The 60,948-nt window shown below is 48.1% G+C and overlaps 2 protein-coding genes and 2 pseudogenes across 6 annotated transcripts; 3 read left to right on the forward strand and 1 right to left on the reverse strand.

The window, feature by feature from the left end:
* Positions 1–8,723: 8,723 nt before the first annotated feature.
* On the reverse strand, positions 8,724–56,884 carry LOC149351710 (uncharacterized). 3 transcript variants are annotated; one of them, XM_089577080.1, is made up of 3 exons: positions 56,367–56,884; positions 25,313–25,518; positions 8,724–9,291 (listed from the first exon to the last, which is right to left on the reverse strand). In XM_089577080.1, exons 2-3 carry the CDS (start codon positions 25,445–25,447, stop codon positions 8,842–8,844), a joined length of 585 nt encoding a protein of 194 aa, XP_089433206.1. In that variant the 5' UTR covers positions 25,448–25,518; positions 56,367–56,884; the 3' UTR covers positions 8,724–8,841. The 3 variants fall into 3 exon arrangements, with proteins under 3 accessions (XP_089433206.1, XP_089433205.1, XP_089433207.1); XM_089577079.1 differs by lacking the exon at positions 56,367–56,884 and adding an exon at positions 29,598–29,682; XM_089577081.1 differs by lacking the exons at positions 25,313–25,518; positions 56,367–56,884 and adding an exon at positions 12,405–12,663.
* LOC149351711 (uncharacterized) lies at positions 32,330–42,519 on the forward strand. Of its 3 annotated transcripts, none has more exons than XM_089581065.1 (14): positions 32,330–32,411; positions 36,540–36,728; positions 37,689–37,862; positions 38,252–38,338; positions 38,887–38,958; positions 39,035–39,103; positions 39,174–39,230; positions 39,301–39,387; positions 39,445–39,522; positions 39,597–39,674; positions 39,844–40,052; positions 40,126–40,285; positions 41,924–42,052; positions 42,404–42,519. In XM_089581065.1, exons 1-14 carry the CDS (start codon positions 32,393–32,395, stop codon positions 42,436–42,438), a joined length of 1,443 nt encoding a protein of 480 aa, XP_089437191.1. In that variant the 5' UTR covers positions 32,330–32,392; the 3' UTR covers positions 42,439–42,519. The 3 variants fall into 3 exon arrangements, with proteins under 3 accessions (XP_089437191.1, XP_089437192.1, XP_089437194.1); XM_089581066.1 differs by having other exon boundaries at positions 38,255–38,338; XM_089581068.1 differs by lacking the exon at positions 32,330–32,411.
* Positions 32,426–36,532, forward strand: LOC149351712 (uncharacterized; annotated as a pseudogene).
* LOC149351713 (uncharacterized) lies at positions 46,703–49,985 on the forward strand (annotated as a pseudogene).
* Positions 56,885–60,948: the final 4,064 nt, after the last annotated feature.

Raw genomic sequence — 60,948 nt, forward strand, 5'->3', positions numbered from 1 at the left:
CTGCTAAGTTTTCTCTAAATTTCTCTCAGTCATGCTGAGTTGCTTGGTGTCCACTACTGAGGGCCAACAGATGACGCTAGTTGACGATTTCTCCTCTTTTTTTCTCTTCTTCGTACTTCTACTACTTATTCTTTTAGGCCAGGATACTGGTTGTATCCACGTATTGTAAAAAGGCTGGCCACCACTCGATCATCATCATCAGCAGCAGCAGCAACAGCAGCATCAGGGAATCCGGATACCAGTAGAAATCGGCCTGGCATCATCTCATTTTATGGCTGCCGTTACTTTGGCACGCTGCGAAATCAACAACCCAGGTTTACCATTCGTCCTAGAGGTGCTGTTAGAACATTTCAGGATACCATCACTTCACTTCCGCGAGAATAGTCCCACCTTACCCTGGGGTAACTGTGCAACTAAACCTACGCAGCACTTGTGAGGACGTACATACCTGCTGATGGCAGAGGTAGCATAACCGGTGCTCGAAAACTGTACAGTAAAACTTCCAGATGCAATAAAAAGCAATGGCATGTGCGCATCACTTACGCCTTTCTAATTTTTTTTTGTTTTGCATTTTCTCTCTAGAATTACACAGCTCCACTCAGGACGGTCGCAAGCCACATAAGCACCTATTTAGGAACGTTCCGTGTACATTCGTAAGCTTAACACCACGTATCATTTCTCCTTTGCCAAACCTCGTACAAGGGGTGCTCCATCCCCAGCCACTTTCCTTCTTGTCCCTTACCGTATACGAGCTTGCTCCAAATCCAGGCGGTTCTCTTCGCTGATAATTTTCCCGTTGGCAAATGGCTTGTGTATGCCAGGCAAGTTTGTTGCGCTGTAAATCCAGCCAAAGCTCCGGTTTCGCGTCCGTAGCAGCTAGCGGGAAACTAGGGCTTTCAGCCGTTCATCTACCACTGGGCACTGCACGCAGCGCTGGCAGACCTACAGCAAATGAATAGAATTTTCGCGCTGCAAAGATCCTCAGCTCTTTATTCCTGCGGAGAGGTCTCTAGCTTCGAGCCTCCGAAGAAGAGTCGGTGAATTCCGTCTCTTCCGTCTCACTGCTTGAGGAAGAATCTGGCTGTTCCTGACCAGGAAGTCCTCGGTGCTGCAACAGGTCGTGCTCACTGAGGTCGATGAGCCGCTGCAACTTCTTGCCGCATAGCATGCAGGCAAAGTTCTCCACTCTGAGGTGAACGAGCGCCTGGTCTGCAGCAGCCCTTGCACTAGCGAACTCGGCCCTGCACTCTCTGCACGTTCGCTCACGAAAGTGGCCCGCCATGTGCATGGCCAGCGTGTTCTGCGATCTACAGCGCAGGCCACAGCGTATGCACGCTGGCCTGAAGGATCCATCAATGCGACCTCGGTGATGCTTATAGATGTAGTGAGCCAAAAGCTTGCTCTGCCTCCAAAACCGCCTCCCACATCGCGGGCAACGGTGCACCCTGTTTTCGACTTCCGGATGCCAGGCTGTACGCAGTCGCGGTGGCTGGTGTTGGCTTTGGCGCCGCCCAACTGTGGAGAAAGCAGATACGCAGGTTTGTCTGGGCTGCTACCATTGCATTCCGGCACGGCCACTCGCAGCCGGCTTCTGCCGCAGTTCAGATAAGAAGAAGCGGTTCGTTTGCATCTAACTCCTCCAACCAAAAAAAAAAAAATAGGATAAGCTGTGATGGCGCCACACACGCGTAGTCACTGCGGCTGTGTGATCACACGCGCAATAGAATGCAACCTGCGGAGTCTGAAGCATGCAGAACATGTGCTTCATTGTCTCTAAACTTCGTTAATGCTCTCTCTAAAACCCTCCTGCTTGCTTTCCGCGCACTCCGGTACCCTTTGAATAAAGAGGAATCGAAGCCAACTTTTTTTTTTCGTTGTGAAAGACCGGGAAGCTTAGCCGTCGTCGAAAATCTCAGGAGGGTGAGGGATATGTTACGTGGAGAAGAAAATTGGTATTATGGATTGCAGGAGGACACGCTGGGAGCAATACTTAACTGTGCGACAAACGTCACAATCCCGATATAAAGGGTAACTGCTAATTATCTATCAGCACCGATAGTAGTTGCTGGTATGGTCATGTTCGCGCTGGTGTACGCGGCCACGACGTCAAAAGCGGGGCAGGCGTTGCCAGAAAGTAAAAAAAAAAAGGTCACAATGCGCGTGCGGGCAGCGCACACGAGCAAGAAGCGCTGCAACTACTGCCACGGCGAAGATGACACACAGCCGACGGCTGTGTAAGGCTAAACCGTCTGCTCCTTAAATCAGCCACCCACACTTCAGTTATATAGCTAGCAAAGATTGCGGACACTGCCGAGGTACTCAGCCAACGTAGCTGCAGTAGAGCCGCCAATCTTGAGCGCGAACGCTCGAAGAGACCTGAATGCCTACCGTTTCGGGGAATGCGACGATTCACACGCTGTCTTTGCTGCTCCATCGCCAAACTTGAAGCCTCTCCAGGGACGGAAAGCTGCTCGTGAGTACTGACGAAGGCGAGCCGCTGTAGACGGTGCCTGATTCTGGACTCCTTGTGGTACAGTTGAAGCAGTCCTACGGAGGCGCAACAGCTACGGAGGCGCAACAGCTTGCTGACAGCAGTCGGAGTGGAACAGTTGTAGAACACGCTCCGCACGTGAACTAGGTGACGTGTGCCGTGAGCGTGGCAAAGAAAGAAGGCGATCGTAGAAAAAGTGGAAGCGACAAAGCAATTTAAATAACCAAATGCTTTCTCTCGCTGATGGGCGCCGCCTGTGGCTATATAAACTCCACCCGAAACGTGTATTACAATTAATCACGCAAGGTTAAGAGAAGTGATTTCATTTCGACCGCCTGTTGCTAACGTGGCAGCGGCGTATGTGCCCATCATGGGGAATTTCCATCGATCTGGCGGGAAACGACAGCCGCGCACGGAGGGTGCGTTATGAAGGAAGATGAAGCTGCTATCGCCACGCCGCTCGCAGAGCTACCGTCTCTGTGAACCCATGCAGAAAAGAAAATACTTTTTGTTCCTCCATGCTGTTAACCGGTCAAACCAGTTCAACCTTCCCCTCTCTGCGAGAGATAATAATCATGATAGATTATGACGAAAAGGAAGGCGCAGCAACTGCCTGTCTCTCGGTGGACTTCTCAACCGCGCATTGAGGGAAGAGGGGAAAGCTTGAGTGAAACAAGAAAGGAAGAGAGATGATGATGATGAAAATGTTTACTGAAAATTTAAAAAAATTGTCAGTGGCTTAGCTCAGCTATGCCAGGATATACGTAGCGAAAGCGGAGGCGAGCGCAACGACGAGGTAAGCGGTGTGACGTCATACCAAACCTCGCCGCGGAGCCACCGCGGCGAGGCGCGCGGTGTGACGTCATGCCAGATGGCGCGGCGAGCGCGCGGCGTCCGCCAGCTGCGGTGGGTGCTAGGCAATGGCTCAATGTCGGTCTCTGTGCCTCCTCTGAGCACCGCCACAAGGAAATCGCAAGTTCGTGGTCAATGTAGCTTTCGCTACAAAAGGCTTGGGTTACGGGAAGACTGATCGGGTCTCTAGTCCGCAACACCGTTGGCAAAAGCCGCTGCCCGTACTCCTTCAACGAGGGCTCGTTGCTCCTCGAGATCCTAACCGGACTGGACCGCATTCCAGCCCTCCCACATTGGCTGATTTATTATGTCTATACTGCTATTTTTCTGACAAGCCCATACCATATGGTATAAGTTGGCCTTCTGGCCACAAAACTGGCACTGCGCCGAAAAGGACTCGGGCTCAATGGCGTGACGCTTAGCTGGATTATGAAACGACATAGTTTGTAGCCACCGGAGGTGACACTCTTCTGATTTATTAGGACCCTTAGCGGGCCTCGGCAGTGTCCGCCTTTCAAGGATTCCAGGGAAGAAAAATTTAAAGCGCACTTAAAACTGCCCACGTGGTGGAAAGGTAGCGTCTCATCGTGTGCTTTCGACCTTGACGCAGGCTACGCACTAAAATTCAGGGGGCACTTTAACTGTGTAAAGTGCGTAGAGGTGAACGCGTTTTCCGCACCACTTTGACTGCCTCTGTGGCACTGGTGACGTCACACATAATTTACGACTAATTACTAAGTAATGACTAATTACTGATTAAAGACTAAATACTGATTAACAGCTAATTAATGACGCTTAAGCTCCGCCTTTAGGAGTGGAACGCGACAGCGTGTTGTAGCGCTGCCCGGGAGTCCGCGGAACGCCACCACCCGTTCGGCGCGATGCCTTTCCCTTCGAACGCAACGCTTTTTGAGGAAAGGAAATGGCGTAGTAATTCTCTGTCATCTCGGTGGGCACCTGAACCGCACCGTACACTAAGGAAGGAAGTGGGAGTGAAAGAAGAAAGAGAAAGAGGGGCCGTAATGAAGAAAATGAAAATTGTATTTGAGGAAAGGAAATCACGCAGTAACTGTCTCACATACCTGGGTGAACACCCGTCAAAAGCGTGACACCACTGCTGACAAGCTTCTGTTGACAGCCTTCTGTCGGCAACGATGAGGCATTAAAGGCTTTCGCCTTAAAAATCTCGGGCCGAAGCATGCGCACGCTCGTTTCCGGTGTGGCTGGTACCCATATCAGCTCCTTCCGTGCAGGTGGAGTACGACACTGACTTAGAATTTTGCAGGCCAGTGGCATGATTCTGCGACGCACATGATTTCTATAAGCCGCCTGGGAATATGTAATAGTGTATTTCGATGCAGAGTGTGTCGCGGCTATAGGGCTATCGCCACTTCCTTCACAGCCAATGTTTCCCCGTTACGAACTGAAAGCCCGTCTGCAGCCTGCATTTGGTGCATAACTGAGATTGCTGGTATCTCCTCTACAGGACCTGCAGCGTCCACGAAGAGCCTCCTCCTTCATTTTAATAGCACTCGTTCATCTTCTTGCTTTTTGACACTCGTCGCGCATGATGATGCTCCGGCTGCATGTCTCTGGGAAGCGGAAGCGTAAGGAATTTGCACCTCCACTCCCAAAGTATATCTTGCCCTCCAGCCACTTGCTGCGGAGCGCAGATGTTTAAATCCTCCATGACCCTGCGGCTCGTCTTGGCTGTGGCCAGTCGCATTATCTGGCTTGTAAGATGGGCGCTAATGAATTCACCAGCCGTATTGTGTACCCCCAGCTGTAACAGCCGCTCTGCAGACGCTTTCATGGGTAGCCGAGCGTTTTCTTATAAGCCGTTCGAATGATAACGCTTTACGGATCAGGGGGGGGGGGGGGGGGGGGTTAACGTCCCAGAGTGACTCAGGCTGTTAGGGACGCCGTAGTGAAGGGCTCCGGAAATTTCGACCAATCGGGGTTCTTTAACGTGCCCTGACATTGCACAGTACACGAGCCTCTAAATTTTCGCCTCCATCGAAATTCGACCGCCGCGGCTGAGATCGAACCCACGTCTTTTGAGTCAGCAGCAGCCGAGACAAAATGTTTCACCTAAGGCTTTCCACAATTTTTAAAACTAGGCTTTTTGAGTTAAGCCCGGCTTACACCTGCGTTACAGAGACTGAGAAAATGCGAAAATTTTTATTTATGTTCGCGGAACTACGTTATAATGCTGGATTTATGCTGTAATCATATGTCTCCTAATAAAATTTTTCAGTTTTTCACATTTTTTTTGCAATTTAAGGACCATTTGTGGGGGAATCCTGGAAGTTCACAATTTTAATTCGAGGTTCTCAACGCATGGGCATTACAGGGTTACTGAGTGCGCAAGACGAAGCAGACGAACCACACAGATAGAACTGCGGCAATAGCCCGCGAGCAATGCGGTCTCCATCCTTGAGCAAGGATGCTAAGCGTTATCACTCGTCATGAATAAACTCGAGGAACAGGCCAGCAATTTCCCTCCTCAATATCTACTGACGTCGTGGGAACACTGCGCCGTCCGCGTTATTCAAGTGCTGTTCCGGACTACACCTCATATGGTAGAATTCGGCACTCTGAAGCCAGCTCAAGGCGCCTGAACCTTCAGAGCGGGCGTAACACGACTCAAGCAGTCCTTAACATCAAGCCTCACGCCGGAGTTCGTACTGAGCATGCGCATTCGAAGCAGCCCGGTGTCTCCGTGTGAGTGTGGCACCTGGTCACGCACGGTCGGCGCAGTGGACTCCACAGAGAATAAACGCGGTCTGGGACCACCCGTTTTAGGATACGCTCAGTACTTTGCAAAGCTTCCACTGACCGGAGCGTGACGGCTTCAAAAGCCACAGCAGCTTCGTTAACTTGAACGCCAGTGTGTCAGGGTTATATCATTATTTCACTCCGCGGAGTGGAGAACGGCGATTTGTCGGCTTGAATCATGGCGAATCGATTACTGAGTGAATGCGTAGAGTGGAGAACACTTAGTCTGATTCGAAAACCGGCAGAATGCGCATGACGTTCGGCCACTTAAACCAAACTTTTTCCCGGCAGCCGACATGCGAAGCACATATTCCCTACATGCATGCACGGTCATGAAAGTGAAGTCATGTCACATTCATTCTGTTCTTCGGACACACACTGGAAATTGGGCGAATTTTCATAAAAACACCTTTCCTTCCGACCACGTTCCTAATCTGATCTCTAACAGCGACGCTTTTAATTTGTCGCGCAACGCCCTGATGGCTACAACACTACTGTACTCTGCTCGCCATTGGCTGCGAGGCCATCTCAAATTATTGTCTCGTGAACAAAACCACCACTGACCGCGGTGCTGACCGACTCCTTGATGCGTTTCGAGAGCAGGCCAAGGGCCTCGTACTGGGCACTCGGCCGGAGAATTGGAAAGCTCTCCAGGCAACGCAGGTACTCCTTCGTTTCGTGAGCGCGGGTATCGACTCTTGCTTGCGATCAGGCGCGCTCCTGATGTGCTTGTATGTATATCCTCATTTCTCTGTTCTCCACATCGTCAGCCATCTTCCTTCTCCTCTTCCCATTCCCCTGTGCTGAGGAGTAACAGGCCGAGTGTAACCCCTCGGGCCGACCTCTCTGCCTTTCTCTCTGAGGGTAGGCCACCCTACACGACACTTTTCAAGAAGCACGTTTCACAGTGACGAACAGGTCAACTAGCGCTGTTTACCTCATTTGGCAAGCATGGCAAAGAATCTCAGAATGTTTTCATACTTTGTCCCATGCCCAGCCTTGTCATGGAATGACTTCCAGAGACGGTTCTTGAAGAAGAGCGATATTAGGAATTGCACAGAAGAGATAACGCTTATTTTACCGCAGCGCCAGACTTTCAGCAGGGGGCTCGCACTGCAGTTTTATGCGCTGTTATAAAAATAAGAAAACCATGGATGCGTTTTTTTACGTTGGCAGCAATCTATTCGTTCTTACGGTACTTGTGAACACAGTGAAGGTACACATTTCCAGCGCCTGCCTGTGGAAATGTCATAGAGGACGCCGTCAACGCAGCATCGTCGCACGCACTGCGCCGAACGGCACATTTTTGGCTCTGCACTCGGCTGATAACAACGCAGTCAATAGATGTGCAGGCGTATGATCAAACCGGTAGATCACATGAACGGGACAGAATGCGATCGAGAAGCCATTTTGAGGGAAAGGGTGAAAATTTTGAGAAAGAGAGAAGAGGTCGCGTCCCACTTTATCGTTTTCAAAAACAGCTCTCTCTCTTGAATAATCGACTGCGATTTAACTCTGTCGGGTTTATGCAAATTCACTGAAAGGTGGCCTTAAAACAGGGCCGAAGAACTTTCGCCTCCAGATTAGCCATGCATTTCGAACCAGTGGACAGTGGTCAGAGCAACACGGGGTCAGCGCGCTCTTAAATGTGCAACGTATCTGAGATGCTGCCGTCGTTATAACGCTAAATGTGCTCCGAAAACGAGCCCACTACCACGGCCATGTGCAGAGTTTATCACTTATAAAAATTCCCGTGGCGCTTTATCTACGGTTGTAGAAGGTGTGAACTGAATAACAAGTGCACGTTTTCAATGACAGCGTGAAGGAATATATAAAGTAAAACATCAACGAAATGAAGTTTCTCAGCCCTAAGTTCATCGAAGAGAAGTATGGCTGAGCACGTACTTCGAGGTGGCAAATGTGTTGACAAGGGCGTTTGGTCAGGGCTTTGTGTGGCAGCCACGCTGTTCCTTCCGCGAGAGGGAGAAGGCATTGGGAGTTAGGTAGGAAGTGGCTTACCGCCGCTGGCGGGCGCTGGTTTGGCGGAAGTTCCTAGTGTGCCTCGATACAGCGTTGGAAATTCTGCGCCTGCGTCCTTGAGAAGACGAAATCATGTTGTCTGTCAAATTGGCAAGGTTGGGGAAAACGCGCATTAGGGGTCGCGGGGTGTGCCAGGGCGGAGTTGAAAAACATGAAAAATATGCAAGAGGTGGGATGTGTTTGATGTGGACACAGCGGTGGAGAAAAAGTGAAGCGCTTGAAGGAAAAGGTGTGGGCGTAGTTTGGAGGCTGTCCTCACTAATTACAGCAAATAAAACACACTTCTGTGCGCGAGACGAGTTAATTTTATTATGTATAGTGTATAGCCGAAGCTCTGACTCCAACTTACGATCCTCAGTCTGTTTAGCGAGCAGATGTGAATTTCGTGTCGCTTTAACTCTCCCTTATGATTGTCTTAAAACGACACATATTTTTTTCTCAATATGGATTGGCTCTTCACTTCTATGCCAAAGCCAAAAACACCACATTCGCGCGTTTGCATGCAGCGAGTTCCCACGGCGTGACAGCATACATGGGCTGATGAAGAACTCCGACAAATTGATGGAGATTTTGGACTCCAAGAAGGCGCTTGTGTTTATTGCGGCACATACTGATTACTCCGAGCTTCGAAGTTAGTCGGTGAATTTGTGTGGTGTCCGTGGTGTGACCTCTTCCCTGGTCTACTCGCTGTACAGACAAGGCGACGGTCCAGGTGGAAGGACTAAACCGTGCTCCACGCGGCTGTGCTCGACGAGATGACTTTGCTGTGCGAACAGTCTCTCGCATTCGCTGCATGCAAAGTCCCCTGCGGTCGGGTGGAAGAGCTCATGAGCGGCCGCGGCTCCGGCACTGGCGAACTCGGCGCCGCACTTCTTGCAGGCGCGCTCGCCGAGGTGCGTTCCCAGGTGCATGGCCATGGTGTTCCTCGTTTTGCACCGAACCTTGCAAATGGGGCACGGTAACTTGTTGCCTTTTTCGGCTTCCGCGCTGCGATGCTTATATGCGGTGTGCGCCATCAGCTTGCTGGTGAGCGGGAACCGCGCCTTGCATTCGCTGCACTTGTGCATGGCGCTCTCCCTCGCCGGGCTGGTCACCTGCAGACGCCTCAGATGCCGCGCTAGCCCCCGAATCTGCGCGGAGAAGAAAGAGGATTAGTCCCTCCGTACAGTCACGGCTCACGTTCTGAGATCGCCGCTCACTACAGGCTCTACTTGGATGTTTCGCATGTGCATGGCACAGCTCGCACGGTGAACGATAGGGCGACCACTTTTTCCACGCCGCGGCAGCATTCCTTGTACCCACGACAGGCACGATAAAGCGACCGATGGTCCCGAGGAAGGCGCGTCATTTCTAGACTTTGAGCACTTGAAGCGTGCTATCTGAAGCGTGTCTTTTCTGCCGAACAGGGTCGTAGCGATGCTAAACTAGGACGGCTCCGTGCCACGCTTACATCCGCTAGCAACGGTGTAATAACTCAGCAACAGCGACAACATTTGTCACCTGCCAAATGTCAACGGCTCCAACATCTGTAACCTGCCTAATGAGAGCAGCTCCAGCGGCCCACATTCCACCCTAAAACTACAAAAAAAAAGCATTCCGCAACCGGGCGACCAGATGCCAACGTTTTCAACGTGGAAAACTAAATTTGTCTTTCACATCAAGGTAACACAACACATTTCAGCATGGTTCTTTTACCGTGTGGAACGCCAAGCCTAAAATGCGCTTAAGCTTAGGAATGAGCCGAAGCTAGAAGAAATCACGACGAAGGTGTTTGAAAAACACTGGGTTCCTATAACGAATATAACCTACACGCGTGCAAGAGGTACACAGGACAATCGCCGCCTCCGTCACCGACCTCCTCCTCAGACTGGAGGGAAAAGGCCAATATGGCGCCTTGAAAGAGGAGCCCTGACGCGAATGGCTGCATGGTGGTGGGCCTCCTCGCCGGATGCTGAGCGAGGAGCTGCAACCCGAATCCCAGCTTGCGGCAGGGTGCGCCGTGGCCGTCGCACGGAACTCCGAAACGGCGAGACAACAACACAAAGAAATGCGCAGCGCGCCGGATAGAGAAGGCGCTATCCCAGACAGAGGACTGTTTTTACCTTGCATGGACAGCCGACTGTGCCGACAGGCAAGAAAAAAAAGGAGCACAGAGCTGCGCGGCGGCGATAAAGAAGACACCACGGATATGACGCGCAGCCTCGCCGTGCGCAGAATGCGCTCGGTTGTTCCAGAGTCTGGGAAGGGGAGAAGGAAACAATCCGAGCAGCCCCCGTGCGAAAGGGCCGCAGCGGTAACCATCACCAGTGAAGACGACGTGGCGACACTCCAGCCTATTTCAAAACGGCCTGCCCAACTGCCGGACACGCTTGTAACTATCGGGGACACGCTTGTAACTATCGGGGGGTTTTGCGGCACGCGAGTTTTAGGAAGAACGTTTATTGTACCTCCACGCCGCCGCCCAGTCGCCTGATATTGTGTGGCGGTATTACAGTCCTAAATGCTCCTTCCTCTGGGAACAAAACCAGGCGACTGGGTAGCGACATGAAGCTACAATAAGCGTTTTCCAAGAACTCGCGTCCCGCAAACTTTTGTCCTCGGTAGTACATTTTGAAGGAAGGGGCCTTTCTGCGTCGGTCAGCTTGTAAGCCACGCAGCGAGAGATACCATGCAGAGGCTTCCACAAAACCACATCCAACTCGCCGGGTTGAGGCAGCCAAACAAGCCGGCCTAGGCAAATTGTTACGACCTTCAGGAAACGCATCATGGAAAATCGCCGCGACTGCGAAGGCGAAACGTGCCGTTTCTCAAGGCCGACATTGACAGCCATCGCACCATGGTGCCACTGCGATCTCCATGCGACGCGGCTCTTGCTCAAGTCGATAGAGATTTGCTGGACCTTGTCATGATGTTTCACCGAATAGACATATCCGGCCCACCAGAGACAGAATTTAACAAGACAGCGCGAACGCTGTCAACGCTCTACAAACAGCAACTAATTGCGGCTAAAAATCTAACCTTGTGAAATTCTCCAACAGCTGCTCAACGCGCTGTTGACTAAATGAAGTCGCTTTCTGCGTTTTCTCCACGTACTCCAAGCTCGCCTTACTAACTAATTAACCCATTAACTCACTCTAATGCCAACAAGCATTACAGTGAGGGAGCGTATGCAATATATATATATATATATATATATATATATATATATATATATATATATATATATATATATATATATATATATATATATATATCAATGACGAAGCAATAATCAATGACGAAGACTGTACAAAAGACAACTTTTCACTCAGCAGCCTTGTCCCAGACGGTTATCGCTAAGTGCTGCTGTGAAAGACGAACTTTCTGGTATGAAAAAACCTGATGTCATACAGAGGGTGAACGCAGTTACAAAATGTCGCGTACTGATGATCACTGCTAGCAAACGGCAGGCTCTGCATGCGTGTTGATTTCAGAGCCATTTAGAGATTGTTGTCAGAGAGCGAATACGTCCATGAATGTCATGTAAAACTCACGCTAAAGCGTTTAGTGAGCCCGAGCATTGCCGAAGAAGCGTTCTAAGCATAGACGGCATTTCTGACATCCTTCAGTCGTTTATTTCCTCGCCTGACCTTCGGAGCGTCCAGAGTTCCGCAATTCTTTCAGAGTAAACTTCTGAGGGTTCTCAAAGAACTCGGATGTCAAGCCTGTCTTCAGAATGACTTATTCTTTCGATCGAGACGAAGGCCATATATATCACTACACGTTAAGCTTCTTCAAGGACTGAGTGACACTGACGCTCAACTTCAGCCAGCAGGCAGTTCCTGTGATACAGCGTCTCTGATCGAGGCGTCGGGCCGGAACGCCATCACCCTCTGACGTGGGCGATCTACGATCGAGAAATAAGCAATCATACGTTGGAGTTCCTGCCTCGCCCGGCACATACAATGAAGCCCATGTTAACCCTTCTCTGTATCGACGACGCATAGCTTTACGGAGATAATCAGCCAAGGTGCTTCGAAGCTGCAAAAAGCGATTCAGCAGAAGCAAGCCCTTTGAGGGAAACAAAAAAATAAAGCAACGAGGAGGTTCGAGTCCCCCCTCTCTAACGATATGTATGCACTGTTTCGGGCTAAAGTCAACGGTAGTGGCAGTAGACGTGGACCAAATGCATGCTAGCGCTTTCTGACAGCACATGCCTGGCGTCAAAAGCCGTGCAATGAAGCGTAAGCGCGTCGCTTCTTACCTGCAGGCTCGCTGCTTCGCGTACCTTGACGAGGCGCTCTAACGCTCGACGCAATAGGTGCGGGGTGGCGCTTCGGCAGTCGTTCGACAGCTTGCTGTGGCTGCGCATGCTGCGTCGCTGGACGCGCGCGCTCTGGGAAAGCGCGATGACTACTGTGCTCTCGGTCGTAGCGGCACCTCGCGCCTCTTCCGTCGAGCACCTGCGCGCCTCTTCAAGCGTCCGGCCAAAGAAGCGGCGCGCGCGCGCATGGCGCCGTTGTTAACACCGGCCGCCAGACATGCACGCAGTCAGGGTACCGCCGGCAGCCTAGAGACCGCTGCTCTGGTGGTCTCTATAGACTTTCGGTCGTGGCGGTATTGCGCCATGTTATTAAGACAAATTGAATTTTACGTGCGAAAGGTGCCGTATGCGGAGGTAACTTTTACTAAAAGTTTAGTATACGCTCGGGCGTTTATACATTTCACCTCCAATTTGAAATGTGTCCGCAGCAGTTAAGGTTCAATACGACAGCGGCGTATTCTTGGTCTGTTTTCCTGGTTTTTCGACAATCGTCTAACATCGGCTGCAAAAAAAAAAGTAATAATAAGCACGTCATTTTTCACCCCACGCAGGTGTGACGTTCCCGCCTGTCGGGGGTCGGTCACAATGCAACACAGTTGTTTGTTGCTATCTACGGGTTCTGCTGAAGCGAGGAGAAATGAGCCAACACACAACGCCTCCGAGTCAACCTAATTTATTTACACTCTGCCTGAAGGTGAAACTGGGAGTTCCGCTCACCGCTGTCTTGCATTAGGCGTCGGTGTGGTCCGGCCAGCGGGCGCCTCGCTCTCGGCTGTTCTGGCGGGGGTGGCGCTCAGCCTGGTGACGGTCCCCCGTTTCGGTGACTATGACGGGTGATGGCGTCAGGCTTCTTGGGCGTCTCGGCTGGCGGTACTCTGACGGGTTGTGGCGTCCGGCTTCTTGGGCGTCTCGGCTGGCGGTCAGTTTGCAACGGATGCCCTCGGGTCCGGCCTCACCGACTCCAGACCAGCGCGATCTGCTTCCGTCCGTACACTTCGCCCGTCTCTGCTCGTTCTCCTTCTGTCCTTTGTCCCTTCTGTCTCCAACGCGTCTCTCTGAGGACTCTCTTTTTCTTCGGTGTCCTCCTCGCCTCCTCTGCTGGGAGCCCTCTTGGTGCTAACTTGCCGGCCTCCCTCGCCACCTCGAGCCATTAGTAAGGCCGTTGCGTTTCAAGACACTGCTGGCCTGTGGGCCCGCGAACTCCGGGAAACTCTCTTTGCCGCGAGCGTCCCGGCCTACCCTCTGCGCCGCAGGGTGCCGGCCTCTTCGCGAACGCGGGTCTCATGTTCAGCCGAAGACGCACTCCTCTCGAAGTTGACATATTTATGAGGGTCACGGCTGTCCTCTCTCTTCTCGCATCAGAACCCGGGGTGGTCTCTTCCAAGAACCGCGGCTTGGACACGCGACCACGGCATTCGAAAACTTGGCCGTCAACGGACAAAGGGAGTCCTCCCTTAGCAGCGGAAGAGAGCAGCTGCCCGGGGAGACAGTCTGTTTTCCAAGGGCATGGGGCCCTCTTTTCTTTTGGGTTAACTTCCCTTAATAAAGACCCAACTCCTAGCCTTCTCCGAGTTCACAGCCCGTACCTCGCAACAAGGCCGTCTGCAGGCGCGCATGCGTGCACACACAAACGCACAAACGTGCCTGTCTCTGCGCCAAAGGGGGGGGGGGGGGGGGGGGGGAGTTGGGGACGCGCTGCAAAACGGGCCGCAGGGATGCGTGTGGTCGCGCAGGGCTCCCCGCGCGGCCTCTCCTCCTTAGCCCTCTGGCTATTTCGCACGTCTCTGTGTTGCGCCCGCTGCATTCCACACAACCGCCTTCGCTGACGGGACAGGGCGATAATTTTGAGCCAGACACAGTGTCTCTGGTGTTAGTCGATGAAGAGAGTTCTTTTGGGCCATGCCTAGGCCTCCCGTACACAGTCCTTCACAACCCCCTCTTCTTATAAAGAAATTTTCTACGAAAAATTCGTGGTCACCACACTTTCACAACCAACAGTACTTCGCAAAGTTCGCAACTCAATCTTATGGCAGCAGTCATATTTCGAGTACGACACAGCTGCTAAACATCGTCCTCGCGCACAAGCACTGGTTTCACAACACGGCACAATGTGGGCGGACCCTCAGTCCCCCCAGGCAGAGGAGTAAATTTCACACGGCGGACAACTACGCCCTCTATATGTAAAACACGCAACCGCAGAAATCGTGAGCACAGTTCAATGGTCGTGGCAACTACCAGACTTCCCCTAAGTCACACTAAGATTAGGAGGTGGTCCATGCAATTCGCTCACCCTCGGTTTCTTTCTCCACTGGCAGTTTCTGCATTGTTCTGCAACATCTTGTCTCAGTCCATGCCAGAAATAACCTTTGCTAACCGCCCGGCGGGTCTTTTGAAATCCTAAATGTCCTCCGCCTTCCATATCGTGACATAACCTCACAATTTCACTCCTCATTAGCAAAGGGACAACTACTCGGTTTGAGGCACCGTGCGCTTTGTCTCTGAAACGCAGTAAACCACAAGAGTCCAAATGATACAATCTTGACTCTTTTCGTTCTGAGCTGTCGCACTCGTTTATCAATTTTAGCACAGACAAATCTTTCCTTTGCTCCACGTACAGGCGGGTTTGCTCAATCACAGGGAGAACCTCGGTTAGCCTTGCGTCCGCCGCGCTGCTGAGCGCGTCTGAATGGCGATTGGTCTCCCGTGGCCCGCGAACTCCTTCTGCTTTGTCCGTGCATAGGCTCACTACCGCTTCTGAACACCCTCGCTCGTGGCGGCTCTCAGCAGATGTTTTATCTAGCTCCTTGATACCTTCAGGGCTGTCCTCGCCTTCCTTCTTACGCTGCTCGGAGCGGTCCAAGCGCCCTGAAATGTGCCCGTGCGATATCTGACGCAGACGACAAAAACGTGAGATGTGCCCTAACCTGCCGCACGAGAAGCAGGCGATTGATTTGACGCGTCGATTCAATTCTCGCGCCTGCCCAGATGGAGGGCCCTCACGTATCCGAAGGACCTCTTCGAGCAGCTTCTCCAGCCGATCCAGACGTTCACTAAAATCACCATTCTCCTCTCTGCTTTCTACACGTCGGACAGTCGCGGTGCTCGTGCGCGTCACTTCCTCTATTTGCTCTTCTTTAGACGCTACCTCGACTGCCTCGTCGAATGTCTTCGGATCGTGTGACAGAGCAAATCTCCTTACCGGATCGCAGAGCCCATTCAGAAAAATAGAGGTCAGCTGTTCCCTAAGGATTTCGCGCCTCGCTTCTCTCTTCGACGTGTCATCGCCATCAACGTCCTCGAAAGCCTCTGTTCCGAGCCTACGAAGCCGGCTCGCGAATGAGCGCACATTCTCACCAGCACTCTGCCTTGCGCTGAGAAACTTCTCAAACTTCCTGCACGCCGGCTCAGTATCATATCGTTTCAGCGCGAGCGCTTTAAACGATTTATACGAAGTCACGCCTGCCACCTCTTCATCCAACCACGCAAAGTCCAGAGCAGCCCCGACCATCTTACATCGCGCCATCCCGACTAACTGTTTCTCCTGCCATCCGCCCAGATTACCGACCTGCTCTAAAATTTTCAGAAAGTCCCTTATTTTGGGACCGTTGTCACCCCCCGTGAATGATGGAATCACAGCTCCCAACAGCATTTCATTAGCACCTATCATCCCTTCGTGAAGACTCGGTGATTCCTGTAGCGACATGTTAGCTCCTTTCTCCTCGGGTACGAGGGTGAATGTCTCGCACCACAACTCCAGCAGGATCCCACCGCTGCCACCACTTGTGACGTTCCCGCCTGTCGGGGGTCGGTCACAATGCAACACAGTTGTTTGTTGCTATCTACGGGTTCTGCTGAAGCGAGGAGAAATGAGCCAACACACAACGCCTCCGAGTCAACCTAATTTATTTACACTCTGCCTGAAGGTGAAACTGGGAGTTCCGCTCACCGCTGTCTTGCATTAGGCGTCGGTGTGGTCCGGCCAGCGGGCGCCTCGCTCTCGGCTGTTCTGGCGGGGGTGGCGCTCAGCCTGGTGACGGTCCCCCGTTTCGGTGACTATGACGGGTGATGGCGTCAGGCTTCTTGGGCGTCTCGGCTGGCGGTACTCTGACGGGTTGTGGCGTCCGGCTTCTTGGGCGTCTCGGCTGGCGGTCAGTTTGCAACGGATGCCCTCGGGTCCGGCCTCACCGACTCCAGACCAGCGCGATCTGCTTCCGTCCGTACACTTCGCCCGTCTCTGCTCGTTCTCCTTCTGTCCTTTGTCCCTTCTGTCTCCAACGCGTCTCTCTGAGGACTCTCTTTTTCTTCGGTGTCCTCCTCGCCTCCTCTGCTGGGAGCCCTCTTGGTGCTAACTTGCCGGCCTCCCTCGCCACCTCGAGCCATTAGTAAGGCCGTTGCGTTTCAAGACACTGCTGGCCTGTGGGCCCGCGAACTCCGGGAAACTCTCTTTGCCGCGAGCGTCCCGGCCTACCCTCTGCGCCGCAGGGTGCCGGCCTCTTCGCGAACGCGGGTCTCATGTTCAGCCGAAGACGCACTCCTCTCGAAGTTGACATATTTATGAGGGTCACGGCTGTCCTCTCTCTTCTCGCATCAGAACCCGGGGTGGTCTCTTCCAAGAACCGCGGCTTGGACACGCGACCACGGCATTCGAAAACTTGGCCGTCAACGGACAAAGGGAGTCCTCCCTTAGCAGCGGAAGAGAGCAGCTGCCCGGGGAGACAGTCTGTTTTCCAAGGGCATGGGGCCCTCTTTTCTTTTGGGTTAACTTCCCTTAATAAAGACCCAACTCCTAGCCTTCTCCGAGTCCACAGCCCGTACCTCGCAACAAGGCCGTCTGCAGGCGCGCATGCGTGCACACACAAACGCACAAACGTGCCTGTCTCTGCGCCAAAGGGGGGGGGGGGGGGGGGGGGGGGGGAGTTGGGGACGCGCTGCAAAACGGGCCGCAGGGATGCGTGTGGTCGCGCAGGGCTCCCCGCGCGGCCTCTCCTCCTTAGCCCTCTGGCTATTTCGCACGTCTCTGTGTTGCGCCCGCTGCATTCCACACAACCGCCTTCGCTGACGGGACAGGGCGATAATTTTGAGCCAGACACAGTGTCTCTGGTGTTAGTCGATGAAGAGAGTTCTTTTGGGCCATGCCTAGGCCTCCCGTACACAGTCCTTCACACAGGTACACGGTAACGTACAACAACTTAATTATCCTTTCTGCCGCAAGCCCTCCAATACTGATACTATCTTCTCTCTAACGAATGAAATGTAATAGGCTCGTGTTTGTTAATCGCTTATTATGAAAGAGCAATAATTCACGATGCACTGCGATCCCTGTGCTTCTCCTTCGGTCAGTCACACATCAGTTACAGCAATGAATGTTTTGGAGTTAATCGGCTTCTAGAAAAGAAGACGTAACGCATAAACCCTTTTCATCTCGGCCATCTTGGAACAAACTTTTTTTTGTTTGTTTTTAAGACACCTTCGTATTATCCTTGCTATCTTTGCGCAGCTACTTCCGTTAAAGGAACAGAGGCACCGAATTTTTCGTAGTTTGTCTCTCTGTGGAATGATGCGTGAGACATAGTGAACATTGATCAACTCGTAGAACTTGCCTGCGCTGTGAAATAATTTAAAATTGAATTTCTCCTCTGCTGTTCCTTGTTTCGATTTATGTAACAGAACGGAGGTTGCGACGTCATGGTAGGTACGACATCACGTGAGGCACACGAAAACTGCAGTGTAATGGCTAATTTGTCGATTTCATTTGCTCCAACGCTTGCGCTAGCCAGCCCCATAAGACGGAACGACAGCCAGTGAACAAGCAGCTATTCCCCGTTAAAGGACCCCTTCCATTCTCATGAGCCTGTTAGCGTGGCAATTTCGCGGTATTATTCAATCTCTGGAGAAGGCCTGCACATGAGCTAAGATTCGAGCCGCTTGACTTGATTCTGGAGACTCGATGGCAGTGAGTGATCACTAGGGCCCTAAACCTTAGGCATTTGCCTAAACATGCCGTATATACTCGTGCAAGGGCCGCACTTTTTTTCCGCGGTTCTCACGGGATGTGGCCCTTACATGGAACCGGCGTTTTTCCGCTAAAAATTTCTGCTACAGCGCAGCCCCGATTACGCGTCCGTTTTTTACGCGGCGATACCCCTTTTTATGACGAATTAGCCCAGGTGCAACGAATCCTTCGAATATTAAAAGTGCGGATTGGGCCCGCGCGATCTGCGCGATTACCACCCGCAGTAAGACAGGTTGCTAGCGGTTGCTTGATCACTGTATTACTTTACTGGCAAATTTCACGTGATCCTAAGATCCACCTAAGGTGGGGCGCTTGTGACGGCTTGGAGCGGCGCGTCACTGCCCAAAAACGCGCCACTCGCGTTTTCTTGCACGGTGAGGCACACCCAACACGCCTGCACCCCATCCTGGCTTTTGCACAGCACGACGTTTTGTAAGTCCTTCCTGGTGCGAACGCCGTGCGATCTAGCGTCGATGACGGACCGCGTGTGCGGGGTTCCAGGCCGAGCACGGCGCGCGGGACGACGCATTCGTGGTCGTAGCGATTTTTACGTGGCCAAAATTTTGCGCGCATGAAACAGTTTTTGGCTCACTTTCTTTTTTCGAATTGCCGGCGGCCAAGTTGGGGGTGCGGCCTTTACACGGGGGCGGCCCTTACACGAGTATATACGGTAAATGTCTAAACGGGGGATTTTCGCACTTGTCTGCCTTTTTGTAATTTTTTAGGAAACACTACCTATTTAGCCGCACTTGTTGCCTATAAATGCCAAAATGAGGCATTTCGGTCCTCGGTGCCGTTTTTGAATTTTGAGACATCTAAGTATGGCGAAAGGCGCGCGCCGATGCACGCACAAAAGGCGCGGATCTCGCAAAACGTTTTCTCTAAGTGAAAGAGGTTATATAACCTGCTTGAGTGTAACCCGGCTCCCGAACCGACGCCGTCCGGCCGGGGGCCATCACCTCAACGCGCTCCATCCAGCCGGGGACCGTCGCCTCAACGCGCGCATGATTCGCACGCTCGCGCGCTCACTGTTCGCTCGTCGCTCAGTCGACTCTCGGCCGCTACCCTCCGCAGAGAATGACTTCTTAGAATGCCGCTTGCAGAACACGCAACACTGACTTGAGCAGGCTCACGACCTTTGCTTCGTAAGAGTTCTACATTTCATTTCGTACTGACATGCCGAAAGAAGAGGCATCGAGAGGCGCTCGTTGCAAGCAGTGGGTTTCGCAGTATGGAGCCGTTTTGTGGCTCTGTCCTCGTTGGCGTTGCATAACCCTCCTCGCAGCGCCGCCCCTCCTCCTCCGCTCTAAGTGTGTGTTCGGCGTATTTTCCCGTTTTCGATTGTTTACTGGATGTTTCTATTGCACTGATCTGTGCACCTTGGTGGCGCTGCGAGGAGGGTTGTGCAACGCCAACGAGGAAAGAGCCTCGTCACTTGCCAAAGAGTTGTGTCAAGCATTTTTGGCGGCAGATGTCCCGTTGTGGAAACTAACCAACAGTGATCTTCGGAGCTTTCTGGAAAAGTACACCAAGCACCATGTTGCAGATGAATCAACGCTTCATAAAAGATACGTCAAAGAGTGCTACGCGGATACTCTCGCCAAAATTGGAGGTGAAATTGGGGACAACTACAGTTGGGTGTCCGTCGACCAAACAACGGACGCTAGCGGACGGTATGTTGCATCATCATCGTCGGGACATTGAGCCCAGAGAAAGCCGGATGAGCAAGGCTACTCAACGCAGATGTTTTTGAAAAGGTGAGCCATTCGACGATAGCGCGTTTTACAGCGCAGCTCTTTGGCGCCCGTTTCTGCGTTGCGCGGCATCGCCGTTGCCCGTTGTAACCAGCAGTGAACACCTTAGACACGCTTAAGCTGCGAAACTAATGGAGCGGGAGCTTGGAAAGCAGAGGGGGTAATAGGTAAATTGGTTTTTAAGGCGGAAGCCTTTAATGCCTCATCGTTGTAAACAGGAGTTGTCGACAGAAATGTCACGCTTTTCAATTGGTCGAAATGGTCGTGACGTCACAGTGCGCGAATTTCAAACGGTGTCAGCTGTACTTAGTATCCATGCAACCAATTAAAGGGATGGTATAGTGATGCTCCAAGTAGAATAATTAAACAAATAAAACCGAGTAGGAAATTGGTCAGGTTACGGAATCGAACCAGGGTCTCCGGAGTGCAAGACGAGCCCGCTAACCACTCCGCCATGCCAGCTCGATGAATTGGAATGGACAAAGGCGCGTCTAATGAACACGGTGTCTTCGTTCACTCCCATCTCCTCCCTTCCCTGACAGGAAGATTAAAAAACAACAAAAAATTAAAAAGCAAAGAAATAAAAAATAATAAAAATAAAAAACAGTTAAAAATAAATAAAAAATTAAAAACCTAAACAAATAAAATTAAAGAAATCAGTGCAAAACAGTGCGCAAGGAAAGGCTTTCGCCTTGAAGCACTTTAGAGAGACAACGTGCGCCCTGAATTTTGAGCAAAGGAAATGTGCAGTATCTGTCTCACGCATCTCGGTGGACAACTGGACCAGAGGGAAGGCGCATAACTGCCCTCTTGGAACAGTGGACACCTCAATCGTGCTTTAAGCTACGTGGCGGTAGTGACAGATGTGCGCTGCATGCGTTGGCATTGACAACGTTGTGCCAGAAACGCGGCGCTGAAGCCATAGGCCGTCGGCGTTCGTTGTGTTCATTGGCGTTGGCGTTGACAACGTTTTACACTCCGATCATTTTAAGGAAATGAAATGCACATAACTGTCTCCCTGGGTCAGTGGACGCTAGAATCGCGCTTATAGGTACGTGGGGTGATGAGACAGAGATGTAGGCTGCAGGTATTGACAACGGTGTGGCATAAGCGCGGCGCTGAAGCCATAGGCCGTCGTCGTTCATTGTGTTCATTGGCGTTGGCGTTGACAACGTTTTACACTCCTATTTTAAGGAAAGGAAGTGCGCATAACTGGCTCCCTCGATCAGTGGACGTCTGAATCGCGCTTATAGGTACGTGGGGTGATGAGAGAGAGAGCTGCGGGCTGCATGCGTTAGCGCTGACAACGGTGAGCGAACTCTCGCGATCAACCATTAACTGGCGCCTGCCAGGGTGGGTGGGGGGCTTTAATGTGTATATAAAGACAAGCGGGAATTTCTTACCACTTATACGGGAGAACATCTCGTTCCTCTCGCTCGTAAAGCCTCCACAGCTGTGACAACCTCGCGAAATACTTGCACAGAATTCGTCTTTGAGAAGCAGGCACTGATACAGCAAGTCGAGCATATATATATTGTGGGATATACAGATATCCCTCGCCACCCCGCGCCGAGTCACGAGACGAGAGCGCCCGCCGCAGGGAATGGGGAGAGGAGGGCACCCGGCAACTCTCCTCACCCTCAGCTCGGACGTGACGTCACGCCTACGCTCTGGCGTCTTAGGGACGGGTGAACGACCCCTCTTGATTGCAACAAGTTGCTCAAGAGGGAGGTAATGTGGTAGGGGTTAAAAGGCGAAGTTCGCGCGGGAACGAGGGACTCGCCCTCTCCTCTCGCCGCGGTGCTACTGCCGATTGCCCCGCCGACCCCGTCTCCTGCCCGCGCCTCCCTGGATTATTCAACGCCGGTCGACGACGACCTGGTAAGCTGCTGAACCATATATTATCGGATAGAACATTCTTCCGCAGTGTGCTTTGCCTTGCGCTAGGTAAATAAACGGTTTCCTAGCGTACTCTGTTCGTTGCCTACTTCGTCCGAACCCGCCGTGGCTGTGACTTTGCGCCACGGGTTGGGGACACGAGAACGCCCGCGCATAGCTGGCACGGAAGCGCGCCTTCCCGGCCGGCTGCTCGCGGGTGACCCCATAATATATATATATATATATATATATATATATATATATATATATATATATATACATACATATCCATCTATTTCTCCGACCACAAAGCTTCCTTCATGACAATCAAGAACTGTTAGTGGAGTGTTTCTTGAAGAAGGAATATGTGTTAAAAATAACAAGTTGTCTGTAATTGTACATACATGCCTTGCTCGAATTCTTTGTCTCAATCTATCGAAAAGCTAAAATAGCTGATGAGCTGCGCTCAGATTTCGCATTAGGAAGTATCGTAATCGTCGGCAATTTTTTTTTCACTTCATCTCTGGAGCTTCTATGGCTAGGGAATATTCAGTTTGAGGAGGTACTTTTGTTCTTCATGGATGGGGCATCCTACACATGCCAGGCAGGAAAAGCACTGACGCTTTTATACAAGATGGTTTACCTGACCTGCGTTGTTCATGCAATGCATCGTGTCGCCTAATGTGCCCGGCTCTGTTTTCCCCAAGTGGACGCGTTAGTATCTAGCGGAAAGCAGGTGTTTCTTAAATCTCCGTCAAGAATTGCGGTTTTCCGCGCCACAGCACCTGACATTCCTCTCCCGCCAAAGCGTGTTTTGACTCGATGGGTAACATGGATAAACGCAGCAGTGTATTACGCACAGCACTTTGAAGTGATCAAATCTATCTTTGAGTAAATCAAGGATGACGCTGCGTGTGTGATCAAAGCAAGCGCTATATTTGAAAAGGCGGGTTTGGAAAGAGATCTGACATACTACAGTGCGAACTTCTCAACATAAACGGAAAGGATGAAGAAGTTGGAATAGGCTTGACTCACTGAATCACTGAAGGCAGTCGAAGAAGTACAGGCAGTAAGTATTTCGGGGACTCGAAGGAAAGGGCGCTACTGCTTCTACGAAGGTGCAACAATGGGCAGAAAAAAAATAGAGGCCTAGAAACAATTTCCCAAATCAGAGGCCTTCTACGCGGAGACGATACGGTCACATCACCTGAAGGCCTGAGCCCCTATGAACTCTCATGTTTTTGTTCCGCGGCACTTAGATTACAACCATTACCCAACCTGTTCAATGCACTTCTGTTAAAACGTCATCATGCCTTTCATCTAAATAATGACCCTTTCCTTGAAAACCTTGCGACCCTGTCTCCGTTTGCGAAAGCATATAGCACACGAAGCAGTCAGACATGGAAGATCCTCACACCCGTACTAACTATGGCCGCCAAATGCTGATGTACACACTACCACATGCTCTTAACTCTTCTGATAACACCTCCAAGTCATCTCCAAGACATTAACACTTACAATTATGAACCCGCGATGTTAGCCCTATCACTTAACATGTTTTTATGATTATGTAAAGCCGTTGCCATATATATATTGCTTTTCTTTATATCGCTATCACTTTTTGTCCACTGCTGTATTGCTTTGTGAACGGGGTGCTAAGCCTTTGTCAAGCCGTTACAGGCTTTTTGCTAGTACCCCGTTGCATCACGAGTTCTGTAACATCATTGTTGATGCTAAATAAATTTGAATTTGAAATTTGAATTTGAATTAACTTCATGTGACGTCGAAAGAAGCTTTTCAAAGTACAAAGCTATGCTTAGCGAAAACCGAAGGCGCTTCAAGCTTGAAAACCTGAGAATGTGCTTTATTGTGGCGTGCTTCATTTGAGGAACAGATTTAGAAGAACAAGAAGCTGGGCGAATTGGTTGTTATCCATATTGAACAGCGCGAAAAAGACGAGGACTCAGACAAATCTTGACTGACAAATCTTGTACTAATAAATAAAGAGCATTATTCAAAGCGTCTATTTTTGCTTTAGAGCGCCAATTTCAAGATTCTTTCGAGCCTAGATGCCTGCCTATTTCGGGGTTTTTTAGTGCCTAAATTTCCGGGCCCTAGTGATCACATGACTTTCGAAGGGACAAACAGCTGCACATGATGACACTGCGTTTCACTAACTATAAATGTGCACTTTTGTAGGGTAAAAGACTACGACAAGCAAACAAGTGCTTTGGAAAAATGCAGTTCATGGCCTAGAAACTGGATTTTGGTGTCTCTTGTCAATTAGTGAGTAAAATGAAGTGCTCGGCCCTCAGAAGAGAAGGTGTCGAGAATGCTGGCAACAGCACTGCGGAGGTCAAGGTTAGAAGAGTTATCCAAAATCACAAGATAATCATTAACACATAAATAAGCACATGTAACACCGGTTGCTGCTCGCTTTGCACTGTAGGGTTTGCAAAGACTGCTTTCCATATCTGAACAAGACCAGCGCTTTACCGAGATCAGATATGCAGGGAGTTGGTGGAAGCCTACCTAAACAATGAAGAAGCATGATGCCTGTGTACCATCACCCTCCGTCAGCCTGCTTGATAGGGAGATATCTTTTTTTGCGCAACTTTTTTCAGTGCAAGCAGGCAATATGGAGCTTGGCTTGATGGGAGTGTTACCCTGCCTGTTTTTGCTGTTTTCTTTGGTGCGCGGTTCTTTGCTCGGTAAGAGTGATTTGACTTCAAATGCACGTGCAAAGAAGGAGTGTTATTTTCTTGGGTTTTGGTTTCTTAGTTTTTACGCCGAGGGTTCTAGAGCATTTATACGCACCTTTTTTCTGCAATAAAAGCTAAGTTGATAGTCTGCGCTCGTGTCGTGTCTTCTCGCTCGCTTTATCCGTGTTTTTCGCGCGGCTTAGCTTAAGTATTAAGTAATAACGACCGGAGAACGAACTCAACGATACCTGCTACAACGTGTTAGCGGAAGGTGGATTGTATTCAGTTGAGCTAAGTATTTAACACTGGCATTCCGACAGTGCAAACCGGGCCTGACGGCATTGCACCAGCTGCACACTGCGCGCTCGCTGCAACATCGCCGTGCAAGCTAATATGCAGTGCAGCCTACTGCCCGAACCTTTAACTCTCGCCGGGTGATTAGCAGGGAGAACGGCATTTGCGAAGAACTTAAACAGTGGTCGCAAGATGCTCAGCGCTTACCGTTGCTGGAGAGTCATCACAATCGGTACTGTCCTTGGCCGAAGTCAAAGAAGGTGAAGACAGGCAGGGAGGCCATTCGACCGCCATCTGATCGCTGCTTGCCGCAGTGGGTAGCTGGACTGCATCCCGTTCCATGGCTCCGGACTCTGAACGCCTTGTGACACGCCAGAGACAGTGATGACGGATGAGATTAGCTTACCGGCTCTCTGCGCGCGTGAACGAGGGCAAATAACAGATGAGCACGGCGAAAGAAGAAAATTAAGGGCACAGGCAATGAGAAATAAAAAAAATCAAAGTATTCTCTAATTATTATTCCTTGTCTCGTTGAAGAATGCTGTCAGTTTCTATTGTAACGTCCTCTGTCGATACAAGTGATCATTCAGTAGAATTCCATTCTTGTTGCCATCATCAGCATTTAAATCTCGTTACCAAGGGACGCTTTTTTTTTCTGTCGCGGCAGCTGTATATGGCACATCCAGCGAATCCACGTCGTCGTCGTTGGCGATGTAGTCCGCGCACGCCGGACGTCCGCATTTTTTAACAACAGGCCACCCATTACTGGCGTGACAGGCGCAGTAAGGGAAACGGGTGAGGAGAAGAGCGACAGTGCGTAACGCCTGCGTCAGTGCGCGGAGAGGAGCAGATTGGGCAGCGCAGCATCGTTCAGAACCGAAGCGAAGCGCGATTATTCATGTCACCGGGCGTCATTCATCAGCCGAGCCCTTCTAATGACAATGCACAGGACTTGCGCCGAACACGAGACCGGTAACGCACACGTCGAGCCAGTCAAGATCCCGCTCACCAAACCACCGGAGCCGCCCGCGAAAAAAAAAAAAATTCAGGGGGCACTTTGACTGTCTAAAGCCCGTTTGAGTTGAGTTTAATGGCGCATAAGCGACTAAGGCTGTCATGCGCCAAGCTCAGGGTGACTGTCTAAAGTGCGTAGAGGCGAAAGCGTTTTCCGCACCACTTTGACTGCCTCTGTGGCACAGGTGACGTCACCGCTGGATGACGCCACGCATAATTAATGACTGATTATTAAGTACTGACAAATTACTAATCAATGACCAAATACTGATTAGTGTCTAAATACTAATTAACTGCTAATTAATGACGCTTAAGCTTCGCGTTTAGGAGTGGAACGCGACAGCGTGTTGTAGCACTTCCAGGGAGTTCACGGAGCGCCACCACCCGTTCGGCGCGATGCCTTGCCCGTCACAAACACCTTTGAACGCAACGCTTTTTGAGGAAAGGAAATGGCGCAGCAATTCTCTGTCATCTCGGTGGACACGCGAACCACACCGTAGAGGAAGGGAGGAAGTGGGAGTGAAAGAAGAAAGAGGAAGAGGGGCCGAAATGAAGAAAGAAAATGAAAATTGTTTGGTTTATTGAGGTTTAACGTCCCAAAGCAACTCAGGCTATGAGGGACGCCGTAGTGAAGGGCTCCGGAAATTTCAACCACCTGGGGTTCTTCACCGTGCTCTGACATCGTACACGGGCCTCTTGAATTTCGCCTTCATCGAAATTCGACCGCCGCGGCCGGGATCGAACCCGCGTCTTTTGGGTCAGCAGCCGAGCGCCGTAGCCACTGAGCCACCGCGGCGGGTAAAATGAAAATTGTATTTGAGGGAAGGAAATTAAGCAGCAACTGTCTCACATATCTCGGTGGACACCCGTCATCCAAGCGCTGGATGTAACGCCGGATGGACGGACGGGAGAATGAGCCATTAAAGGCTTTCGCCTTAACATTGCCACATGCAAGCACGCTCCGTGTGGCTGAATGGACGGACGGACGGACGGACGGATGGATGGATAGGAGCGCCCCCTTTGAAACTGGGTGCTGGCAATTGCCACTATGCTCAGCTTTTCTTTGTTTTTTTTAACTGTGTTGTCAATTCTCATTAAGATTCGCCATCTTCTTTACCTACGGTTTCCTACACTTATAACCTTATGCCACATCTCTGCTTTTCAGCCACCAATCCTCCAATCGCTTTTTGCTAACTTCCACTGCAGATTTATTTACATGAACATCGTTATCTTTAAACCCTAGGGCCTCCGGAAGAGTGACTGCGCCTGCATCGACATCCGGATGGATACCATCACATTTGAGTATGAGGTGTTCAATTGTTTCCACAGATCTACCACACACTGCACATGTGTCATCTTCTTCGTTAAAATTCTTTTTGTAGCTGCGCGTTCTAAAATACCCTGACCTAGCTTCAAAAAGTAGGGCACTGCCTCTTGAGTTATCATAGAAAAATTCTTTCCTGATCTGCATTTTCCAGTATCGCATAGAGTTAATACAACCAACTATCGATATAGTTCTACACTATGTTTCGAATGCGCCGCGATTACAGCGCCCTCAGCAGCGACGTGGTAAAGCGCTTTCAGCTTCGTGCCTTCTGTATGGTGGCTAGCCACCATACCTACTGCGCTGCTCACGATATAACTTCGTTTTGCTGATCACTCCGATATAAGCCAGCGGCTGCTGACGCGTGCTTTTTAGCAAAGCCGTCAGCAGTCGCTGGCGCATATCTCGGCAACAAACAACGCGAAGGCCTGTAGTGGGCAGCGCAGAAGGCGCGTACTTAGTAGCGCTTTCGCAAGTCGCGGATGAGGGCACTGTGACGTTGTAATTTTTATATTTCGCGGGCTTTCATTTTTACCGAATAAAAAAGGCTACGCTAAGCCTACCTCGACGGCAAACCTGGGTAGGACCATTTTCATGGCACTTGACAATTTTCCTATTGACACGTGTGCGTTTAAAGCCATTTTTTAAGAAGTTGATTCAATTAATATCATCTAATCATTAAAGTAGGCGGAATGAAAAAACTATACTGGCCGGTACTATCCATGCCTCCTAATAACACTTATTTGATTTCAGTTGGGAGAAAATTTTTTTTCATTTATTTAACTATACAACTATAGACATGACGACTGCTGCGCCGTCTAGGCGACACGCAGTGGCAATAATAAGCATGCCATTAACAGAGATACATCGCGGTTTAGTCAAATCTACTCTTAACAAAATAAAACTGGTGTACCAGCAACCGCTTTTACCGGAGGCAGCGCTGCTGATAGCGCCCCTTTAGCATAGTGGCAGTCTTCCTTTATAGAAATATTAAAGGAGACGATGAAAAAGCAGATGATTAAATAGTATGAGAAATGGTGGTAGTTGCAAGGGAAAGAATTACAGCCTCTGAGGTTTCTTCCAGCAAAAAATGCAAAAATAAGGCAACGTAGCCAGACTACTAGGAGAGCCCCGAAGTTTTAATACAGCACTGAGCAACCGTCGACTCTGGCCTGACTATCACTATAAAACCGATTCCCGCCAAAACCGCAAGTTTTATACCAATATTTTTGTACTCGTCTTCGGCAATGGACTGTCCCTGAAAACTTATTGATGTTTATCATCAAAAGCGGCAGTATGATTTCACTGAAGCACTGCTGTGCTAAGTAGAAAATGCAGAGGCTACCGTTGCAAGTGGCGTCCGTTCCGCGGCGGCCGCAAATTGAAAGAAAAAAATATGTATATAGCACCGCGATCTTCTTTATTACGATAACAGTGGTAATCGCACTTGGTTTCTGGTAAGCCCACTATTTTGCCACATCTCCTTAGCGAATAGCGTAATGCATAACAAAAGAAAAAAAATGGCTGGGGCTTATATCTAGGGTGAAGCCTGGATCTCTCGAAGCGAAAAGCTGCGGTGATCCGCGATAAACACGCGCTTGCGGCGAATGTCAAACCATGACGCATAGCGCGCGGCAGCGTGCGCCTGTTCTATGGGCAAGCACGCCTTATATACTCCTCCTTTCAAATGCGCACTGCGCACGGCTGCGGCGAAAGGTCAATCGATGGTCGAAAGGTCAATCGATCGAAGGTCAAGCGCAGTAGCTTGCACCGTGCGTGACGTTACTCGTGCTCCGACATACGCCGGCTCACGTGAAGCGCGGTGTTGACGAGCGTAGTGAAGCTTTTCGCTTCAAAAATAATTTTTTGCTTTCCCGCGAGGCGGAGGAGGAGCTGCAGGCATCGGTGTCTACGTATTAGCCATCGCATCTATGCGACGTTGTGGAGTTGAGGTTTTTGCAGCCCGAAACTTATCCGTGGTCGGGCAGCAAACAGGAAATGCGAGCGAAGGGTGCGTACAGAAGAAAAGGGAAAATGCATCTGACCGGCTGAGCAAAGTCGAGCGGGAATCGCAAAAAAAATGAGTCCGGGACGCCAGCATGCACACATAATGAAAAACGAAGGCTGCAACGGAGCATAAGTGAGTAAACTTACCTGATCCGAGAAAAACCGCACGGGTGGAAAAACGGACACTTGCAACTGAGCCCAACGGATGCTTCTCCAACAGTGAGCAGAAATGCATGCTGTTGTTGATGATGATGATGATGTCCTCGGGCTGAATGGCACATACCCACGGCGGGGGATTGGCCAGGGTGCATAGCGGATACAAACGCACTCAAGTACAGGGAATGGAGTATAATTAAATATAAAATTTGGGACACAGAGCTAGAATTTGTACAATACAAAAAATACGGAGAAAGAAAAGTTGTGAATTCACATTCTAGCAGAGGAATCTACCAGATGAAATTATATAATTGTGAATAGAATCGAACACTGGTTTCAGGGCATATCCCTTGGCGCTTGCCCCGAAGGATAAGAGAATTGGAATAGATAGAGAAAGCCCAAGCCGAGCGAGGGGGATCTCCAAGCAAATTCTACGGAGAGCAGCGAGCCGCCTGCAGGAGAGGAAAAAATGTTCTATAGACTCAATTTCGCCACAAGACTCACAAAGGTTGGATATCGAAAGCCCCGATCGGCATAAATAAAGATTTAGCCGCGGTATCCTGCAGCGCAAAAGGGTCATGGACACCTCACATTGCCTCGAACTGCACATCCGCACACTCCAAGGAAATGCCAGGTGTTGAAAATCCGCTGCAGCGAGGAGAGGCTCATGGCTCAAGGTGTGGAAACGCTGGAATCGCTGAAAGCGTGCTAAAGTCAAGTAAATAGTATTTGGGACGAAAGGGACAATAGGACCATCAAGGGCAGACTTCGCTAAAAAATCAGCCCTCTCATTAGAAACAATGCCACAGTGCCCAGGGACCCAGTGAAAGCGAACTTCTGAAACATGTGGAGGAATAAAAAATTGAAGGGAACGGCTCATAGGAGTATCACTCGAGGTTTCGAGCGCTGCCAAAACAGAAAGGTTCCCAGACAACACCAAACATCCTGAGGACGTCCTCAAATGGTCCAAACGTCCTCGAGGCTTCTAAAATATCCTCAATATGTCCTCATAATGTCCCAGGTTGGATTGTCCTCAAAACGTTCTCACAATGATGTTCTCAGGTCATACCAGCGGCTTCGTGGTCCTCAAAATTTTGAGGACATATTTTTGTGAACACACATGCATGAAAATTGTCAGTAAAATAATAATTGTCAGTATATATATATATATATATATATATATATATATATTTTAAAAACTGACTTCCATTAGTTTTATTTCCTGAGATGCATTACTGCGCGGCGCTCGCCTCTGAATAGTTTTCATCCCTTTGACATGCACAAAGTTTTTTTTTTCAACGACAGCACGCTTAGACCGCAAAGTGCTGCACGCAGAAACGAGAGAAACCACCGCCTTTAGCTGAATACCGCGCATGCATGCTGGCTCTAACTGCAACCCAGAGCACGCTTGCTGCGTGCCAACGACACAGAAAAAAAATTCAACCGCCCACATCGCTGCTGACTAATGTCTGCGAAAGTAGAGTTCTGGTCTACAGTAGTTGCGATTGCCGTTTTTTTTCCTGTGACGATGCCATCGCGCACAACAAGCTTTCACAAGCCGTTTTCTTCCATCCACACATCCACCATACATGACTATGTGATGTACGCAATGCCGCTAGCTTTTCTTTTGGCGAAAGAGCACGATTTTAACCTGATCACAGAAAGCAGGCTCTAATCCGGGGGCCCGTTTGTGTGTTGCTGGATGGCCAGATTACGGTAAGTGTTTTTTATTTTGGTAAAAAAATTTTTATTTTTACAAAGTCAGTCGTTCCGCAATATTTATTGCCTCTTAAAGGGACACTGAGGAGAAATTGAAGTTGGCTTGTATCGACAGAATACCAGCTCCTGATTACAAAAACGCCACTCATACTGACAACAAAGCTCTTGTAACGTAGAAAAGAGCAAGAACCAAAATACAGGTATCGCCGCCACAGGCCAAACTCGCAAGTACAAGCGTGATGACGTCACAGGACAAAGCAGTGTTGCTAGAACCAATGGTTCTAGCAACGCTAGGACACGAGAAGCACAAATCACTGAGGCGCAGCCAATGCATGCGCAAATCTCCTTGACGTCGCCAGACGGCGCCACGTGCCCGGCGGCTACGCGCGCGCCTGAAGCATCGGGACCAATCAGCGCCTGCTCGCCGGCGTTAGGCGGGCTCCCGGTATTCCGCTAGCGGTAACAAGGTACACAGTATGCTAAAGGTGTCTATTTGCGAGAACTTCTTTGACGACTTCGAGAACGAGATCCATCGTAACGCTGGCAAAACGCCGGTGCAAACGTAAGCGAAGCGACTGTAGCGACGGCCGTAATAGCCGATAGATGCCTTCAACGTGCGGCCGGCGGTAGCTTTCTTTTCGGCTGCTGCTAGGCCGCACTGCTGGCCGCCAGAAATCACGGAGTCTGCTTCACGTCATGTTCACGTCATGTTTCACGTCACCTAGTCCTCTGTCGTCATAGCAGAATCCCAAGTTTGAATCAGAGCGGCGGGAAAAACCTTTTCAACTTCGAATCCAAATTTCTTAGAAATAAATGCATTTTTCGCTGCCGACCAAGTGGCAACAAAGCCATGACATGCCGAACTATCGGATATTGCTATAAAAAAAATATTAATAGTGCTCTCCTCAGTGTCCCTTTAACATCGCACCCCATCACCAGCATCATCATCGTTACTGCGTATGGTCAATCCACATTTTAGCCAAGCCGAGTCTGCATCCGCAACGCCGATCGATCGACGCCGCCGCACGCACGCTCGCACGCGACTCGCACGTGCGTGTTATTATACGATGGATGCCTCGCAGAAAAGTGAGTGATACCTTTGTAGATTTTGCACCACGACCTGCTGATTTGCACGATGTCGACGGAAAGTCGTGCGCGGAAATTTCGCCGTACAAGGAAAAGGCGGGTTGACGTTAGCTTGCAGCTCGCCGCGTGTGCCGAAGCTGGTGCTGATCCACTGTCAGAACAGTGCAACCAGCTTCAGCGTGATGTGTGTGTGACTGAACGTTTTGTGCCCGACACTGAGGACGTGCTGACCCCAGACCCCACAAGTCAAGATGCTGAACCTGGGACCTCATCGGTTTTTGCAGATTTAAGCGCCGATCAGGACCTTTGTCCTCAGGTTGATGGCAGGTTTGACTGCAAAGCCGATCATGAACGCGCTGACGAGGACGTAGCGACTTTCCGGCACCAGCTTCAAAAGTGGGCAATAGAGTCTGGGTCGTCGCATGCTGCTGTCACGTCGCTGTTGAAAGTTCTCCGCAGCCACAAGTGTTTTTCTTCTCTCCCGTCATCGGCGAGAGCGCTGCTACAAACGCCGAAAAAGTCGAATGAACTTGCCGAAATTTCGGGAGGCCAGTACCGCCACTTCGGTGTAGAAGCGGGAATACGACAAATCCTGGGAGAGTGTCGAGACCTGCCGTCGGAACTGAACTTGACTTTTCATATTGATGGCCTTCCAATATCGAAAAGCTCTAGAGGCCAGTTCTGGACAATTCTCGGCCGCATAAGCAACCTCAAGCATACGGCACCATTTGTGACTAGTGTTTTCTTCGGGGACAGCAAACCGAGAGATGCAAATGAGTTTTTGTACAGCTTTGTTGAAGAGTTAAATGCTCTTTTAGCTACAGGAATTGCTGTTGAAGCTTTCACAATACCTGTAAAGCTAAAGGCCATTGTGTGTGATGCACCTGCAAAGGCATTTGTTTTGTGTGTCAAAAACCACACGGGCTATTACAGCTGCACGAAGTGCATTGTTAAGGGTGCATACATTGAAGGAAGAGTATGTTTTCCTGACATTAGTTGTGAGCTTCGAACTGACCACAGTTTTAGGCACAGGGCGCAAGAGCCGTATCACACTGGTAGCAGTATTGTAGAGATGCTGCCAATAGACATTGTGAGGGATGTCCCGTTAGATTACATGCACCTTGTTTGCCTAGGCGTGGTGCACAAATTGCTCGTATTGTGGTTCCGTGGCCCGAAAGCTATAAGGCTTGGCAGCAATGTCCGCATGGAACTGTCAGAAAGAAATGTCAAGGCTGCGCGGTTTGTTCCTTGTGAGTTTAACCGAAAGCCGCGTAGTCTTACAGATCTGGATCGCTGGAAGGCCACAGAGTTTCGTTTCTTCCTGCTATATGGGGGGCCCGTGCTCCTGTCATCACTTCTGCCTTCACAGATGTACGAAAATTTTCTAGCATTGCATGTTGCTATTAGCATTCTTTCAATGCCTAATGCTACAAAAAGTGAAGTGCAGTATGCAGGGGAGCTTTTGAACCGTTTTGTTAAAGGCTTTACCAAGATATATGGTAAGGAGCATGCTTCACACAATGTGCATGGACTATGCCATCTGGCATCTGATGTTGAACACCTGGGGCCATTGGATTCGTGGAGTGCGTTCCCATTTGAGAACCACATGTCTACGCTGAAAAGGCTGCTCCGAAAACCAGAGCGTCCACTTGAGCAGCTCTCTAACAGATTATCAGAGCAAGGGGCTGTACTGAAGGAGGCTCAGCAGATGCCAAATTTCCCACTGCTCACTGGACGACATGAGTCTGGGCCCCTTATTGCTCCATGTCAAGGGCCTCAGTTCAAAAAAGTGAAGCTGCCAGGCAGCGTGGTACTTGCCCCTGGCAAGAAGGACAGCTGCTGCATTCTATGAGATGGATCTATAATTGTAATTGAGAACTTTGCACATCTGTCACCTGGAACACCTTGCGTTGTAGGAAGAAAGTTCATTCAGCTCAAGGACCTGTACTCATCTCCATGCCCATCATCAATGCTTGGCATATATAGAGCATCACAACTGTCTAGTCTGCGTGCCTGGCCATTAGAGAATGTTTCAAGGAAAGCTTTTAAACTCTTTTTTAAACGCGATGTCATTATTTTCCCCCTCCTTCATACAGAAATATCAGCATAATTGACTGCATAAACCATGTGTTTATGCAATAGTGGCGGAGGCTGAAGGCGTAATCTGTGGTTGGTGGCATGTTATTTTTGTCCAACTCTAAATGTATGCTTTTAAACAGTACCTCTCATCATCGCATTTTAACTTGGCCAGTACTTTTTATGTGTGCTTCAGAATTATATCAGCGGGATTTCATTAATTTTACTGAGGGTTTTTTCAGTTTCCTGGTTCATGTCAGTGGGGCATATACGAGGTCTGTTAGAAAAGTATCCGACCTTTGGCCGTAGAAAAAAAAATGGCATAACTGGAGCGTTGGAAACCTAATTACCTTCAAAGTAGTCTCCTTGGGACTACACACACTTCTCCCAGATGTGCTGCCACTGTTGGAAGTATTCCGAAAAGGCTTTTTTCGGAATGGAGTTTAGCTCAGCTGTCGTTGCAGCCATAATGTCCTCTCTTGTCTCAAATCACGCTCCTTTCAATGGCCTCTTGATTTTCGGAAACAACCAGAAGTCGCAGGGGGCTATATCAGGAGAGTAAGGAGTCTGCCGAACTACAGGAGCCTGGTTTTTCGCCAAAAAATCTGAATCAAATGCGAGGAATGTGCAGGAGCATTGTCATGATGGATGCGCCAATTTCCTGTTGACCACAACTCCGGTCTCTTGCGCCGCACAGCATCGTGTAGGCGACGGAGGACACCCCTGTGGTACTCTTTGGTCATTGTTTGACCCTGGGGCGTGCGTACTCGTGGTGTGCCACACAGCGAGAGTCCAAGAAAGCAGTCAGCATCACTTTGACGTTGCTGAGCATTTGGCAGGCCTTCTTTGGTCTTGGGGACGTGGAATGCTTCTACTGTGACGACTGGAATTTGGTTTCCGGGTCGTACCCGTACACCCAAGACTCGTCACCAGTGATTATGGTGTTGATGAAGTCGTGGTCACTGTTTGTGGAATCCAGCGTGTCCTGTGAGACTTCAACACGAAGCTGGTTTTGCTCCACCGTGAGCAGCTTCGGCGCGAATTTCGCCGCAACTCTCTTCATAATGGAATGTGCAGAAAAACTACTGATGTTCACCTCTTCCGCAATTTCTCGGATAGTCACACGACGGTCCCGCATCACCAGAGCGTTCACTTCGGCAATGACCTGGCCATTTCGGCATGTTGATGGCCGACTGGAGCGTGGCTCGCTCTCCATCGATGTGCGGCCATCTTTAAACCAGTTGTACTATTGCTTAATTTGTGTGCTGCTCTAAGCATCATCACCGGAAACCGTCTGAATATTCCGAATGGTTTCCACTTGGCTGTCGCCCCGTTTCTGGCAAAATTTGATGCATTAGCGCTGCTCCTGTCGCACCGCCATTTTGCTTGCACTAAAAAACCGACGAGAGCACCCCGCACTACCTCACTCAAACGCTGCCTCCCAGTGACTGACGCTATCGGCAGGCGGGAAAAAATTCATGCATGCTCACGACGGCTCAAAGTCTGCTGGTGCAAGCGCGCTTGTTTCATATCCATCAGGTGTTCGCAAAAAAAAGTAAGGTCGGATACTTTTCTAACAGACCTCGTATGTGCACAAAAGAGAAATTCTCTATTTACTTTAGGAAATGTTACGTGAAACACAAATGTAATGCTTGCTAGGGGGCTAGCTGGTGCATTTTTGTAAAAGGACTTAGCACCAAAACAGACAGCATACAGTAAGAGAGAAGGAACAAGCGCTTGTCTCTTACTGTGTGCTGTCTGTTTTGGTGCTAAGTCCTTTTGTGAAAACATAAATGTAAAGAGGAAGGGAGTGAATAGCTTACGAAATGATCGACTGAGGAGTTCAGTTATGGCTGAGTGTTTGTGTGTGCCTTTTCTTTCCAAATATACCTATACTTTACTCATGTGCAAGCATTTACTATTTCCATGAATTATTTCTTTTTTGGATCCACAACATGTAAAATAATAGTATGATTTGCCTGTACTCGGGTGTTCTCCTGTGTCTGTATTGATTTGTGTGTCCACATAAATGCATTTTTTCTCTCTTTTAAGGTGGTGTCTATGTTGTTGTCAAATTCCCTGAAGAAGACAATGATGTGGCAGTTGTCCATAAGAACTGGTTGTTTGGAGACAGCTGCATGTGGCCACCGAAAAGGAAAGAGATCAAAAGGCTTATTAAAGGGGCAGCTACACCCGCACTTGACTGGAAAAAAGTGCCTTGCGTCGTAGTGCAGGCATTTGGTAATAGGATAATGTTTCTCTAATAATTATTGCTCTTGAATATTAATCTCTAGTTGTCCACTTTGGCCATTCAAAGTGTAAAAGGCTGTAGTATTATTCTAGAGAACTCAGAACAGCTGCTCCACATTTAAGAGTGATTGTTTATGGCAGAGGCAGTCAGAGACAAACTGAAGTGAAGAGCACACCAAGAAAAGTAGTATTGAACTTTGTCTAAGAATAAATATTCGGGAATAATTCCATGACATATTCATTAAATGAGAGTAAGGGTACATGACTGAAAAGCAGTATTAGTAAAAACTGAACCCGCCGCAGTGGCTCAGTGGTTAGCTGGAGGCGAAATGCAAAAAGCGTCCGTGTGATGTCAGTGCATGTTAAAGATCACCACGTGGTCAAAATTATTCCGGACACCTTCACTACGAAGCCTCTTCCTTCTCTTACTCCCTCCTTTATCCTTTTCCTTACAGCACAGTTCAGGTGTCCACCGAGACGTGAGACAATACCAATTTTAAATCTCAAATTAAGAAATAGCCATATTTATTAGTTTGTGGCCATTCATGAGCAGTCTGAGGACTGCTCTTGCTAGGTCTTTTTATAATTACAGTTACCTGAGAGAAGCAAATGTTGGATAGGGTCATGAGAAGTCTTCACCTAGCCCGGGTCTGATAACATTTCGTTTACTTCACTGCTTCAATTGTCGAACATGCCACGCAATGGCTTGGAGCTTAAAGAAACATTTGAGTTTATTTATTGTGCTCTCACATCTCTGGTGTTTAGCAGAACATATAATAAATAAATGACATTGCATGTTTTTGTTGTGAATTTCTTCCAAACTGAATTAAGTTTCCATTTTTTAAAAGGAGTTATGCCAAACGTTGTTTCTTAGTTATATGGACAAGTACAGGCAGTCAAGGCCCATTTTCTAACTTTCTTTGATGGACCTTATGGCATTACTGTTTTCAGATACATATGGAGAAGCACAAAAAGGGCTAAGGAAGGCAGAGGACACGTCAGATCTTCTGTCTGACTATGATTTAGGAAGGGGTAAAAGAAGAAGATTAATCAGGCAACTGAGTAGCTCTGAAGATGAAAATGTGTCCCCCCCACCACCACAGCCACCACAGTCGATGCTTCAAAGTAATGTACATCTTTGCTTCTATATAGGTCTTACTTTAAAACACAAAGAGCCATTTATACAAACTGCTTTGTAATAATTGCAAATTTAAATGACTTTTGGTACTCTAATGTTGGATCTATTGCACAGTGTTTGATACAAGCTGCACCATGCAAGTCGTAGGAAAAGTGCATTCACTGTTGTGGTGAGGGCCAGGATCCAGATTCTAGTGTTGTTTCACCTGCCTAACAATTTAGCAGCTAGTGCTCAGTGTTGGTGGCATTGGGCCAAATCCAGCCTTCCTGGCAACTGATGACCAGGAACTCGCCTTTTCATTTCTTAGCCGCATTGCGCAGATTGTTTATATATGGCATGTTCACACTGCAATTAAGTTATTTTTTTCTTCTGTTAGAAGGGATACAACACAAGGAATCAAGCAGCAGGAATTCAAAAGAGACAACCCTTTTGTCCCATTCTTCACGCCTTGCTGCCCATGACGGTAAAATTTTCAAGTAACTGAATTATCTAAAGTATGCTGTGGTATTCAGCGTTCTGCTTCCAAAGCTGCAATACCTTAAAAAAGAAGTGAAATGTTTTGGTTTGAAAAAGGGATGCTAGAACTTGCTGCATGCTCATCATATAAGACCACTGCAAACAGACTTTATTTGCCATATTAAGCTGTAAAACCACTGTGCTTTCGTATGTTACATGCACTGTCAAGTATGCATATTAGTTTTTGTGCAAGGTGCACATTTTTTACTACCACATGAAGGACTTTGTCTCACTGCTCAAGACTTGAGCATACATTGTTATCAATTTGTAACGTTGATTAGTCTTTAAAAAAAAATCAAATGAAAACAAACAGTACTTTAAGGCACCCAGCCTCTGGTGTGTTGTTTCTTTGTGCTCGTTCTTGTGTGTCAGTTTCCTTAACCCGGGAGCTTGTCGCATGATACTGATTCTGCCTCATTACAAGTTGCTTAAGTTAATGAATGGGCTGCTTTGGCCTAGATTCCACACGAAAACCTCTGGCATGTTCTTTTGCAGCAAACAGGAATAAAATGCCAGATGCCTGGAGTCAGCCTTCAGGGAGGAGAATACTTTATTCTCAGAATTTAGGTTAGTGAAGGAAATGAGATTTAAATACACTTTTTTGTCATATCAGGAGTGCAGCAATTGCATTTTTTATTTGCAGGTGACAGTGTTGACCTTTTGAGCAATGAGCCTCCACCTGAAAGTGCTGGGGGAGATATGCTTAACTCCTGTAAGTGACTTTTGCAGAGGAAAGTACCTGATGCACAAGGCAGGGTAGTAATATCTTGTGTCTTTGACAGGGTATACTCGGAGCACTCAGTCCTGTAGACAGTTTTCACCTCATGGAGGAGAGCAATGTAAGTCTGGTGCCAAAGGTACATTGTGAAACTTATGATGGGGGTGCACTGTTTGGCTGTCTCTAAACAGGGCAAAGATCCGACAGCCTTCAGCCTGAAAATGCCTGGCCTGCACACATGGCTCACTCACAGCCAGAAACTCCTCGCTCCTGGCCAGGTAAGGAATTGAGAGCTATTATCCTAGTTTTGTTTCTCATATATCTTTGTTCTGCAGCACACAGGCAGTGGCATGATAGCCGATTTCAAACTTTTGGCAGTGAGTCATCACCTATAGCTCGTGCAAGGACTGAAGGTGTGCATTCCTTTCCAAGTGAGGATTGGGAACTGCTATTCTGGTTTTATTACTCATTTCATTCTAACTTTCAGCACATACGTCTTGGTCTGACGGGGGATCAACACCTCAAAGCACAGCACCCGCAGCTGTCAGGCTGCTCAAATCTACAGGTAAGCAATTATTAAAGGTGATCCCATTGAGCACTTGAACCATTATGTTTATTTTTTAGTTTCTTATTTTGACTGCCAGATTTAATAAATAAAAAATTATAAATTACCTAAAAGAACAGTCTTTGTGCACTGCGGTACTTATGAATATCTTTTTCCTTTTTATCTCTAGAGTTTGAGCAAATCATGAAGGTGCTGCACACAATAGATATGAGGGTGGAGCAACAAGGAAGACAGCTGGACGTAATATCGCAACGTCTAAGCAGCGGCTTCACAGATGCCGTGAGGTCAGAGGTTGTGGCACGGCCATTTAATGAAGTCAGTGCCTTTGAAGAATTCGATTCCCAGTTAGGGATGAATGAAGGCTTGAAGACACGACTTGTAAGGCATTGTTATCATCTTTGTCGTTTACACTTGTGTGAAGCTTGAATGATTGTACTTTTTCTTTTTCTAGGTGCAGCAACTGTATGGCCTTGGAGGAGTGGCTGCACCACAGGCCACCAGAAATGTGCTGGAGGCCCTCATGACAACAAAAGTCGCTGTAAACTACAGCTGGCTGGGCCAAAAGGGCAAAAAAAAATTTTGCAGCCTTAATGTTGCAGACGTGATCCTGAGTAAGCTACTCTAATTATTGATTCAGTTGCTCTGTGTACTGACATCCTTATTGCATGAGTGGTAGTTAGCTGACCACAGGTTGAACTTAATGACAGTGATCATTACAATGCTGTTTTGAGGTTTAGTAGGTAAACCACACATTAAGTATATTCATATCTCCATCATGTTTGACATGTGTTTCCTATGCTCATGGATGCTTATGGCACAGAGATACAAGGTATTTCAGGGAAGCCGGCCATTAATTTTTAAAAATGGGGTTTTTTGAGGAAAAAGGAAGCTCTTTGGGGCACAATATTATCATTGTTGGTGGAATGTAAAATTATTAACTAAATTTCAATGGATAATTTTTTAACTATTACTGATGGGCACCTGATTGCAATTAGAGATTTGTAGCTGGCCATTAGTGATAGCCGTAACAGTTTTTAGAATTTTGAAAATGTGATTATCCTTGAAGCTGTGGCTCAAATAATTTGTGTCAATTCTCGTGCCATTCAAAAACTGCTCGCTTGCGGGAGGGCACAGACCGACATCAATCAAATTGTGACATTCCGTGACACACAGCATGACATTCTTTGCCCGCCCACGGTGGGCAGCGAAGTGGCGAGGAGCGGGATCACTGCAGCCCAGTTGTGGCCAAAATTGTCACGTAGTACTTGCGTCAAAGAGCGTCTGATTTGATTGATGTCGCTTTGTGCCCTCCCACAAGCATGCAGTTTTGGAAATTATAAAAACTGATATGGCTATTACTAACAGCTGGCTACAAATTTGCAGCTGCAATCAGGTGCTAATCGGTAATAATTAAAAAGTTAACTTAGAATTTAAAGTTGTACTAAAGAGGAATCTTAACTCGTTTCTTTACTGGGGGAAATCGATCTACACGTTCTGAGCATTCTTAAGAACTTCAAATTATTGTCCTGTGCAGCCGATTTCTCTAATTTACATCAGATTAAACGTCTCGGCTCCCCCCTTGTTTTGATCTCACCACTGAAGGTAGGAGGAGTCAACCAACGCGTGGAGTGCCTTTCTGGCAGTCGCGTGGCGGCTTCATTTTCGCTTTTATAATTTGTTTTTTAGGTTTCTGTGAATAAATTCGTGTATAAATTTTAGGTCTAGTCAGAGACTACGTAGCTGCAAATTAGGCCCACAGAAATCAAAATACGTGTGGACTCTTTGCTTCCGCCGATCGCTATGTATCACTCCACCGATGGCAGAGCAGCAAGCTGCCATGGGACTGACTGAGAGGTTGAGTGACTCCTCCTGCCGTCAGCAGTGAGTTAGAAAAAAGCGGGAGCCGGGACGTTTAATTCGATTTAAATTATGGAAATCGACCGCTCAGGACAATAATTTGAATTTTCTAAGATTGCTGCGAACGTGTACATCGAGTTCCCACAGTAAAAAGACGAGTTCAGATTCCTTTTTAGTGCACCTTTAATTAAACATATTACTAGTTAACATCAATTGCCAATTTTTTGACATCCGCCAACACTGGTATTAATATGCCGTGAAAAGCTTCTCTTCACCTCAAAAGCACTATTTTTAAAAATTACTCCCAAGCTTCTTTGAAACACCTCATATATGGTGTACATGTGTTATTTGACTGTTGTGCGGATTTGCAAGGCATCTGTTTTTTTTTACAGGGGCTGTGAAGCAGAATTTTTCTGACTCGAAACAATGTGATGTCATTAATGTTATAAAGGTGTGGCTTCGCCACTCAGCAGAAAAGCTCAAGAAAGAAGAAGCAAAAGCTGCAAAAGTCCTGCACATAGGTGACTTTCTAAGCACAACTGACGTAGGCTTTGAACAGTGGTTGTTCTTTTCTTAATGCCCAACTCTAGTTCTTGCATTGTAAGTTCATGCAGCAGAACTATTTTGCTGTGAACAAACTTTGCTTCAATGCATGAGGTCATTTCATTCTCATATGAGCCCATGAATACCTGTTGCAGTAATTAACTTTTAGGGCAGTTGCTCATGCAGAAGAGCAGTGTTGCACTGCAAGTTATAAGTTCAGATACTGGAAGTCATATTTGCATCTCGTTGCACTAAGAGCATAAAAAAGCTGTGTGTTTGAACGGAATTGCACATATTCAACCGCTGATTTTCCATTTCTATATCTGTAGGCACAGAAGACAGCTGCAGCTCAGAAGGGCGGTGAAGAAGCCCACGCAGCACACCGGGATGACAGCAGATGGCAGCGAGCATCTGAGGAATTTGTCGAATAAATTATTTTCACGAATTTTTCACGTTTTTTTTTTATGCAGCTTGACCAGCTATAATCTCCTCAGAATGTACTCAAAACATCAGAAATTGTCCTTTTGAGGCTATTCTGAGGATGTCCTGAGGCCGGACATGAGGACCTTTTTAGTACATTTTGAGGACCATTTGAGGACGTCCTGAGGATAAAAAATGTCCTCAAAAAAACATCCTTAGTATGTCCTCAGGATATTTCAGTGTTGTCTGGGTTGTCTGAGAGTATAATAACCCGAGTGACACTGCAGGGAATCCTTATTAAGGCCAACTCAATGGCCAGGAACTCAGCTACAAAAATAGGGGTATAGTCAGGGGCCCGAAATGAGTAACTCCAATCAAGAGCCCTTGAGTAAATACCAATAGCGGCCTTTTCATTTTGCTGGGAGGCATCTGTATAGACGGCAATATGGTTAGGAAAATTGTCTAGGTACTCCTCTATGAGCCCATTTAACATATTGGCGGGCAGGTTCTTAGCATTCCTTGGGAGGGTGTTGTCAAAGAAGACCGCCGTGTCAGCCCGCCTGTGGTTGACCAGTACTAAAGATCTCACTGATACAGAAATATTTGACAGCAGGGAGTTAGTGAACACCACCTGAGGGAGCTTATACCGAGGCCAGGGAGTACCAAAGAAGAGAGTTGGGTTCGTTGTAAATATAGGGTTAGCCAATCCAGGAACAGGCTCCAAAGACCTTAAAAATGTCCGCACAGTGATAAGCTCAAACCGGGAATTGAGATCAGGTATCCGCGCCTCCAAGTACAGCACAGCATTAGCTACTGATTTAGGCGAAGGCGTTGCCTGCCTGTTGTTGTTGTAGCCTTTCGTTGTCTTCGCCTTGCCTGTTGTTGTTGTAGCCTTTCGTTGTCTTCGTCTTCGGCTGTGCGGACGTATTGATGTCGCTGTGGCTGTCCGGTGTTGAAATGGCACAGGGCCACGGTGGAGAATGGTTGAGCACTACAATCTCTCCGCTTCTGAAGCGAAAAGCTTCACTAGGGTAGCCACCATAACTAGGCTAGTCAACACCGCGCTTCGCGTGATCCGGAGCCCAGATTTGCCACTTCTGCGCATGCGCGAAACCGAGTGACGTCGCGCACGGCACAGGTGGCCACAGCCGCAGCCGTCGGCGCCAACTCGTCACTACTTAAAAGAAACTGCGTTGGGGCCGGAAATCGAACCGGGGCTTCGGCGTTTGAAGCAGAGACCACAAAGGAGACCACTCCGCCACAAAGGTTTGGTTTATTCGGGTTTAACGTCCCAAAGCGACTGAGGCTATGAGAGACGCCGTAGTGAAGGGCTCCGGAAATTTCGACCACTTGGGGTTCTTTAACGTGCACTGACATCGCACAGCACACGGGCCTCTAGAATTTCGCCTTCAAGAAATTCAGCCGCCGCGGCCGGGATCGAACCCGCGTCTTTCGGGTCAGCAGCCGAGCGCCGTAACCACTCAGCCACCGCGGCGGGGCCCTGCGCCACGAAGGCTCAAGGTTTGAGCATGAATAAAGGCGCATCTAGTGAATGCATGGGTTTCATAAATAAAATGAAAGCAATGAAAAAGTAAAAGAAAAAAGTAAGTAAAGGAAGATTAATAACGATAACAAAACTAACAACTATAAAAATAAAATGTGAAATAAAATATGAAAAATAAAAATAAGGAAAGAAACGAAAATAAAAATTAAATGAAAAAGAAAATAAGCAAAACAAAATAATAAAAACATTACCAATTAGAAAAGAAGAATGAAAAAAAATGAAACAAAAACAGTGCGCCAGGAAACGCCTTCGCCTTGCAGCACTTTACAGAGCCAAAGTGTCCCCTGAATTTTAACCACGCCGATTACCGTCTCCTCCTCCCCCTCTGCACAGGCAGTGTGTAGACGGCCGAATGGCTCCACCATTATCGTGGTGCTCCCAGTGCATTGTGCGCGAACTGCGACAGCCATGACGTCAAACCAAGCATAGCTGCAGCTTTTCGCTTGTCTATCCAGGCTTAACCAGAGCTAAGCCACTGCCTAATTTTTAGTTCATCATTCAAGGAACAATTCCTGCAGCGCAAAGCGATGTGAAGGACGCCTTCTAGTGTGAAAACACTCCTTACGGGTCCCAAACCCAGCCAATAAGATTGTGCGAAGCTTGACATTGAGGGCGACCCGCGCAATCGGAGCTGGTTACTGGCCGTGCTAGTAGATGGCACTACGCGGGACCTGCTTACCAACAACACACTATTAGTGTACTCCAAATGGCCCGTCGAGCGCAATGCATTCTTCGCCGCAGATGCCTGTGGGTCTATAACCATTTCGGGATGTTCAGGGACCTTTGGAAAATTGTCCACGTCCCTGGCCTCACCTTTGCAAACGCAGTTGTCTGTCTTACATCAGAGACAAGTGTGGGGTTGGAGCGGCGCCAGCGAGAAGTTGGCCGCTCAGCAACGCGCAGTGGCCAATGAAGCAATTCAGGGCGATCTGAGCTGGTCATCCTTCGAGGAGTGAGAAGCCTAAAGTAAAATGGCCTACCGAGGCTGCTTGCAGTTCATGAGCCGTGACAGGTGGGCTCGCAGAGTGTGTGGATATTTCGTGACTATGTGCATCCTCACGCTGGATCAGACATCTACGAGCAGTTGAAAAGAAGCTCAAGCTGTTCCAAGCACCAATTCAGGAGACTTCCAGCACAGCATGGATGCGAGATGTGCACAGGCATGTGTGTGAGAGCGAGGAATTAAACAGCATGGCGTGAAGCACCCACGTCCAAGACATCACTGACATTATATAGACTGTACAAGACAGAAATCGGAGGTGTCCACCTGTATGTCAACAACGTTGGAACTGGACTGCTCGAGACCCGTGCGGGTGCTTTGCGCACATTGCAATACGACCGACGCTTCGACTCGAGCATCGACACCCAGCTGCAGTCTGCAGGGCATGCGGAGATCTCTGCGGAGACGCAGGAGCATTTGGTGCTGCACTGCGCGAAGCTGGTTCCACAGCTGAGAGAGGGCACCACCCTCCCTGAAGCACTGGGCTTCATGCATGGCTTCATGTAAGTGAAGCGAGAAGTGGCCATTGTAACCACCACGGCACGCCTGCAACACTGGTGGATTCATGCCAAACGCAGGTCCTTATAATGGGCTCATCTAAACTTAGAGGCTTTGATGACTGCGGGTGTGTGTGCGTGCATGCGTCTGTGTGTGTTGCAGTGCCTCTTTGTTTTTTTTATCCTTTTATTTTTTTGGGGGGTGAGAAAAACGGAACTACCAGTTCCAAAGGGTTGCCAACATGGGCATTGTCATCTTCGCTATGGGTCTCGCATCAGTCTATTCGAATAGATTCCTCAATGAAAGCTGCGTTCAGCTATGACCAGTGCGTCGAGTTATTGTCCAAATAGCCCTGTTCAAACCTGAATTCTATGCCGCACAATCATTCGTGCACCTCTGACGTGCATGCAGTATGGCAGGCGTGACGACAAACATGCAGCCTCGTCCCGAGGTCAGTCACACTGCATAGTTTCGGTTTCACTTTTCTTCCCGCACGCCTGCGTCACCTAAATAATAGAGACCAGTAGTGCCGTTTCAGGCACTTAAATAACGAGTACTTTTGTCCGCGTGGTTCTTTCTCTTCGATTCTTCCAGTGCACCGAAACTGCGAACATGCCGTTCATGAAGTGAAGCCTCTTCACAAGTGACGCTGCTACTTGCGAGGGGTGTGATGCAATAGAGGTGGAGCTTGAGTGCTATCGTGTCGCACCGGGGAGGCCCTTACCACTTTTAAGAAGTTCTGCTTTGAGGCTCGCAACAGTTTGCATGCAATAAAGCATTTTTAAAAAATGTGCAAAATCATCATTGTTGCACTCGCTGTTTGCCCAGCCTTTCACCAAATAGATATACCCCGATCAGTGTGTAAGAGTAGGCTAGGTGAACAAACGGCAAGGAAGAGGCGCCGCTCTGCACCGAGAGGATAGTGTAGTAGTTGGCCAGCAGTTCAAAAGAGGGCGCACCAAATTGCTGCCTACGAGGGAGCTTCCATGCATGTGCGCACGCGCTTCATATTGCCCACGTAGCGGCTGTTACATACGTGCCTTTTCCTGTCTGGATATCGGTTTTTTGTGAGTCGTTTTTATTGCTGTGGAGTCACTGTTTTGAGGCTTGTTCTTCGATTTCGCCCTACACTGATGCACTGGTGACATGGGGAAGTGCTTCGTGCCTTTTTGTAAGACTGGCTACAAGTCTTGTGTGGAAAAGTTATCAATTTTCAAGCCACTAAATGACGATGCCAGGTTGGAGGCATGGGGAAGAACAATCCCGTGCAAATATTGCGGGCTGCAGCGGACAGACCGTGTATATGAGAAACATTTTGCTCCTCATTTTATTCTAAAAACATGGTCCTCCAAAATAGATGGTCGCATTCTGATGTTAGGGAATAGAAGAGCAGGCCTAACAAAGGATGCTGTGCCTTCAGCTTTTGAAGGAGCACCAAGTTGCCTTACCAAGAAGATCAAGGGTCCTTGAAAAAGAGTGAAGCGGATAGAGAAACCTGTGGAAACTTCTGTGCGTCCTCCTAGTATACACCAGCATATCTGAGGGCTTATCACATGGTGCGAAAGTGCTGAAGACCACAGCCACAAGCCATGAAGAGGAAAACAGCGATGGCACTGAAGCTCTAAACCACTCTTCATTCGAGGACTTATTCGACTTGGCAGCAAACATGTGCCTACCAAGGTCATCGTGGGCAGTACATTGGATCGACAAAGAGGGGATGAAAGATGTTCTGGTCAGTGATGCTTGCATAGTGTACAGTGACGGAAGCTGCTGTATATTTAATAAGAAGTCTTTGCACGTAAACTCTGACATGTTGGTCCAAGCCTACATTTTCGACAGGCCAGTTGACTGCACAGCTGTAGGAATCAGCCCATCTGTCTGAACAACATCTGAACTTGAGGGCATGGTAAGAACTTTTGACAATGTAAACGTTTGCTGCGGCTGGCCAAGTTTAAAAGCTTTCTGTCTGCGCTGCCGGATTGTGCTTATATGGACAACCAAAAAAAGTGCAGACATAGCAAATGCCCGTTATTATCGCTTGCAGGTGGCATATGTCAGCCATGCAGTGGCCTCCACAATACTTTGCAGTCGCATGCTGATTGCCAAACAGCAAGGGCAAAGCAGAAGGTACCGCTTCAACGGATCAGGCTTTCTGCTTTGAGGAAAGGTGTACTGTCTGCCCAGCTTGAAAGAATCAATGCATTGCACCATGCAAAAGCCACTGTACTGCAGTCTCGAGCATGACTTTTAGCACGAAACAAATTGCTCATGAAGCAGCTAAAAAAAACTGTCAGCAAGAGTTCGCAAAAGTGAAATAGGAAGGGTGTAGAGAAGCTAGGAAATGTTCATTTACCTGCAGCACAGTTGCTTCTTGTAAAGGAGTGCATCACTGCAGCTAAATGCACGACGAAGCAGAAAAGAAGATACACTGACGACTGGCTGCTACTGTGCCTTTTGATAAACGTCTGAAGTCCTGCAGCATACTCTTTCCTGTGCAGTGATGTCTTATTACCTCTGTCATGCGTTACCACTATCAGGAAGTAGATCAGCTTAGTCGGGCTGAAGTGTGGCTTTGACGAAGCATTTTTAAAGCCCTCCAAATGAAAGTTGCCCTGAAACCAGCATTTCAATGAAGAGAGATCCTCATTCTTGACGACATTCAACTTAGAAAGGAGATCACGGTGAGCTCACGAACAATGACATATGCCGGGCTTGTTGACTTTGGAGAGAAGAACAGCCAAAGCAATGAGCCAGCTGATCACGGGCTCGTTTTCGCCTTCGCACTATTCAGGGAAAAGTACTTGCAGCCAGTGGCTGTGTAGGTCCTCCAAGGGGCTTACGAAAGGGACACTCCTAGCACAGCTACTGCTTCATTGCATTGTAAACTTAGAAGTTGGCCGTCTTGTTGATGGAGTTGTTTGCGATGGAGCCTCTACTAATAGAGCAATGCGGGAACAGCTTGGAATCAGCGGTGCTCCGGTGCATGTTGTAAATGCCTTTGAGCACCCACTGGATTCATCGCGAAAGGTGCATGTCTTTGCAGATGCACCTCATCTCTTCAAGTGCATACGCAATTTTCTGTATGACAAAAAAGTCTTGGCATGTGTTTGCAGATGCACCTCATCCCTTCAAGTGCATACGCAATTTTCTGTATGACAAAAAAGTCTTGAGGAAAGGCGGAAAGATCATTAAATGGTCTTGCTATGATGCCCTCTTTGTAGCAGACACCAAGAACACAACTAAGCTGAGAGTATGCCCAAAATTGATTTACAACCTTGTTAATCCCTCTAACGTGCTTAAAATAAGAGTGAAATTGGGAACCCAAATTTCAGCAGTTCCGTAGCAAAAGGAATTTTGTTTTACGAATGCAGAGGAGCACCTCGGCTGTTTAATGTCAAGCTGACCATTGAGTTCACAATCTTTATGAACAACTTATTTGATGCCCTGAACCAGCACTTTCCAGATGATTATAGACTGCAATGATCTTAAATTTCTTGTGAGTACCTCTGATTGGCTTGATGAATGGGAGGAAGAAGTTGCAAGAGAAATTCCTCAAGATCTCTTCCTAAGCCAGTCAACTGCAGAAGGATTAAAGGTGATGCTCAAATCTGCTCGTGAGCTGTCACCTGTTGACAAAGTGTGATTTCAGGTATGTCCTGACCGGAAAAATGAATCAGGACCTGTTGGAAGGTTTTTTTGGTTTTATCCAAAAAGCGGGTGGCCAGAACGAACATCCAACTTTCCCAACGTTCTTGCAACTATACCGTATGCTGTCTCTTTACTCCCTCCTGAAGCCACCGCAGTTTGATAACTGTTCAGATTCCGAGAAAGAACAGTATGGCATTGTGACTTTGGCTGACTTTAAGAACGCATAAAACAGCTCAACATCGAAGGAACTAAGCAAGCTGGAGCAGCTGAAAGAGAGGCTTGACGGCCTAATCGGTGAAGGGAGCTGGGAGTGCGGTGAAGTGTTTGAGTATGATAGCAATGGTGCAAGTGTTGTTGAGTGTATAATTTATGTTACACGGTTTCTATCCAGGAAAATTTTCAGTCAGGCCTCCAGCACTATATGCAAGAAAGCACTGGAGGGTCAGAAAGGCTTGTCAAAGGTGCCCGAAGCAGAGCTGGTTAACTGCGAAACAAGAGGCAGACTCTCACGCACCCTAACATGCACCTCTATCAGCTTTTTATGAAAGCTAAAGAACACTTCCCTAAATACGCAAATGTGAGAGATGCCTACGATAAAGCAATTGATGCTGTATTAGTGAAGTTCACTTTCACTTACCCTTGTACTATCCACAGAGAGGACATGCTCACCAAGCTACTCCATTATTATATAAGCCTTCATATGCGTCAGTACTGCTGTCAAATAAAACGCAAGCACGTTGAAAAAGGCCAGGACTTACGTAAAATGTCCAAGCTTGTATGATCACAAGGAGCCAAGCTGAGTGTACGGTTTTTTATTTTGATAGTACACACAACAATGGAATTTAGGTGTTTTGTGTGTAATCCAGGTTTGCAGTGACTACTTTTTGCTTCATGTATGAAATAAACACATCAGGTTTTACCTGGGTTATAAGTTTTCTGGGCTGCAGAAAACACCCACTTATCATCCTCATAGAAATCGCTTGCAGTTCTCGCGTAACCACGCTAAGGCATGCGTTCAGTTGCTTTCACACACAGACATTCATTTCCCCATCGACGGACCGTAGCCGCTGGATTCTCAAATCGCCTGCTAACTTGATGCGCCCTTCTACCTCATTCTTGAGTGAGAAGTAAACTTGTTCCATGTTATAACCGAGAAAAGTTGCAAACTATTTTAATATTGGCTTGCTTGGTTCCCGCTCCACCAAAGCTTCTCCATAGCACTATCTGTCGTCTTGTGCGAGCGTCGATAAAGGGGCTTTACGCTTGGCCTGATCTGTAGACAACTTTTTCAAAGAGTTAACCATGATTCACAGTATAACAAATGCGTAAAAAATCATCTGATGACCGCAAGTTTTCCTGGAGCTGCATACGGAGATGCTGTGCAAAAGCCATGAACGGCGCCGCTATGGGCGCAAGTTGGAAGTGCTATCTGTCGAGTGAGAAGGAAGCACAGTAGTATTGTCCAACGGTTGGCAGCGGTGTTCGCTCACCTAAGCTATGTGTTTCATTGTGACCACAATGCAAGTGGTTCTTGTTAGTTTATCGGGATTATTTAACCACTTTTGAGAAGTTATGCTTTGACACTCTCGACTGTTGGCATGCTAAAGCATTTTACAAAATGTGCAAAATAATCATCATTGCGCAGTTTGCCCAGTCTTTCACCAAATAAATATACCATGATGCAAGCAGTTCCTGTTAGTTTTTTGAGATTATTCAATAACTCAAACAATTTTTCTGGTCTCCTAATGTTCGAATTATTGAGCTGTAACACATGTAAGACCATTCATGCCCCTCTGGGTCTTTCCTGTCATTAAATTCACTAAAGTTTGTATGTTTTCGTTTTTTCGGCATAACCCAGTTATAAGAATTATCGGTTTTAACAATCGTGTTTCCTTGCCACTTCAGTAACGTTATAAGTGGGTTTGACTGTAGGTCGCATGTGACAGCTGTGTAAGTTTGGTACAAATTTGAAAGGAAGTACTGTTGTTGACAGTTTTACCGGGCACCAAGACAGGGACGGGCTCTTTTAACCAAGCTCAGAGCTTCTAATTGTATTACATGCCCTCAAGAAGTTCATGGACGTCATGTTCCAAGACAGACAGCCTTTTCAGTACCACCGTACGCATATATGTGTGCCACACATGTGAGAATGCGATCACAGGCGCTTGCCTGTCCTGACATTTGAGAACAAGGATAGTGGCCAGTGTTAAGCATTTCTGCAGGCTGCATATTAACTTCAAAAAGTTCATATAAAGCCATGCGTAACAAACCATGGGCTTTACATTCCCAACAAGAACCTAAAATGGTTGAAGCTGCAGTGAGAGACAATTTTCGCTGCTTTTAGCACGCCGGCACATGCCGTTTTTCTTTTGAATCGTGCACATATGTCTGCACCTTCGAGTCCACTTTTGATATTTGCACGTTTCACGTCTCCTACTTTTACTGTGTCCTGGGGCCGTATTCTGTACCGCTCTCAATATCGCTCTCAAGTTTGAGAGCGTGACGTTAAAATGAAGACACCGTGAGATGCGAACAGCGGAACCAACCAATGAGTGGTGGCTAGTGAAGTCCCTTGATCAGAATATCTAGGGGCTTTAGCGGCTAGTAGCAGGGCTCCGCCCCGGAAGCATTTTTTTGCACGACAAGGGACCGTAGGCTAACGTCTTGCTGTAAATGCGCAGTGAATAAAATGAACAATGTTTTATTTTGATAACAAGCTATGTTTAAAACTCAACAACTCCAAGCAAAACAAGAACCGTCCTTAGATTTGCAATTAAATTTGCTCTTCAGTCCCTTTTGCTGCCGCGACGGTGCGCTAATGATGGAAAAGCGTCGGCTAGGTGACGTGAACTGCCGCCCGATTCAAAGGATTCCGCCTTATCCATCCACCCACATACCCTTCCATCGGGAACATGGCAGTCAAGATAGAGAACAGCTGATTCCATGGCTAGGCAGCTTTTTTATAAGTCATCTAGAATCAAGGTACTGACTGGATGTCTCAAGTGCGCGGAAAAATCTGAAGGCAGTGATTGTCGCAGGTCTGCAAAGATCGACTTGCAAGGAGCGCTTGCAAGGAGCAAGGAGCAAAAATCGACGAAGACAAATTTAGCCCATGTTCTCGGTCGGCACCTACTATCGATGACAAATGTGCTCTGAGGGTGACATGTGGTTCTGTTTATTTTTGTTTAGAAAATACCGGACGACCATGAATCATTACACTGCAGCAACTGCCGATAGACGGGAGGAGGCAGGTGCAGCTGCTGGGAGCTTACAATTTCAGTACGGGAAATGAGAGCCAGCACGCTCGGTGGCCGGTGCAACAATCGCTCGTCTGCCTGGTAACCAAGTGATGCCGCTCACATCGGGCTAAGCACTTGATGTTCCGTTGCGTTGTGGCTGTTCCGTTCGGTTGATGTTCAGTTGCTGCGGTATTTTTTTTAGCCTGTGCGAGATGCATAAATTGTGATGTGTATGCTACATTTAGTTTGTTTAGAGAGAAAGACAGTTGTTGTTCGACAGTTGAACTTGATGTTCCGTTGTGTTGTGGCTGTTTCATTCGGTTGATGTTCAGTTGCTGCGGTATTTTTTTTTTGAGCCTGTGCGAGACGCATAAATTGTGATGTGTATACTACATTTAGTTTGTTTAGAGAGAAAGACAGTTGTTAGACAGTTGAACTTGATGTTCCGTTGTGTTGTGGCTGTTCCGTTTGGTTGATGTTCAGTTGCTGTGGTATTTTTTTTGAGCCTGTGCAAGATCCATAAATTGTGATGTTTATGCTACATTTAGTTTGTTTAGAAACAGAGACAGCACTTGATTTGGTAAATTTGCTATTGTCACCGAGGGTGGAACGAGCGTGTTCCACCAAGGTCATTTGCTGATCTTCTAACTGGTCAGGGGTCAACCAGGGAAGAAGTAGGTTGGCTGTATGGCCTGTGTAAAGGCTAATTGCAACAGGGCAGAAAGTTGAGCGTTGGCTGGTACACAGCAACCTTAATTTTCCACAATGACTGTGTAGAGGCAGTGTTCAAGTTCGCATATTATCAAGGGCAGTGAGGTAGTGCGGAGGCTATGTAGGTAGGACGGTGCAGTGGCGTGCAGTATGTTATTGCATTTTGCAGAGCAGGCGGAGTGATCATGTTGGTATTGCTGGGTTAAGTGGGGGCGGTGTTTGAAGGGCTTTACATACTTCTAATAGCTTCTAACATGCACCTTCTTTCAGCTCAGAACAACACTTGGGTTTTTTTATATCTTGGTCCCTCGTAGCTTAGGCACGTTGTATATAGGCCCCTTCAATAGAAAAAGCAACAACCAGTTTGTACAAAAGGCAAAGCATTAAAGTTGAAAAAGGATATTAAATACCAAGAGGAAAAGTAACTTGAAAGCAGCCAAAGGTGTACTTGTTGCACACATTATGCGGCAGCATAAGGAGCTTAGGCCATTTGGCAGTGTCACAGTCTCGTGTCAAGGGCAAGGCTTGATAGCGTTGTCCTATCAAAAACTAAGCTAGGTGTCAGTTATGGAGGCAGTCAGCTGAAACTTTCTCATAATGGAGCTGCCTGTATATTCTGCGAGCTGTAGAGCATTCCCAGTAATGGTATCGCATGTTTTGTTACTGTAAAATAACCTCTACTCACACACCATCTCCTCAGTGATGTATCTGTGATGTTTACACATCTTTGTCTATCAGTGAGAATTTTATAGCCTTTCAGCATTCACTGTGGCCACTGCACCTTACAATATTTATTATGAATTGTTATACAGCATTCTCCTTGCTGTAGTTAGCTTTTACCTTAAAGCAAAACCCTTAGTCACCTACCATCAAGCTAAAAGCTTATCTTTGGTATTAACGCATTTTATACATGCCAAAATGTTTTCTAGTCCTGTCAATGCATTATACTGGGAAAAAAAGCACCGAGACGAGGGACAAAGAAAGAAGAAGACAACAGGACCAGCACTGTTTAAGCATCCCACCATACAGCACCTGAACCTCAACCAGGCACAGCGTACGTCTCGCATGCCACGAGGCTAGCCATGCCTTGAAAGCACGCACAGCGATTAGTGAAGCCAATGCAGCCTGGTTGTCAAGTGGAGCGGGATGAACACATGGAACAGGGCTCAATGTACAAGAAATAAACTTCAATAAAACGGAGAGTTGAGCTAGTTGGTACATACTGCTGGGGATAAAAATTCATGGGGGCACTTTGCTGACCTAAAGTGCGGTGAGGCGAAAGCCTAGCTTAAGCGCGGTGTTGCTGCTTGTATCACTGATGTGTGGTTAAGATGTTAAGCTTCACCTCTAAGAGTGGAACACGACAGCGTTTTGCAACGCTGCCAGGGAGTCCACAGAAGGCCATCGCCCGTTCGGTTGTATGCCTTGCTCGTCGGTAAATTGGTTTTTGAGGAAAGGGAATGTATCTGTCTCACATATCTGGGTGGACACCTGAACATCGCCGTAACAGGAAGGGAGGAAGATGGGAGTGAATGAAGACACTGTGTTCACTAGACGCGCCTTTATTCATTCCAAACCATTGAGCTGGCACGGCAGAGTGGTTAGCGTGTTCGTCTCGCACTCCAAAGACCCTGGCTCGATTCCCCAACTCGACCAATTTCCTACTTGGTTTTATTTATTTATCTGGTCTGACTAGAACGGTTAATTATCATGCAATTATCATAGAATGCTTTAAATCGCGTTCCGATATCATTCCAATCTCATCGATTAAGTATTGATTAAGTAATGATTGGCATATGCACATATAAGACACATAACCGAAACATGGCCACATCTGCGACACGGCTGCTAACGACAGTATGAGGCATTAAAGGCTTTCGCCTTAAAACAGCACTGAGACGAGGGACAAATAAAGAAGACCACAGCACCAGCGCTGTGTCTGTTGCTGGTCCTGTTGTCTTCTTCTTTGTCCCTTGTCTCAGTGCTGTTTTTTTCCCAGCAGTATGTACCAACTAGCTCAACTCTCCATTTTAACTATGCATTTTGTACACAGTACCATGCAGTACTTACTGAGCAGGCAGCCTCTGTATGAAAGAAAACAGGCACTTTGAACTCAAAATTTTTTTTCTGAATTGCACTTGAAAATGGCATATGATCATTTTACATCAAGGTAAAGCATGCTTGCATGTACACTGCTTCTCATGCAATAAGAATGGTCATGTGAAATGCTGTGTCTAAAACAATAAACGCACTTACTGAATGTATGTTGCACTAAAAAAAAAAGAATTGGTGGTGCTTTGTGATTCCAATAAGCATCACGAACATTTAGTGCCTTAACCGAGCACTACACTTTCGGTTTACGCATGTTGATCACACGGGTAATGACCACAGTCACTGTACTGAGCAGGAAAGTGAGTGCAGGGAAGGAACAAGTGGGTAGACGTAAGCATTGGCAAAAGAGAATGAATACTGATGCGTTTAACATATAGGAGGTATTCACTGGGGCCGCGCTACCAGACGGCGCGAGCGTCGTCGCGGCAGGCGCGCCATGTTTGCGGTCTTTTCAGGCCAGCTCGCGCAGTGTCACGGTGCGCCGTGAGGTACCCGGCCTGCACTGTTAGTGATCCGTAACATATTTGTACGTTGTTGAATACGTCAGCAACCACTTATCTTTGTGGAGCGCGTATTGTGCATGAAGTTTGCAGCAGAATTCTTCTGCGCCGTGATATAACCGAGCTGCCTCAACTCGGCAGCAAAACTGGCTGGCTGCGCTGCACGCAAGAACGTACACGACTTGCAGCTTTCAATATCAGTTGATAACTGTCAGCTAGTCATGCAGGGCGCATCGTGGATAAACAGCACGATTAATTACCGAAATTCCAGAACTGCCTAGCTGTAGTCCGAGAACTGCTGACGCTTCTCAGACGTACGGTCTTTCAGCAGAAAGGCAAATCGTCAGAGCTGCTTTATTTACCCGACAGAACGGCCAAACAAATACTGCCATGCGCTCGCAGCACGAACGGCAGACACAGCGAGAATGTTTTGCAGTTTTGATTGTAGCTACGTAGCGCTGCTTCGTATGCACAAGACCGTTTTCGCAGCAACGCAGTGTGCAGCCATTCCGCTAGATTCAGTTGTAACACGTCACTTTCAGCAGGTAGAGATGACAAGTTAAGCGACAGCTAAGTGAACAGACCCTTCGAATTACTCACCTCTTCAAAAACGGCACTTCGGCCGTCGGCACCGCGGACGTCGGCACCCACAGCACGGCTCTTGGAGTCACCCGCTTGTCAAGTAATTGCACCCTCTCATAGGTTTATATCCTTTAATTCCTTGGCCTGCCAGCGTGCATAAGGTGGGCCTCGATACCGGTGAATTCAACGCGCGGCAGCAGTCTTGTATATGTCGCACACCATGCCGGTGCCTCCGCATTCTTACGGGGGGGGGGTCGACCTTTTCACAAAGTAGAACCTTCTGAGCGTGACCCCTCTTTTCTGCTTCGCACAGTTCACAGAATATTCACTCAGTCACGCGGCGGCACGGGTCGGACAGAAATTACGTGCGGCGAGACTCGAAATACACTCACATTTCACCCATCACCAGCTATTCAAACGCTGCGGCTGGCTGCGGCGGCCGCGCGCGCGACCACCAACATGGCGAATGCCGCGCCGGCCGCTAGCGCCCCTTGCGGATGACGTCATGTGAATACCTCCTATAGGGGGAGCTGTTTCAACACCTGTTCCGCCTTCAGAAAGAGACCGCAACACGCTGCCATCGGCGCACCCCCACGGCAGCAAAAGTTACCCACCAGCAAATTTAATAGCCCAACTTTGTACGCTTCTTGTTTTGCTTAATATTTTCTAACTTTAAACATAATGTTTCGGCAAAATAAAATATTAATTACTTTTATCGCTGTCTACTTTTTTAGTCTTTTTACGAAAATTTAGCAGATGGTCCCTCGTCGTGCAAAGAAATGCTCCCGGGGCACCGCTTTGCTGTAATTGGCTCATTCTTCGTTGCGTCAAGCATCGACGTCACATCGTTTTGTCATTTTTACGTCACTGTCAATAACTTTTGACAGAATTTGTAATCGTTCCGTAATACGGTCCCTGGACATCAATATATGCGACAAGTCGCCCGACGGTTGACACGGTTTTTTTACTGCTTACCCAGAGAAAACTCACCGTCATCCATCAGGCTATCGTCCGCCTGGATCGGTAGTGTCGCCAGACGAACGCGTCGTGGCAGGATTCGGGTCGGCACATCTCTATGGCCAGAATACGCATGTTTGCGCCACAGATTTGAGAAAAAACATGCACAGCACGAACTTACTCTCGTTGTGGAGGCCCTCACTTGTAGCCTCAAAAACAGTGGCCGAGGTCTTCTCACTATCATGTTCGCAGCATAGAACCTCTTGCGGCTTGTTCGCAGCACTGCCCTGCGGTTCCTTGATGATGATAAGTGTGCCATCGGCACACCCGATGACGCCAGGGATATTGGTGTGGCGAAAGTTTAAGCAAAGAAAGCCTTCCTTCACTGCTGCCTTCGGATCTCGCCGGAAAGCGAACACACCCCTTCTGCGATCCAACGTTGACAATGCACGTCACCGCCACCAACTGCAACACTTGCTTACAATCAGTTGGGCCACGCTGACAGACATTTGCTTCATTGCCTACGGCGCCTTGAAACCCACCGGTGGCGAAGAAACGCAGCGCACACAGCACTTAGCTGCTGCTCCACTAACAGCCTACTCACACAGTTCAACGGTGAATTCGTCGCACAGCCATTGTGCAGTCTCCTTGAAGCATCGTGAAACAACTCGTTCCGCACGTCAAAACAGTCTTCATGCACCCTCCTACACCGTTGCTCACGCGGAACAGCTGCCATTTTCGCTAACAAAGATTGTGAGCGGTTTATGGGCTTTTTTAATTTTTAGTGGTTTTTTTTGGAAAGGAAATAGTACAGTATCAGTCTCACATTTCTTGGTGTACTCCTGAACCACGCCGTAAGGGAAGGGATGAAGGAGAGACTATAGAGAACAAAAGAAGAGGTGCTGTAGTGCACGGCTCCAGAATTATTTCGGCCACCTGGGGATCTTTAATGCGCACTGACATCGCGTACATCATGCGTTAAAGATCCCCAGGTGGTCGAAATTATTCCGGAGCCCCCCACTACGGCACCCGTTCCTTTCTTCTCTAGTCCCTCCTTTATCCCTTCCCTTATGGCGCTGTTCAGGTGGATACTTTTTCACTCTCATGTTTCAGCCCTCATAATTATAGTTGTGCAACGTCATCACTTCAGCCATGTTCACTACGTAAATAGCAGCCGCCGGTGATGCAAAAATTTATTATGTCCACCGGCCAAGGCCGAGCAATGGGAGCGCTGCATATGGCGGCATTGTGAGTGTCTTAGCAGCACCCCCTTTATAAAACTATGCCTGTCAAAAGAGCTCTCTTTCCTCACCCTCTTCCCTGTTACCCACTTTCCTGTCACTCTTTCCCATTTGCCAGTGCTTGCCACTCGTGGCGCTGCCGGCTGACACTAGTCCAGCGTCATCTTGAATTCTAGGTGGCTTTGACTAGTCCCGTCTGGTCCAACTGTGCGCAGGCTTGCTGGTGTGTTCGTGCATCGTTTGTTCGTTGAGATCAACGCAGCAAAGTTTTAATCACTGGTGTCAACATGCACAGGAATAAGTCGTGACGTTTGGTTTGCTTCCATTTGTGTACTAACAGCGTGCATAATGAGGCACTGCTCAGTGCCTATGTGCACATCAAGTGCAAAAAAAAAGACAACAGGTTATCATTCCACGAGATTCCTGCCAACTTCGAGTTGCACCAATGATGGCTAAAGGTGATCTCGCGAAAGAACTGGGAGCCAAACACTACATCGAATTACTCCGTCGTTTGCAGTAAGCACTTTCTTGCCTCGGACTTCAGGGAGTATACCAAAATTCGACAACTGAAGAAGGGAGCAGTGCCCAGCGTATTCCCATGCTACCCCTCGTATATGAAGCTTGCACTTGCCAAGGTGATCCAAGTAGTCGAAAGCACGCAGTGCAGCTCGACTGCAGCCAGGAGGCTTGTAAAAAGCAGAAAGTATTAAACGGTGCCGGCTTTGACGACACGGGGCCTATTAATGAGAACGAAGACCCTGGCTGCCCTGCCGTCTCGTCAGTAGTTGTTGTGCAACCAGGCTTCGTGCCATTGCCAACTAACAGTCCAGCATGCTTGAACGCAGCTGTCACTTTGATTGGCATGGTATGCGCTGTAGTGCCGGCAGTGCATACTGAAGCGTTAACTGACAGGACAGTGTCGTATGTGAAGCGAGCATTTTCGACACAGACGGACCGGGTCACAGTTACAAGCAGCTTTGTAGATCGCCAAAAACAGAGAGCCAAAGAGAGATCCCTTCGGTTATAGATCGTCAGGTTGCAACATACGATTGACAGATACAAAGAACTTCACAAGCTGAAGGAGGACTGCAACTTAAATGCATTTGTAGACATTGCCGCCGATGCGCACCACAGTAAGGCAAAGGCTGTATTCATTGTGGACCAGGTCACGAATTACGGTAGGAAGAGACCAACGTGGTCTGAAACTACCATGAGGTACTGCGTGATTCTGAGGAATCTTTGGACCAAGGCCTATGAATATGTGCGGTCTCAACAGCTTCTACATCTACCATGCAGAAACATTTTGCAAAAGTATATTGGGTTGGCAAGTGGGGAAATTGGTTTCAGCCCTCTGGTTCGCTGCAGGCTCGAAACAGAGCTTCAGGGCCTAACATCTCAGTCAAAAAGTGTGCAGATTGGTAGTTGATGAAATGCACATCAAGTAAAAGCTTGAATATAACAATCAACGAGATGCTTTTGTTGGCGACGTGAATATGAGTGTTGACCTGGAGTATCTGACACCAAGTGACAGCGATCAGTTAGCAAATTCATTGCTTTGTTTCTTGCTCTGTGGTCTGTCAACACGCTCCAGGATACCTGTTGGGTACTTTTTTACTAAGGCCTGCACAGGAGCCGAGCTTGCGCAGACCATTGTTCACATTGTCAAGAAGACAGAGGAACTTGGTTTTGAAATAGTTCGTCTTGTCACTGATAACCACAAAAGAAACGTCGCCTCCATGGACATTTTAAGCGAGGGAACAGCGAAAATATCTGCTCCACATTCAGCGGATCCTTCAAGATGCCTTCATCTTGCTTTTGACCAATCTCATATTATTAAGTATGTTAGGTCACAATTTCTTGCAAAGGAGATAGGTGGCAAAAAAGAAATTTCGTCAGTCCCTTTGAAGGAGCTGTACAAAGTGCAGAGAAGCTCATTTGTGAAACCAATAAGATACTTAACACAGAAACACCTCTATCCATCAAATATTGAGAAGATGAGTTTGAGGCATGCAGTGCAGATCTCTCTGCCAGTTACTGCTGCACTGCAGTGTCTGAAAGACCAAGCTGGCCACACCTGTCATTTGGAGTTCAGGTCAGTGGGCCCGACTGTGGAATTTATGTCGATGATGCGCAAGTGGTTTGCATTGATGGATGTCAGTAACACACAGCAGCACATCCACAGAAATGACCCTGACAGCCGGCATTTTAGTGATGTTGATGACATGAGGTTGCAGTGGCTAGAGACTAATTTCCTTGAATGCATCGAAAGGCTGAGAAAGGACAGCCACCCTGACAATTTCTTTACCAGTGAGACATACAGAGCACTGGTCCTGATGACAACATCGAATGTAGCATGCAATCGTTTGCTTCTGAAGGAAAAGAAGTTCATATTTGTTTTGTCT

The sequence above is a fragment of the Amblyomma mixtum genome, chromosome 3, assembly GCF_055824585.1.
Source record: "Amblyomma mixtum isolate Tamu chromosome 3, ASM5582458v1, whole genome shotgun sequence".
NCBI lineage: Eukaryota > Metazoa > Arthropoda > Arachnida > Ixodida > Ixodidae > Amblyomma > Amblyomma mixtum.

What these genes read in the sequence shown, in the direction of transcription:
- LOC149351710 (XM_089577080.1), bottom strand. Translation starts at nt 25,447, where the DNA reads ATGGAACGGGATGCAGTCCAGCTACCCACTGCGGCAAGCAGCGATCAG. An exon ending in GTGATGACTCTCCAGCAACG is followed by an intron (nt 9,292 to 25,312) that starts GTAAGCGCTGAG and finishes TTCTCCGCGCAG; the next exon opens with ATTCGGGGGCTAGCGCGGCA.
- LOC149351711 (XM_089581065.1), top strand. An exon ending in ACCACAGTCGATGCTTCAAA is followed by an intron (nt 37,863 to 38,251) that starts GTAATGTACATC and finishes TTCTTCTGTTAG; the next exon opens with AAGGGATACAACACAAGGAA. An exon ending in ACGCCTTGCTGCCCATGACG is followed by an intron (nt 38,339 to 38,886) that starts GTAAAATTTTCA and finishes GTTCTTTTGCAG; the next exon opens with CAAACAGGAATAAAATGCCA.